The sequence below is a fragment of the Geotrypetes seraphini genome, chromosome 13, assembly GCF_902459505.1.
Source record: "Geotrypetes seraphini chromosome 13, aGeoSer1.1, whole genome shotgun sequence".
Classification (NCBI taxonomy): Eukaryota; Metazoa; Chordata; class Amphibia; order Gymnophiona; family Dermophiidae; genus Geotrypetes; species Geotrypetes seraphini.
Genome location: NC_047096.1, coordinates 48,053,050 through 48,125,138, shown reverse-complemented (window position 1 = coordinate 48,125,138; position 72,089 = coordinate 48,053,050).

Here is a 72,089-nt window from a genome sequence, read left to right as displayed (position 1 = left end):
TTCTTATGAGAGGAACAGACTGGCCATGTGCATTTGAGGAGAGGGGAAAAAAGGCACTGGCTAGCTACTGTATGTGTACAGGAGAGACAGAGAGAAGGACAAGCTGCCTCTGTGTATTGCAGGAATAGGGTAGGTAGATATGGATATGCTGACTCTATATGTATTTATAGGCAACATAGAGAGGGGGGTGAGCATGCTTGGCTGTGCATTTGGGGAGACAGATAGGGGGACATGCTGGCTATACTTGTGTGAGAGTAGGGGTAGAAGTTGATCATACAGAGCAGAAAGAGGAGCATGTTGACTGTGAGTGCATGTGTGTTTTTGTAAGCTTGTCTATAAAGTGGAGGAAAAAAGGACATTCTGGATGGCTGTGTGTATAAGTAAGACAAAGAACAGGTCGTGTTGGTTGGGGAGGGGGGAGAGGTGAAATTTGGCTTGGTATACCATAAGGATTAAGCAAATTTGAAAATGTGCCCTGATAAAAAGGTTGAGAAGCACTGCTTTATGGTTCCTTCAATGTACCTGGTAGGACACTTGCAGGGAGAGGCAGAAAATGCTCTGAACAATGAGAGCCTTTGGAAACAAGGGACAAGCAAAAGTGAAATCTGGGCAAATGCAGCAGCACATTGCATAAAAATGCTGAAGGGAGCAAGGAGTGCCTCACAGAGAACCACCTCAATCAAATGATTGCATCAGTGCTAGGCTCACCTTTTTAAAGAAGTTAGATCCATGATGACCCCTGTTGTAAACCTTATTAATCATATGTAATCTGCAATCATTCCCAGTAGACAACTGTGGTGTAAAAGAAACAATATGTTGCATGTAGTGCTTTTTGGTATGATATCCAAAAAGCAGTACTTGCAAGGCCAGGAAATGAGGTGGGGGTGGAGGAGATATCCTTTCCAATTTGTGTTCCATCTGATTTTCAAAGTACTGAATCTTGTTTGAAGAAGGCTTTTATGTTAGCCAAAACATGCCCCCTGTAGGGTCTTTTTAATACTACTTTATGTTGCCATTTAATACTGAAATAAGAGCCTTACTCTAATGAGAGGGGTCAAAATGACTTGAAACTCCAAAAACCAGACCTACTCTCTATTCTCCAGATACCTGAAAGGTTTCGGGCTAACTGAGCCCCTTGTACCAAATGTTTGGTTGGAAATTATAAACAGAGTGTTATATCAGTAAGTGGGAACTCATATGGAAGGTTTTATCTGAGCTCACCAGGGTTCAACACCACCAAATGCACCAACGAGCTTGGCAGATATTACCCACTCTCATCATTTTAAAACACTCTGTGGGCTAATCTAAAAATCTATAATTCATAGTGCCAAAGGATTTTTTAAAAAACTGCTTTTTTTCTTTTTCTCTTTAGCAGTGACGTACCTAAGGTATGTGGCACCCGAGGCCCATAATTTTTTGACACCCCCCATGTAAAAAAATATTTTTTGTAATAACCATGAAACGGAATAAATGGTCAGAATAGAAACAGGCAGTGAAAATTTTCTTTTATTGAACCTCATATATGTAACCATTATTCCAAACATAACATAAATTATGACTGAATTGTCATGACATCAGAAGTACATATGGAGTAGTTGCAGGTGATGTTTGGGACAGTTCTGATTGTGTTAGTTCGTTTTTATGTGTATTTTGAATAGAAGGGTTTTTATTTCTTTTTTGAAGGTTTTGTAGTCTGTGGTCGAGGTCAATAGGTTGTAGAGTTGGGGGTCGAGTGTTAGGAGGTTATCAAAAAGGTTTTTTTTCTTTTGACGATTTTGGTTGAATGGTGTGTGAATGGTGCGTGAGTTCTCCTATGTCTGGTTGAGGTTGATTGAATTATTTAGCTGAAGAAATTAGTTAAACCCCCCCCCCCCATTCCACACCCATTAATTCTCTTCCATTTTTGTTCCCAGTATAAAAAACACTAATAAGTTCCCAGAAAAAAATACATTAAAATAAGAAGTGAAAACAAAGGCCTATACAGATGAGAACATAACATAAGAATAGCCTAACTGGGTCAGACCAATGGTCCATCATGCCCAGTAGTAGAGAATGACACGGTGAAAAAATTGGTCACCGCCCCGTCCCCGTCTCACCATCCCCGTCACCGCCCCGTCCCCATCTCACCATCCCCGTCACCGCCCCGTCCCCGCCCCGTCACCGCCACTGCCACCCCATTCACCGCCACGTCACCGCCACTGCAATCCCATTCACTTTTCTTTATTTACGTATAAAGGAAACATTCTTTAAAACTTTAAAACTTTAAAACTTAGTTAAATATTAGTTAATAACTATACAAAAACAAAACACGCAGAGAAAAAATTAATTAATATAAATTCTCAAAACTGACACATTTTGATCACTAAATTTAAAATAGTTATTTTTCATACAGTTTTTCAATCACTAATCTTCCACCACCCCTGGGGCTAGCAATGCAAAAACAAACACGACATGTACTTTAAATGCTTACAATGTTAGCCTATATGGTAATTAGACGCGGCCGCTGTACCTAATCGCGGCAAAGATCTCCCTGCCGTGATTAGCATAGTGACCGCGGCTATGGCTGCAAGTCTCCCCTCCCCCCAGCGATCACGGCAGGAGGGCACCCAACCCCTCCTGTAGACCCCCCCAACGGCCCTCCCGACAATCGCAGCAGAAGGGTACCCAACCCCTCCTGCCGGTCCTCCCAATGGCCTCCCCTAAGATCGCCGGCAGGAGGGTACCCAACCCCTCCTGCTGGACCCCCCCCCCCAACGAACCCTCCCACCCCGGAACCCCCTTAGTCTTACTTTCCAAGTTGGACCGGACGGCTCCTCACACGTATGGCCAGCAGGCTTGCCTCCGTCCAAATGAGGCGGGCCCGCCCCTACCCTGCCCAACCCACAGGATCCTAGGGCCTGATTGGTCTAGGCACCTAAAGCCACTCCCGCTATAGGAGGGGCTTTAGGTGCTTGGGCCAATCAGGCCCTAGGATCCTGTGGGTTAGGCAGGGGAGGGGAGGGGCGGGCCCGCCTCATTTGGACGGAGGCAGGCCTGCTGGCCAGACGAGCGAGGAGCTGTCCGGTCCAACTTGGAAAGTAAGACTAAGGGGGTTCCGGGGTGGGAGGGTTCGTTGGGGGGGGTCCAGCAGGAGGAGTTGGGTACCCTCCTGCCGGCGATCTTAGGGGAGGCCATTGGGAGGACCGGCAGGAGGGGTTGGGTACCCTTCTGCTGCGATTGGCAGGAAGGGTTGATCTGACAAATGAGGAGCACGGTGAAACACAGGTAAATAGCGGTTCCTAGAAGGGGGTACATTGGCCTGCGGGGACAAACCTGTTCACCGTTTCCGCGGTTGGTGAATGGCCTTGTCCCCGTCACCGCAGCGACTGCTAGTTTTCTTCCCCGTTTTCGGCGGTGACCCGCGGCTTAAATGCGGTGGCCGCGGGTAAACCGTCACCGTGTCATTCTCTACCCAGTAGCCCATTCTCATGGTAACCAATCCAGGTCACTAGTACCTGGTCAAAACCCAAAGAGTAGCAACATTCCATGCTACCGATCCAGGGCAAGCAGACACTTCCCCCATGTCTTAATAACAGACTATGGACTTTTCCTCCAGGAATTTGTCCAAACCTTTCTTAAAACCAACAATGCTATCTGCTTTTACCATAACTTCTGGCCACTTCATTTTTAAGCTTAGATCTTTCCTTCCAGAGACCTTGCTAGATGTCAAATACAGAAAGAACAAGGTAACTTCACAATGACTTAGCTGTGCAGGAAATGTGAATCTCCTCATACTCCCACCATATAGTGCAAAAATGTGCAAAGGTCTGGTTTTTTCTTTCGATCACTACATAGCCTAATGCCACACAAGCAGCACTGTTACAAACATATTCTGAAGGTCAATGCTAAGGTTAACAAAGTTTCCTTCCTTGGACCACAAGGAGATACTGACAAACCACTGGAAGAGATTCCAAAACAACTACCCAGGCACAACACCCAAAGACCCACTCAGTGTGTGAACCAGTTGAGTGGAATGGACTAACTGGGGGGTGGAAATGGGCCCGGAGTTTGCAAAGCAGAATTTCCCAGACCACCTCTTCCTCTCAACACATTGACACGCTGCCACCACCACCACCATTAGGAACACCTCACCGGGTAGGCCAGCAATGCTTATAAACTTTATAACCAATAACAAAACTGTTCCCCTTATTTTTGAAACAGAAATATAAGATTATCAATTCAATCCTCAGACGCACCACTCCACGTTCAAATATATTTCATAACGCTAAGCTTGATGTACTCATGTCTTCACCGAATCCTTTTTTAAACTTTTTTTTAAACTTATCTTTCAGTTTGTGGTCTCTCGTTTACAGGGAAATGAGAGACCACAAAATGAAAGATAAGTTTAAAAAAAAGTTTAAAAGCTTTAAATCTTTGAAAAATTAGACAATATATAAGTATTATGATATAAAATAGGATCTGGTGAAGACATGAGCACATCAAGCTTAGCGTTATGAAATATATTTGAACGTGGAGTGGTGCGTCTGAGGATTGAATTGATAATCTTATATTTCTGTTTCAAAAATAAGGGGAACAGTTTTGTTATTGGTTATTGGTGGATGATTGTCAAATCAGTGGCGTACCTAGGGGGGGGCGGGGGGGGCGGGGCCGCCCCGGGTACCAGCCCTAAGGGGGTGTTCCCGGCCTTGCCGTTCAGTCCCCCGCCACCCCCGAAGGACCGCTCGCCCCACTGACCTTCCTGCACCACCTGTGAAGCAGCCCGCAGCAGGATCGCGAAGTCAGCGTCAGCATCCCTGCGCTGCTTCCTGCGCCGCGATCCCGCCCCTCCTCTGACGTCAGAGGAGGGGCGGGACCGTGGAGCAGGAAGCAGCGCAGGGATCGCTGACGCTGACTTCGCGATCCTGCTGCGGCTGCTTCATAGGTGGTGCGGGGAGGCGAGCGGTCCTTCGGGGTGGGTCGGGGCATCAGGCCTTCAGGGTGGGGCGGGCGGGCAGGCAAGCAGGCTTTCAAGGGGGAGGGGGTGACAGGCAGGCAGGCAGGCCTTCAAGGGGGGACAGGCCTTCGGGGGGGGTGCAGACCTTCAAGGGGTGCAGGCCTTCAAGGGGGGCAGGCAGGCCTTCAGGGGGGTGCAGGCCTTCGGGGGGGGTGTAGGCCTTTGGGGGGGTGCAGACCTTCAAGGGGGGCAGGCAGGCCTTCAGGGGGGTGCAGGCCTTTGGGGGGGGTGTAGGCCTTTGGGGGGTGCAGACCTTCAAGGGGGGCAGGCAGGCCTTCAGGGGGGTGCAGGCCTTCAGGGGGGTGCAGGCCTTCGGGGGGGGTGTAGGCCTTTGGGGGGGTGCATAACTTCAAGGGGGGCAGGCAGGCCTTCAGGGGGGTGCAGGCCTTCGGGGGGGGGTGTAGGCCTTTGGGGGGGTGCAGACCTTCAAGGGGATGCAGGCCTTCAAGGGGGGAAAGGCAGGCAGGCCTTCAAGGGGGGGACAGGCCTACAAGGGGGGGGGGGACAGGCCTACAATGGGGGGGACAGGCCTACAAGGGGGGGGACAGGCCTTCAAGGGGGGGTGCAGGCCTTCAAGGGGGGTGCAGGCCTTCAAGGGGGAGACAGGCCTTCAAGGGGGGGAAAGGCAGGCAGGCAGGCCTTAAAGGGGGGACAGGCCTACAAGGGGGGGACAGGCCTACAAGGGGGTGGGACAGGCCTTCAAGGGGGGGACAGGCCTTCGGGGGGGGGTGCAGACCTTCAAGGGAGTGCAGGCCTTCGGGGGGGGTGCAGTCCTTCAAGGGGGTGCAGGCCTTCAAGGGGGGGAAAGGCAGGCAGGCAGGCCTTCAAGGGGGGGACAGGCCTACAAGGGGGGGGGAGAAGCTACAAGGGGGTGGGACAGGACTTCAAGTGGGGGACAGGCCTTCGGGGGGGTGCAGGCCTTCAGGGGGTGCAGACCTTCAAGGGGGGGACAGGCAGGCAGGCCTTCAAGGGGGGTACAGGCCTACAAGGGGAAGGGACAGGCCTTCAAGGGGGGTGCAGGCCTTCAAGGTGGGACAGGCAGACCTTTAAGGGGGGACAGGCCTTTGGGGGGGGACCATGATTTAGAAGTACACGGAGGGAAGGGGGTGTTCAAAGAGACATGCATATGCCAAACTTTGGGGGGGGGGGAAGAAATAATGGGTCTGAAAATAGAGGAGAGGGAGAGAGATGATGGACCATGGGATTTAGGGAGGGAAGGAACAGAAAGTGAGAGAAATTGGACACAAGGGATGGTGTGGAGGAGGGATAGAGATACTGGATAGGAGGGTAATTAGGAAAAGAAACGGAGAGATGGTGGACTCTGGGATGGTGGGGAAGGAGGGAGAGATGCCGGATGAAAGGGTATTTAAGAAAAGGTGGATCTGTGGAGGGAGATGAAAAAAAGGAAAGATACCAGACTTCCTGGGAAGGGAAGGGAAATGGAAAGGGAGGACAGAGTTGGCAGATGGATGGTTAGCATGCAGAAAGAAGGAGACCCTGGCAAGCAAGTTATCAGAAGAAAACCAGAGCCTTGGACCAACAAGATTTGAAATATAACCAGACAACAAAAGGTAGAAAAATTAATTTTATTTTCTGTTTTGTGATTATAACATGTCAGATTTGAAATGTGTATCCTGCCAGAGCTGGTGTTGGACTGCAAACGTGAGCTAGGATTTAACAGAGAGAGGAAAAGTCCTTTTTGTTTCTTTATTTTATTTACACCACAGCGCCAGTGTGGTTAGGAGAAGCCAAAGGGGGTGAAAAAGCTATAAAACCCACCAGGAGTTTTGAAAAAAATCACCCAACTGGGCAGGAAAATCGAATTGAAAAACCAATTCAATAGGGCTGAATCGAATCAAAAATTTTTTTTCCTGTATCTGGCAGCATTAGTTTGCGCTACTGTCTTAGACTTTAGGACCTGGGATTGGGGAGAGATGGCATCCTCAGTACTTTATAATGCAAGTGAAACGAGGATTTGGTCAGACTTTTGAAGGGTCTGCAGAAAAAAAAATATTGTATAGGCCGGGGACATGAGACAGCAGGAAATGGGAACTTTTCTTCCTTCTATTTTTGTGAATGGAAAGGCTGAGGATGTCAGAGAGGTCAGTTAAAATATGTGCTTTATAAGAAAATATAATAATGTGTTTTATAAAGTTTATAGCATAGCTGGCCTACCCAGTGAGGTGTTCCTAGTGGTGATGGTGGCAGCGTGTCAATTGAGAGGAAGAGGTGGTCTGGGAAATTCTGCTGAGCAAACTCCGGGCCCATTTCCACCCCCCAGTTAGTCCACTCCACTCAACTGATTCACACACTGAGTGGGTCTTTGGGTGTTGTTTTGGGATCTCTTCCAGTGGTTTATCTCCTTCTGGTCCAAGGAAGGAAACTTTGTTATCCTTAGCATTGACCTACAGAATATGTTTGTAACAGCGCTGCTTGTGTGGCATTAGGCTATGTAGTGATCGAAAGAAAAAAACAGACCTTTGCACATTTTTGCACTATATGGTGGGTATATGAGGAGATTCACATTTCCTGCACAGCTAAGTCCATGTGAAGTTACCTTGTGCTGTATTTGACATCTAGCAAGGTCTCTGTTTGAAAGGAAAGATCTAAACTTAAAAATGAAGTGGCCAGAAGTTATGGTAAAAGCAGATAGTGTAGCTGGTTTTAAGAAAGATTTGGACAAATTCCTGGAGGAAAAGTCCATAATCTGTTATTAAGACATGGGGGAAGTGTCTGCTTGCCCTGGATCGGTAGCATGGAATGTTGCTACTCTTTGGGTTTTGACCAGGTATTAGTGTCCTGGATTGGCTACCATGAGAATGGGCTACTGGGCATGATGGACCATTGGTCTGACCCAGTTAGGCTATTCTTATGTTATGTTCTCATCTGTAGGGGCCTTTGTTTTCACTTCTTATTTTAATGTATTTTTTTTCTGGGAACTTATCAGTGTTTTTTATAATGGGAACAAAAATGGAAGAGAATTAATGTGTGTGGAATGGGGGGTAACTAATTTCTTCAGCTAAATAATTCAATCCACTTCAAACAGACATAGGAGAACTTGTGCACCATTCACACACCCTCCAACCAAAAACGTCAAAAGAAAAAAACTGTTCGACAACCTCCTAGCCATTCGAGCTGCAACACTCGACCCCCAACTCTACAACCAATTGACATCGACCACAGACTGCAAAACCTTCAAAAAGAAATAAAAACCCTTCTATTCAAAAAACACATAAAACCGAACTAACACAATCAGAACTGTCCCAAGCATCACCTGCAACTACTCCATATGTACTTCTAATGTCATGACAATTTAGACATAATTTATGTTATGTTATGTTTGGAATAATGGTTACATATATGAGGTTCAATAAAAGAAAATTTTCACTGCCTGTTTCTATTCTGACCATTTATTCCATTTCATGGTTATTGCAAAAAAAAAAAAAAAAAAATTTTTTTACATGGGGGGGGGGGGGGGGTGTCAAAAAATGATGGGCCCCGGGTGCCACATACCCTAGGTACGCCACTGTGTCAAATTAAAGTTATTTGAATAAGGTGCAGTTTATTTGATATAAACTTTATAAAACACATTATTATATTTTCTTATAAAGCACATATTTTAACTGAACTCTCTGACATCCTCAGCCTTTCCATTCACAAAAATAGAAGGAAGAAAAGTTCCCGTTTCCTGCTGTCTCATGTCCCTGGCCTATACAATATTTTTCTTCTGCAGACCCTTCAAAAGTCTGACCAAATCCTCGTTTCACTTGCATTATAATGTACTGAGGATGCCATCTCTCCCCAATCCCAGGTCCTAAAGTCTAAGACAGTAGCGCAAACTAGTGCTGCCTGATTCAGGAAAAAAAAAATTTTTCGATTCGATTCAGCTATTGAATTGGTTTTTCGATTCGACTTTCCTGCCCAATTGGGTGTTTTGTTGTTTTTTTTTTTTTTTTAAACATCCTGATGAGTTTATTTTATAGCTTTTTCACCCCCCTTTGGCTTCTCCTAACCAAACTGGTGCTGTGGTGTAAATAAAATAAAGAAACAAAAAGGACTTTTCCTCTCTCTGTTAAATCCTAGCTCACGTTTGCAGTCTAACACCAGCTCTGGCAGGATACACATTTCAAATCTTCAATGATAATGGTATCAAGTTCCACCAGTATAAGGAAAAACAAAAATCGAACTTGTGATAAACTTGACTGAAACAATCCAAGTGGAGTAATTTTTATATATATTTTTAAATATGAAACCCTCAGAATTCTGCACTGCTCAATGTATTTATTGGAACAGCTATTGGCAGGTATGCAGTTTCTCTTTCATTGGGTTTTCATATATTTTTTACAACGAATAATGTCTCTATCTTTACACTCTATCAAATGTGCAGTGAAAATACAAATAAATAACTAGCGCCACTTATCTTTTTTTCTGGTCGCTTAAGTTTTTAGCAAGAACGCCCAAAAAAGCATATTGTAATCACAAAACAGAAAATAAAATTAGTTTTTCTACCTTTTGTTGTCTGGTTATTTTTCAAATCTTGTTGGTCCAAGGCTCTGGTTGTCTTCTAATAACTTACTTGCCAGGGTCTCCTTCTTCCTTCTTTCTGCATGCTAACCATCCATCTGCCATCTCTGTCCTCCCCGTTTCCCTTCTCTCCCAAGGTCTGGCATCTTTCCTTTTTTCATCTCCCTCCACAGATCCATCTTTTCTTAACTACCCTTTCATCCAGCAACTCTCCCTCCTTCCCCACCACCCCAGGGTCCACCATCTCTCCCTTTCTTTTCCCAACTACCCTCCTATCTAGTATCTCTATCCCCCCTCCACACCATCCCTTGTGTCCAACTTCTCTCCCTTTCTATTCCTTCCCTCCCTAAAAACCATGGTCCATCATCTCTCTCCCTCTCCTCTATTTTCAGACCCATTATTTCTTCCCACCCAAAGTCCGGCATATGCGCGTCTCTTTGAACCCCCCTTCCCTCCGTTTACTTCTACACCAGGGCCTACCCTCCCCTGAAGGCTTGTCCCCCCTTAAAGTTCTGCATCCCACCCCTGAAAGCCCCCTCTTGAAGGCCTGCACCCCCACCGAAGATCTGTCCCTCCCTTGAAGTCCTGCACCCCCCGAAGGCCTGCCTGCCTGTCCCCCTTTAAGGCCTGTTCCCCCCTTGAAGGCCTGCCTGTCTGATCCCCTTGAAGGCCTATCCCCCCCTTGAAGGCCTGTCCCCCCCCTAGAAGGCCTGCCTGTCTGTCCCCCTTGAAGGCCTGTCCCCCCCTTGAAGGTCTGCCTGCCTGTCCTCCCCCTTGAAGGCCTGTCCCCCCACCTTGAAGGCCTGCCTGTCCCCCTTGAAGGCCTGTCCCCCCTTGAAAGCCTGCCTGCCTGATCCCCTTGAAGGCCTATCCCCCCCTTGAAGGCCTGCCTTTCTGTCCCCCTTGAAGGCCTGTCCCCCCCTTGATGGCCTGTCCCCCCTTGAAGCCTGCCTGCCTGCCCCCCCCCTTGAAGGCCTGTCCCCCCCCTTGAAGGCCTGCCTGCCTGTCCCTCCCTTGGAGGCCTATCCCCCCCTTGAAGGCCTGCCTGCCTGTCCCCCCTTGAAGGCCTGCCTGCCTGTCCCCCCTTGAAGGCTTGCCTGCCTGTCCCCCCCTTGAAAGCCTGCCTGCCCGCCCCACCCTGAAGGCCTGATGCCCCGCCCCACCCCGAAGGACCACTCGCCCCCCAACCCTGAAGGACCGCTCAACCCCCTGGCCTCCCCGCACCACCTACAGTAGAGAAGCAGCCCGCAGTGGGATCGCGATGTCAGCGATCCCTGTGCTGCTTCGGTGCTGCTTCCTCCACCGCGGTCCCGCCCCTCCTCTGACGTCAGGCTGCTTCTCCACTGCAAACGGTGCGGGGGGACCGGGGCGAGAATCCGGATGTCGGGGGAGGGGGAAACCGGACACCAATGGCTTCAAGGCCGGGAGCACCCCCTCAGGGCTTGCACCCGGGGTGGTCCTCCCCCCCCTTGGTACGCCACTGCTCTTTAGACTATAAATGAAAGCAAAAATTGTTATCAATCGCCCAAAAACCCTGGTGTCTATATAGTGTGGAGAATTAAATTTAAATAGGATTGAAATAAATAAATCAACAATTCAACAGTGCTTTTAAATGACATTGATGAAAAAGCTCCTGAGAAATATAAAGCCTGATGAATTTTAAACCCTTAATAAAATGGCTGAAAAACAGGAACTTATCTGCAAGCCACTGTTTATTATATCATACGGGTTGCCAGCTATTGCCCTACAGCGCCCCGTTTCATATCCTTCATCAGGGGCAACCTCAAGGGCATTTCCCAAAGCAGTACGGATAAAAAGATGGTTTTCCATGGTGCAGGTACACTGCAAATAAAAGCAAGAGTATTTAAACCTTATGGAACACTCCCCAGCCCCCTCACTCCAGCTGAAATTACCGTATTTTCACGCATATAACGCGCGCGTTATACGCGTTTTTACCTACCGCGCATACCCCTCGCGCGTTATATGCGTGAGCGCGGTATACCAAAGTTTTAAAACATAGTTCCCACCCCGCCCGACGCCCGATTCACCCCCCCAGCAGGACCGCTCGCACCCCCACCCCGAACGACCGCTCGCACGCGCTCCCACCCGCACCCGCATCCACGATCGGAGCAAGAGGGAGCCCAAGCCCTCTTGCCCAGCCGACTCCCCGACGTCCGATACATCCCCCCCCCCCCGGCAGGACCACTCGCACCCTCACCCCGAACGACCGCTCGCACGCGCTCCCACCCACACCCGCATCCACGATCGGAGCAAGAGGGAGCCCAAGCCCTCTTGCCCGGCCGACTCCCCGACGTCCGATACATCCCCCCTCCCCCGGCAGGACCACTCGCACCCCCACCCCGAACGACCGCCGACTTCCCGACAATATCGGGCCAGAAGGGAGCCCAAACCCTCCTGGCCACGGCGACCCCCTAACCCCACCCCGCACTACATTACGGGCAGGAGGGATCCCAGGCCCTCCTGCCCTCGACGCAAACCCCCCTCCCCCCCAAGAACCTCCGACCGCCCCCCAGCCGACCCGCGATCCCCCTGGCGACCCCCACGACCCCCCCACCCCCCTTCCCCGTACCTTTGGTAGTTGGGCCAGAAGGGAGCCCAAACCCTCCTGGCCACGGCGACCCCCTAACCCCACCCCGCACTACATTACGGGCAGGAGGGATCCCAGGCCCTCCTGCCCTCGACGCAAACCCCCTTCCCCCCCAAGAACCTCCGACCGCCCCCCAGCCGACCCGCGATCCCCCTGGCGACCCCCACGACCCCCCCACCCCCCTTCCCCATACCTTTAGTAGTTGGCCGGACAGACGGGAGCCAAACCCGCCTGTCCGGCAGGCAGCCAACGAAGGAATGAGGCCGGATTGGCCCATCCATCCTAAAGCTCCGCCTACTGGTGGGGCCTAAGGCGCGTGGGCCAATCAGAATAGGCCCTGGAGCCTTAGGTCCCACCTGGGGGCGCGGCCTGAGGCACATGGGCCAAGCACTGGATGATAGCAGGAATACGAATATTGGATGACGTTATTTATAATGGTACTATGCTTGAATTTTCACAGTTGCAACATAAATTTGGTCTTAAAATTTCAGAAAATTTTAGATGGTTGCAACTGAAGCATGCCATTCAGGTGGGGTTCCCTGATTGGAAAAACCTTAACAAACATTATAGTTTGGAGTTTCTGTGTTTTCAGACAGACTTCTTGGGTCACCAGGCCGCCCAGTGGTACAAAGTGTTAAGTGGATTTAATAAAAAGAAATTAAAAACTGGTTTAAGAGATATTTGGAGCATTGAGATTAAGCATGAAATTATTGCATCTCAATGGCCACGAATTTGGTCTTGGAGGATGAAATGTACGGTGTCAGCATCTATGAGACAAACTTGGTTTTTTCTGTTACATAGAGCAGTGGTTCCCAACCCTGTCCTGGAGGAACACCAGGCCAATTGGGTTTTCAGGCTAGCCCTAATGAATATGCATGAAGCAAATTTGCATGCCTATCACTTCCATCATATGCAAATCTCTCTCATGCATATTCATTAGGGCTAGCCTGAAAACCCGATTGGCCTGGTGTTCCTCCAGGACAGGGTTGGGAATCACTGACATAGAGCGTTGTGGACCCCTGTTAGGTTACAAAAATTAGATAGTTCTTTGTCTAATAGATGTTGGCATTGTCATCTGGAAGCAGGAACTTTAGATCTTTTACTGTTTCATTGCCCATTTATTATGAATTTTTGGAAATCAATTTGGGACCAAATTAATAATTTATTAGATAACCCAGTGATACTGTGATATTTGGTATGGAAATGAGAGCAAAAAGTCAGATTTCTGTGAATAATAATAAATTACTACTTATAATGACCGGTGTTGGCATTCAGCAAATTACATATAATTGGAAGGATTGGAGGAGATTCTGGTGGAACTCTTTATGCCATATTTATAAAATGGAAAGGTTTATTGCATTGCAACTTTAAGAAGTTTCAGGATGTGTGGAAACCATTAACAAAGTATTGTAAAGATTAATTTGAAATTGTTTCCCTTATACTTATCGATTTAAGGGGTAGGGAGGGGGAATTTTATTATTACATGTTTTATATGATAATGGAATATAAGGGTGGGTGGGGTGGGAAAAGGGAAGGGATATCCACATTCCAAGGATCTCCAAAGAGGGGAGAACAAAAGGTAAGGGAGAACCGGCATGGCTTACCAGACAGGTGAGGGTAGCCATAAAAGAAAAGAAGGACTCTTTCAAAAAATGGAAACACATGAAAACAACCAAAGCATGGAAAATACATAAAGATGATCAAAAGAAATGTCACAAGGCGGTGAGGGATGCCAAAAAGGACTATGAGGAAAAAATAGCGCAAGAAGCCAAAAACTTCAAACCCTTCTTTAGATACGTGAAAGGGAAAAAACCCGCAAAAGAGGCGGTGGGACCCCTGGACGACCAGGGAAGGAAAGGGTACATCAAGGAAGATAAACAAATTGCTGACAAACTAAATTCCTTCTTTGCGTCCGTCTTTACGGAGGAGGATACCGCTAAAATACCAGAAGCAGTGAAAGTGTTTAGTGGAGTAATAGAAGACAGCCTCACCACAGTTGAAGTGGAGTTGGACCAGATATACTACCAGATAGACAAACTTAAAAGTGACAAATCCCCTGGACCGGATGGAATTCACCCGAGAGTTTTAAAGGAATTGAAGGTTGAAATCGGAGAGCTATTGCAGAAACTTGCCAATCTGACAATCAGAACTGGACAGATACCAGAAGACTGGAAGATAGCGAATGTCACGCCAATTTTCAAAAAAGGATCGAGAGGGGAACCGGGCAACTACAGACCTGTGAGTCTTACGTCTGTCCCTGGAAAGATGGTTGAAGCACTGATCAAGGATAGCATAGTCCGGCACCTAGATACACACGACTTGATGAAACCCAGTCAACATGGGTTCAGGAAAGGGAAATCATGTTTGACGAATTTACTTCAATTCTTCGAGACCGTGAACAAGCAAATTGATAGTGGAATGCCGGTGGACATAATATATTTGGACTTCCAGAAAGCATTCGACAAAGTTCCACATGAAAGGCTTCTCAGGAAACTACAAAGCCATGGAATAGAGGGAGATATACAAAGGTGGATAGGCAAATGGTTGGAAAACAGAAAGCAGAGAGTGGGCATAAATGGAAAGTTCTCAGACTGGGAGAAAGTGACTAGTGGTGTGCCCCAGGGCTCCGTGCTTGGGCCGATCCTATTTAATATTTATATCAATGACCTGGAAGACGGAATATCCAGTGAGATCATTAAGTTTGCAGACGACACAAAGCTATGCCGGGCAATCAGATCGCAGGAGGATAGCGAGGAACTCCAGAGCGACTTGTATCAGTTAGAGAAATGGGCAGATCAATGGCAGATGAAGTTCAACATGGAGAAATGCAAAGTAATGCATTTAGGTAGTAAGAATAAGGAATACGAGTATAGAATGTCAGGCGCAACTCTGGGTAAGAGCGAACAAGAAAAGGACCTGGGTGTACTGATAGATAGGACCCTGAAGCCGTCGGCACAATGCGCGGCAGCGGCAAAGAAAGCAAACAGAATGTTAGGCATGATAAAGAAAGGAATCACGAGTAGATCGGAGAAAGTCATAATACCGCTTTATAGAGCAATGGTCAGACCACACTTGGAATACTGTGTCCAACATTGGTCTCCCAACCTAAAGAAGGATATAAAACTGTTAGAGAGGGTGCAGAGACGAGCAACGAAGTTAATAAGAGGTATGGAGAACTTGGAATATGAGGAACGACTCAAGAAACTAGGACTGTTCTCCCTTGAGAAGAGAAGGCTGCGAGGGGACATGATCGAGACGTTCAAAATGCTGAAAGGCATCGATAAAATAGAGCAGGAAAATAAATTATTTACATTGTCCAACGCGACACGGACAAGAGGACATGGTTTGAAGCTAAGGGGGGACAAGTCCAGGACAAATGTCAGGAAGTTCTGTTTTACGCAGCGAGTGGTAGACGCCTGGAATGCTCTCCCAAAGGAGGTTATCAAGGAATCCACTGTGCTGGGATTCAAAGGCAAATTAGATGCACATCTCCTTATGAGAGGCATAGAGGGATATGGGTGACTAAAACTACATCAGGTGTATACCTGACTGGGCCTCCGCGTGTGCGGATCGCCGGACTTGATGGACCATGGGTCTGATCCGGAGATGGCAGTTCTTATGTTCTTATGTTCTTATGATATGTTTTTATGTAATAAATCAATGATTGTTTGTAAGTGATGTAGTTGATGTTAATCTGAATGAATATATTTAACACTTAATGTAATTTTGAAAATGAATAAAGAATTTAAAAAAAAAGAAAAAAAAAGAAACTCAGACGCGCAGACTTGAAGAGATGCAAAACTTTTGATGATCAGGGTGGAGGACAAGAAGAACAGAGGAAGGAAAAATAGCACATGATTAGCGGACCTCCTATAGTCAGCAATGGACTAAGACTTGCTGCAGTTAATAGAAAGACGACTCTGGAATATTTGTAAGTGCCCTCAGAGGAGCTATCTAGAAAAGGGGAATGAGTACATTAAGTGTGTGTGGGGGGGGGGCAACATGGTACCTGGTAGAAAACAGTAAGCGGCGATTGCAAGGATAGGGCCTACATTATGACTCTTTATAGGGTACACCAGAGAGAAGAGAGCTGAGAAAAGCTGACTTTTTTTTTTAATAGAAGTGCAAGACATCCAAAATGGTGGAGAGATAAGAAACAGCTATCTTACATGTTAGCCAGTGACATCCAGATATGTGCAGAGAAAGTAGTGGCTCATCTTTTGACTAAGAAAAGTCACTTCCTGGTTGCGGGACCAGAAAGTGACATCAGAGGGAGAGCCAAGGCCAGTGCAAGCAGCAGGCTGGAGATGCTGCTCACACCAGTGAAGAGCCAGAGGTACCGGGAAGGGAAGTTGCCTATGTGGCGGAGGAGACAGAGAAGAGAGCAGGCTATCACTGCCCTGGGTATTTCCTACCCTTGCTAAGTCACTTACCAGTGCATAAGTTTTTTCTTAGGCGCCAGTAGTCACAATTCTGTTAATGGCACCTGAATTGGGGTTGTAGCCACAGAAAGAATGGTGAGCACAGGTGTAAACACTAGTATTGTATAATTTTAGAATGGAAATGATACTTACATTCAGGTATTAAGATTTTAGAATTAAGGAGTAAGTGTATTAGAGAGAAAACTGCATTGAAGACTAGAATGGACCTATGCTCTACTTTTGTTGTGGATGCAGAATCCATACATGCAGCAAAATCAACCTGCATGGACACTATATTTGTACAGATAGCACTGATAATGGTGAGACTATTCTTAAATGTTGGGTGTGGGAGGGACCACCCAATTACAAAATGTGGCTAAATCAAATGAATTACATAAGCTATTGTGAGTTGTGAGATAAGAGGCAAAAACTAAGCCGGAGTGGAAGTATTATAGGCAACTCTGGGAACAATTCCAGCAGATGTAGGAGATGGAAATGCATGATGGAAAGGAGTAGCAAGACCTGAATAGAGAAGAAAAAATAAGCTGTTTGCCTGCTGTTCCTTTTCAATAGATAGGGAAAAAGGAAGGGTCGGCAATAAATGGAGTTGGGCAGGAAAGTGTGGAGTGACTTTGAAGGTGCAGGTGATTTTTCAGAAAAAAAAAAAAAAGGTGAACGGCACAGGAGTGATAGATATACAAGTAAACACATATGGAGACTTTTGAGGTTTTTGGTATGTTGCTCCTATTCATGCCAGCTGCAGCCTCACAATGACTGTCATGACCTCTAGTGGTAGTCTTTTGGTACTTCAGTAATCAGGAGCAGTCCTGTCAGACCCAGATATTCAATGTAGGTACCCAGATATGACCCAGAATTGAATATCTGGATCTAATTTAGCAGTTGATGGTCAGTGGCTGGGTTTATAGTTCTAAAACAGCTGACAGAAACATTTGTTGCTATTTTATAACATAAATGTATATGTGCTGTTACATAAACGTTTATTTGCCTATGTTCACCTGTTGATGCTTTAGAAGTCTATGATTCTAGATTAATGCTCCTGCTGCGCATAACTGGTGCATAAATGTCTATTTTTCCATGAATTAGAAAAGGCTCGGTGTTAGCAGATCCTGTTCTAAAACATGTGGAATTTGAGATTTCCTAACCTGGACATCTCAACTAGAACATAAGAACATAAAAATTGCCATACTGGGATAGACCAGCAAGTCCAGTATCAGGATTCCAACAGTGGTCAACCCAGATCCCAAGTACCTAGCTAGATCCCAAGTAGTAAAACAGATTTTATCCTACTTATCATAGTAATAAGCAGTGGATTTCCGCAAGCCATTTCAATAATGGCCTATGGACTTCTCGTTTAAGAAATTCTGTACCTTATCAATGGAATTCCTTGCTGCTGGATTTACACAGTGAGCTTTCATATATTAAATTTAGAAGTCTGCTAAAAACTTATCTTTTTGATTAGCTTTTCCTTGATTGCTCTTTTTCCATCATAGGAGATTTGTATCATATTGGTTCAAACATTTAGGGAGAAATTTGGGGTTGCTGCTTTTATAATTATAATTTTATGTTTTTTATTTTATTTAGAATTTTACTAATTTTATTTTTTTCTTCTGAATTGTTATACTTTTACTTTCCTATTGATGATGGAGTTCTTCAACAACATTTTGCTGTCCTTGTACAATCAATCATTCTTTCCAGACTGGACTATTGTAATTCCATCTATCTAAGTCTAACCAATAAAAATCTTCAAAGACTTCAGCGGATCCAGAACACTGCGGCTAGGTTGATCTTCGCAAAAAGCAAATTTGACCATGTTTCCCTGCTTCTGTCAAAACTTCACTGGCTTTCAATGATTTCTTTTTCTCTTCTATCTCTATTTTATTTTTTCATTACTCTACTAATTGTCATTTTTTTAGGTACTTTAGTTAGAATGTGAGCCTTCGGGACAGTAAGGGAATATCTAAGTACCTATTTTACTTATAATTTTAATGTACCCTATTGTCTATTTTTCTGTAAACCGCTTAGAATCCTAACGGAGTTTAGCGGTATATAAGAAATAAATTACAATTACAATAATTTCTAGGATTCACTTTAAATGTACCTCCCTAATATTCAAGATTCTGAGTTACTGAGATGTAACAAAAATACAACATGGAGGGCTATGTACGTCAACACACACAGTTTGGGAAACAAGATCCTGGAATTGGAAACAGAAATAAGGAATGCCGACCTGGATGTGGTGGCGATATCTGAGACCTGGCTCACAGACTCCCACGGGTGGGACATGGTCATACCGGGTTACAACTTGCTTCGCCGGGACAGGGAGGGCAGAATGGAGGAGGTGTAGCATTATATACTAAAGATGACATTAAGGTCACAAGAATCACAGATGTCCAGTACACTGGGGAATTCCTTTGGGTTAATATGGCCAGAGGGAAGGACAAATGCTTGTATCTTGGCGTAATTTACAGACCCCCAAGACAACAGGATGACCTGGATATGGAAATAATCAGAGATATAGAAAATATCACCTTGCGTGGGGACACAGTATTGCTAGGTGACTTCAACATGCCTGATGTGGATTGGGTTACACTTACCTCCGCTTCTGGCAGCAGCAGGAGGCTATTAAACTCTATGAAAGGAGCAAGACTTAGGCAACTGGTGTTGGAACCGACAAGGGATCAGGCAATACTGGACCTGATACTTACCAATGGAGAAAGTGTCACAGAGGTCTCGGTGGGCGACACATTGGCCTCCAATGACCACAACATGGTATGGTTCAATCTCAGGAAAGGTTTCACTAAATCTACTACACTAACCAAGGTCCTCAAATTCAAGGACACAAATTTCAAAGAAAAAGGAGACTTCGTTCACCAGGCGCAACAAAGCCAAGAAGAAACCGATAACGTGGAAGACATGTGGTCGACTTTGAAAGCAACCATACAAGAAGCAATAAACCGCTATGTTAAATCAGTAAGTAAACGGCGTAGGAACAATAAGCCACAGTGGTTTACTGTGGAGATCTCAGACCTGATCAAGGAGAAGAAAAAAGCATTCATCTCATACAAACAATCAGGGAAGCAGGACTCTAGTGCAGACTACCTGACCAAATCAAAAGCCGTCAAAACAGCAGTCAGGGAAGCTAAATTCCACATGGAGGAGTCTCTAGCAAAGAACATCCAGAAGGGAGATAAATCCTTCTTCAGGTATATCAGTGATAGAAGAAAAAACTCAGGCGGGATTGTACGTCTTAGGAATCCAGACGGAGACTATGTGGAAAAAGATTCGGAAAAAGCCCAACTATTAAATGAATACTTCTGCTCAGTCTTCACCCGAGAAGCGCCGGGGCTCGGCCCTCAGCTACAGACAAGGGTTGGCTCAGTTGACCCGTTTAGTAACTTTGAGTTTACACCCAGCAGTGTCTACGGTGAGCTGTCAAAGCTCAAGGTTAACAAAGCAATGGGGCCGGACAACCTGCACCCCAGGGTGCTTAGGGAGCTGAGTGATGTCTTGGCGGAGCCACTGTCCGCGCTCTTCAACCTCTCCCTTAATACAGGCAGCGTCCCGTTGGATTGGAGGACGGCTAACGTCATTCCACTCCACAAGAAAGGCTCAAAGATGGAGACAGCAAACTACAGACCAGTGAGTCTAACATCGATAGTGAGCAAACTAATGGAAACTCTAATCAAACACCAATTAGATAAGATCCTGGATGAGGAGAATCTACGGGATCCCCGACAACATGGATTTACTAAGGGGAGATCATGCCAATCCAACCTGATCAGCTTCTTTGACTGGGTGACAGGGAAGCTGGATATTGGGGAATCCCTGGACATCATTTACCTGGACTTTAGCAAAGCATTCGATAGCGTACCACACCGCAGGTTGCTGAGCAAGATGAGTTCTATAGGATTAGGTGACACATTGACGAAATGGGTTGGTAGCTGGCTTGGAGGTAGGCTCCAAAGGGTGGTGGTGAACGGCACCCCTTCCGAAATGACAGAGGTGATTAGTGGAGTACCACAGGGCTCAGTCTTGGGCCCAATCCTATTCAACATCTTTATATGAGACTTGGCAGAAGGGCTTCGAGGTAAAATAACATTATTCGCCGATGACGCCAAACTGAGTAATGTAGTGGGCAAATGCTCAACAGACGAAGATTCAATGCCCGACAACATGATGCACGACCTACTCCTACTGGAGCGATGGTCTAGGACATGGCAACTCAACTACAATGCCAAAAAATGCAAAGTTATGCACCTGGGCAGCCAAAATCCATGCAAGTCTTATACCCTTAATGGCGAGATCCTAGCAAAAACGGTAGCAGAACGAGACTTGGGGGTAATCGTCAGTGAGGACATGAAGTCTGCCAATCAAGTGGAGCATGCTTCGTCCAAGGCAAGACAAATCATGGGCTGCATAAGAAGAGGTTTCATCAGTCGTAAGGCGGAAGTCATTATGCCATTGTATAGATCCATGGTGAGGCCCCACCTGGAATACTGTGTGCAATTCTGGAGGCCGCATTATCGCAAGGATGTGCTGAGACTGGAGTCGGTGCAGAGAATGGCCACCTGGATGGTCTCGGGACTCAAGGATCTTCCATACGAAGAACGGCTTGACAAATTACAGCTATACTCGCTCGAGGAGCGCAGAGAGAGGGGAGACATGATCGAGACGTTCAAGTATCTTACGGGCCACATCGAGGCGGAGGAAGATATCTTCTTTTTCAAGGGTCTCACGACAACAATAGGGCATCCGTCGAAAATCAGGGGCGGGAAACTACGAGGTGACACCAGGAAATTCTTTTTCACTGAAAGAGTGGTTGATCGCTGGAATAGTCTTCCACTACAGGTGATTGAGGCCAGCAGCGTGCCTGATTTTAAGGCCAAATGGGATCGGCACATGGGATCTATTCACAGGGCAAAGGTAGGGGAGGGACATTAGGGTGGGCAGACTAGATGGACCGTGGGCCCTTATCTGCCGTCTATTTCTATGTTTCTATGTTTCTATGTTAGGCGTACAACAGGTATAACCAAAACATTAACAGGTTGCCTAGTCGGCACTTAGACCTTTTTGACTTAGACGTAGTCAAACCAGGTCTAAGTCCCGAAAAAGGGGCCGCTGAGCTGATGGCCGCTGGTGCCATCAGTTCAGCAGCCCGGCAACCTACCCACCGCAACCATCACGGCAGGAGAGATGCTCATCTCCCCTACCGCAATGCCATCACTCCTCTACCCGAACTGCCGCGACCCGTGGCAGGAGAGATGCCCTATCTCTCCTGCCGCGGGTCACGGCAGTTCCGGTAGAGGAGTGATGGCATCACGGTAGGGGAGATGAGGCATCTCTCCTGCCGCGATCCATCACCCCCCCCTTGCAATTAACATCGGGCCAGGAGAGAGCCCAAGCCCTCCTGACCCCGGTGACCCCCCCCGTGACTCGTTCGGGCCAGGAAGGAACCCAAGCCCTCCTGCCCCGGCGACCCCCTACCCCCACCCCGCATTACATTACGGGCAGGAGGGATCCCAGGCCCTCCTGCCCTCGACTCAACCCCCCTCCCCCCAAAGACCACCCCCACCAGAACCCCCGATTGCCCCCCCAGCCGACCCGCGACCCCCCAGCTGACCCCACAACCCCCCCACCCCCACCGCCACCCCCCTTCCCCGTACCTGTTTTCCAGTTGGCCGGACAGCCAACGGCAGAATGGGGCTGGATTGGCCCAGCCGTCCCAAAGCCCTGCCCACAGGTGGGGCCTAAGGCGCCTGGACCAATCAGAATAGGCCCGGGAGCCTTAGGCCCCTCCTGTTGGACGTTTAGGGCTTAGGGGTTGTTTTTTTTCATTATGGCTAAAAAGTGTAGACTTAGTGGAGATTGGGCGTTTAGGCAGAGGAAGGCCATAATCAAAACAAGGACGTTTGTTTTGGTTATGGACACTTTCCCTGCTTCTGCGTTGAACGTTTAAGGACTTAGGCCAAAAGGGGACTTAGACGCTTTTTTTGATTATGCCCCTCTACATGTTTAAAATGTAAAGCTAGCTATCTTCTTCATAAACTCTAATTTCTTATTATATCTTTCCCTCATTTATTGAATTTACCTGTAAACTGCGTCGAGCTCTATCTTTATGGAGATGATGCGGTATACAAACTTAAGGTTTAGTTTAGTTCTTTTCTTTTGTTTGTGCTATGTAAACCGCTATGATGATGTATCGAACAGCGGTATATAAATATCAATAAACATAAACAAATTATCCAAACCTTTTTTAAACCCCGCTAAGCTAACTGATTTCACCACATTCTCTGGCAATGAATTCCAGAGTTTAATTACACGTTGTGTGAAGAAATATTTTCTCTGGTTTGATTTAAATCGACTATTTAGTAGCTTCATCGCATGCCTCCTAGTCCTAGTATTTTTTTGGAGTGAACAAGCAATTCACATCTACCCATTCCACTCCACTCAGTATTTTATAAACCTCTATCAATTCACCTCTGAGCCATCTCTTCTCCTAGCTGAAGAAATCTAGCTGGTTTAGCTTTTCCTCATAGGGAAGTCGTCTCATCCCTTTTATCATTTTTTCACCCTTCTCTGTACCTTTTCTAATTCTGCTTTTTTTGAGATATGGCGACCAGAACTGCATACAGTATTTGAGGTGTGGCTGTACCACAGAGAGATACAAGGGCATTATAACATGAGTGTTAAAGTTTATTATCTGCACAGTCATTTAGATCACTTTCCAGAGAACATTGTTGACTTAAACGAAGAGCAAGGTGAAAGATGTTGATTACAGTAATATTTGTCATTGATGCACTTTGTATATTATATGTCATTTTATATTTTGTATGCAGTATGTAGCTTTGCTTTATGGTCTGGATTGTTTTATGGTTATAGTGATGTTGATCTTTGATGCAACATGTATGTTATATGTTTAGATTTTGTATGTAAGTGTGTAACTCGCCCTGGATAAGGGTGGGGGATAAATAAATAAACAAAGACATAAAAACAATGGAAGCCATATACCGAGGAAGATGGGATGCACACATGATGACAGACTATTGTTGGAAGGATTGTCCTGGCAGATCCCACTCTCGGAAGTTTTACAAAAGTCTTGTGTGTTGAATGACTGGAAAGTTTGTATCATAAATTTGTGCTTTTGGTATGAAAAGGTATGATGGGATATAAATAAAGCTATTATTATTATTAATAAAAAATAAGTAGATTTTCAAGTTGCACACTTTTCTTTGAATTTTTAATGTGTCCTTCAGGCTTAAAAGATATTAATTTAAATACTACACTAAAATACCCTGATTTTTTAATGGGCGAGCAGAGCGAAAAGTGGTATATGGCACGTGTTTTTTTTACCTGAAAAACTAGAGCTGATAGGTGAAAACTGGTGCCAGTTTTGGAATCAGCAGGTCAAATATACCCAGAAACAGGTCTAACATTTGAGGCACCAAAATGAGTGTTGGTCAGTGTAAAATTAACACTATATGAGAAGAATACTGTATAGCCAAGGGGTTCCCTACTGCCATGATAGATTAAACTGATATCTTCCACTGCTATCATATTTGTCTTACTGTGTGGTTTGCATTCACAAGTTTGGGAGAAAAAAAGCCATTTGCTTTTCTTGTACAGATTGCTAACCTGTTTTACCCAGAGGGGAAATCTTCTTTCCTTGAAATTTGAGTTAGGGCTTATCATAAAAAAGTGACATTCACTACCCAGTCCACGTGTTCCATTAGACAGAAAAGAATTTCCCCACAGGACTAAAAAGCATCAATGTTAGAAACCTGTAGATAGATAAATTAACAGATATCCTTGTTTACATAACCAGAGAATCACTGTAATGTTTGGACTTTTTTTTAGAGAATAGGAGAGCTGTTCACTGATTTCTATGGTCAATTGTTCAGTTCTTACAGAAAAGTCTTAGCTGCCAGTATAAACCATAATAAAGGAGAATGATTTCACTTTTTAAGTGGGTCAGCAGACGCATGCAACATTAAACCAGGAACCTATCTTGTGGACAGCCCTTTTCCCACAACCCAAACTCTTCATCGTTGCCTAAGGAAGCTGTATCACACAAAAAATTAATCTCTACCATAGTAAATCATGTTTATTAAAATTTGCTATACCGCCATATTTGAGACTCAAGTCAAGGAAGTTTACAACTCAATATAATTAAAGGGAAAGAAACACCATGGGCTCCTTTTATCAAGCTGCGGTAGGCAGTTCAACCGCCTGCCGTGCTAGTCGCTAATGCCTCCATTGATGAGGCGTTAGTTTTTTTGTGTGCCGTGGGGGTTAGCGCGTGATGAAATGTCCGACACACTAACCCCCATAGCGCACCTTGATAAAAGGAGCCCCATAAATAAAAAAGATACAGATCAGTCATTCAGAGCAGAGAATGACACAGGGACCGTTTACCGTGGTAAACCATGGTCAGTGGAGTAAATCCGCAGAAAGGAAGAAATTTGTAAGTGGTTTACAACACGAATGGGGACACGACTTTTTACCGCCCTATGGGAGCAGTGAAAAGTCTTGCTCCTGTTGTAAAAAAATTGCTCCTGTGGTAAAAAAATTGCATCTCCTCCCCAGCTCCTTTTGCGCCCATTTTACCTTCAGGAGCCATCCATGCCACGATGAAGACAGAAGGAACCCCAAATCAAAGCCTGAGACCAATGTGATTTGAAGAATAAAATTACCAGACAACAAAAGGTAGAAAAAAATAAGTTTATTTTATATTTTGTGATTAGAATATTTTAGATTTGAAATATGTGTCCTGCTAGAGCTGGTATTAGAAATAACTGGGGACCGCAAAGCCAGGCTGTGCTTCTTTAGCTTCCAGCTGGCTTAGGGCTCACTCTCTCTGTTGCACTCCCCTAACACTATTCCTTCCATATGTGACTGAAGTATTCTGTTAGCTTGATTTTTCTATGTAGCATTCTGTAGTAATTTGGTTTATTCAGTTTTCACAATAATGGAGGAGATATTTCTGAAAGGGAGGGGAGACAGGGGTTTTGTTGATCCTTGCTCTGTATTATTTGTGTTTATAAAATGAAAATTATACAGAATAATATTGTCTTTTTTTATACTTTAATAAAATAAGTTCAGTATAAAATCATAACTATTCGAGGCTTGTGCAGATGGGATCTGACAGTTTGTAGGGTGGGGACAGGGACTGAGCTCGCGGGGACATGGCAGGAACAGTGATAATTCCCCCCCCCCGTCATTCTCTAAGTCAGAGTAATAAGGAGGCACTCATACACCCTCAATCGCAGTATCTCTCCTTCCGTTTTTGCAGTGCTCCTGCCTTTAACATTAATCAGAGATTTACTTTAATTGCTCATATTCATTGAGATTCACTTTGCACCAGTGGTGTAGCCATGGTACCTTGGGGACTGGTCCCTCTCGCCTTCGGCTTGGGCCACCTCTGCTTTCATGGCTGTCGAGGATGCCAAGCCCCTCCAGCTGAAGACATCCCCTTCCTGAGTCGCACCTGTAGTAGCATTAATTCAGGAGGCACCATCAAGCTGCTAATGCCAGCTTTCTCATGCATGTTTAGTTCAGGTCTTTTGCCACCCAATCAAGGAATCAATCGGATTTGTTTGGCATAAATCTATGTTTGCTGAATCCATTAAAATATTTTATTCACTGTGACAGCAAGCTTTCCAATCTCCTTTACACAATGGAGTCCTATCCTTTCACAAAGGCTACACAAGATGGATAAGTTTCCAAGTTTATTCCAGATTTGATATACCATCTATCAACGTGTACCTAGATGATTTACAATACTATAAAATTTTTAAAAAGGGTAAAAAAAAAAAAAGTTAAAGAGTAATATATATATAGACTGGACATAGTCATACAGAAACAGGAGGATCTGGGGCTAGGCAAGAATAAAAATATATCGAGATAAAATAAATAATAAAGGGTAGTAAAGGGGGAGCGGGATTACGCTTCTTAAAAGCATTTGGATACAGCTTCACAAATGGTGCTTTTGTTTAAAATTACATGCAAATGATGTAGCACAGTGTTTCTCAACCCTGTCCTGGGGACCCCTCAGTCAGTCAGGTTTTCAAGATATCCTTAATGAATATGCATGAGAGAGATTTGCACACCTGTCACTTCTATTATATGCAAATCTCTCTCATGCATATTCATTAGGGATATCTTGAAAACCCGACTGGCTGGGGGGTGAAAAGGATTAGGTCCCAATTCCTGCCCCATACTTTCTCTGCCATTTGGAAGACAGGTGCACCTGGGGACATATTGTAGAGGCAAGAAATGATCTCCAAAACATGTCCAATTTTATTGTGAGCTTCACATCTTTTATATCATTCTAAATGAATCAGTGTTGTCAGCATGTGTCAGCATGTGACGTAAACACAAACCATATATGGACACAGGTCACATGAAACTTTAAACACATCAGCATTTTTTCTATCTCAAGATTGGAGTCCAAAAGGTCAGAAAAGCCTTGACCAGCAGAGCCCCTAATCTAATACAGCTTATAAAAACAATTGAATTCACTTCACAACAAGTTAAGAACATATCTTTTCAAACATAAATGTCCTTGTACTGTTTTCAAAGAAGGAAAGACAAACAGGGTCTGGTTTTATTACAGCTTTAAACATTCTATGGAAAACTACCAAGATACTGATACATGTCCCTTCAATCCCTTCTTATGTCATGAAAATGACATCATAAATACACAGCATGAGCTGGAAGGGAGTGATACTCTAGATATGTCTCTCGAGGAGGGGTTTTATTTAGGAGCTGTAATACGAATAACACAGTACATGAGCAGTCAAAGACAAGAGTGCAGATAATAATAGAGATTATAACAATAAAAAGGTCTTTTACCCAACCCTGCATTCAACTAAAGTGCTGATCCCAAGAATTAGATAAATCAGAGTTACATTTGAGCTCAGCAAAGAGGTCTGCTAATTTCTGAATGGCCATAGTAGAACCTATATTGTCAGAAATAAAAGTGCAACAGCTTAATTAAAGTACTAGGAAGAATTTAACAGAATTCTCAGCTAGAATCATATCTAGGGCCGTATGATTTTGAAAACCATCTGAGAAGTGGAGCCTAATTGATCAGTAATACCTTGCAAGGCTGGGGGGTGAAAAGAATTAGGTCCCAATTCCTGCCCCATACTTTCTCTGCCATTTGGAAGACAGGTGCACCTGGGGACATATTGTAGAGGCAAGAAATGATCTCCAAAACATGTCCAATTCTATTGTGAGCTTCACATCTTTTATATCATTCTAAATGAATCAGTGTTGTCAGCATGTGTCAGCATGTGACGTAAACACAAACCATATATGGACACAGGTCACATGAAACTTTAAACACATCAGCATTTTTTCTATCTCAAGACTGGAGTCCAAAAGGTCAGAAAAGCCTTGACCAGCAGAGCCCCTAATCTAAAGCTGTTTGCAAATACAGCTTATAAAAACAATTGAATTCACTTCACAACAAGTTAAGAATATATCTTTTCAAACATAAATGTCCTTGTACTATTTTCAAAGAAGGAAAGACAAACAGGGTCTGGTTTTCTTACAGCTTTATACATTCTATGGAAAACTACCAAGATACTGATACGTGTCCCTTCAGGGGGGTCCCCAGGACAGGGTTGAGAACCACGGATGTAGCATACTACATAGGCATAAATCCTTTCCTACAGTGTCAGTGTACTCTATTAGCGCAGCTATGGTTCTGTAGGCCGTCACTTCAAATACCATAGATGCATTCCCTCCTTCACAAACCCCTATAGATCCTGTGGACAACAGAAAAAGGCATATGACATACAAGTATTTCATAATAATGCTGAGAAAAGCCGAGATTCAGCCTTCTCTTTTGCCTCTGCCCAATCACCACAGAGGTGATGTAAAGAAAACAAAACCTTTTACTTGGGAGTTCAGCCACAGTGAAAACATTACCAGAAAAAGTGCCATACCATCTGGCAGGCCATGTATCAGAACAGATGCTCCTGGCATATGCCTGAACTCATGCCATGCTTGCAAATATCTTCTCCTTTTCTTAAGAAAACGGTGGACAGAATTCTGAACTATCAGGGTCAAGACAATATACTAAAGGAAATAGTTCTGAAAAGAGTAGGCTGTAGGTTTTGCAGCTTCTTACGACCTTGGGCAAGTCACTTAACCCTCTGTTGCCTCAGGTACAAAAAAACTTAGATTGTGAGCCCACTAGGGACAGCACAAGCATATAATGTGTACAGCACTGCATATGTCTAGTAACTTTATAGAAATGATCAGTAGTAATAACACATTAGTATTACTGTTGTGAAAAACTGGTTCTGTTTTATTGTTGTTGTTAGTGTTTATTGACACTCATTTTTATATCCAATTCCTTTCCACCAACAGCCCGGGATTTAAGCATGGAAGAGTATCAATGCATCTTAATTTTAGGCATCTTTTTCTGCTGTTGGCTATGAGAGTATTCCTGAGAAGCTTCATTAAGAAATATTTTGTGAAGACTTTAATTCTAAGTCTAGACACACCCAGACTCAGTTCTGGTTTTCAAACATGCTGACTTTGGCAAAATGGGGAAGTACCTGAAGGCAGAATTGGAGGAAATAAGAGAAGCAGAAAAAGACAGTGGACTAAGCTAAAAGGGGTTATTTAAAGGGCTTCCAATTTTTATATAAGGGAAGCAAATAAAAGCAACAAGAGGAGGAAACCTATATGGTTCTCTAAAGAAGTGGCAGTATATAATCAAGGCAAAAAGGTGGCATTCACAAAATACAGAAGATCGCAAAAAAGGAGCATAAACAGGAATGCCATATAAAGCTGAAAGAGTCAAAGAGAGAAATCAGAATGGCAAAAGAATGCACAGAAGTAAAAATGACTAACGATATAAAGCACAGTAACAAGATATTTTAATAGGTAAAGTGGGGATAGAAGGAAGTCCAGAGGGGAATTAAGAAACTCAAATATGCTGAGATTTGATGCATGAAAAATGATGAGCGATATGTGGAGAAATGGTGCATGGGAAAAGAGTATGTTAGTTGTAAGTGGGGTTGGGGAGAGATGGACTGGGGGTGGGAAGGAAGGATGTTACCCTTGAGGGAAGGGTCAAAGAGGAAGAGAGAAAGTATGCAGGAGGCAGAAAGTGTTGGACTCGTGGAGGGAGAGATGGATGGGCAGGGCAGAAAGGAGAGAAGGAGAAATGTCACACTCAAGGGAAAGGGGTGAGGGCAGAGAGTGAAAAGTTGGACTCATGGAGGGAGAGAGAGAGAAATGCTGGTTGGGAGAGGGAATGAAGGTCAGAGGAGAGGAAGCATGCAGGAGACAGAGAGAAAGAAATGTTGGACTGGTGGAAAGGAGGGAGAAATGTTAGACTAGGAGGGGGACCAGAAAAGAGGAAGGGAGGGGAGATGTTGAACTGCAGGGAGCAGAAAAAAGGAAGAGAATAGTTAAGCTCTGGAACACATTGCCAGAGGATGTGGTAAGAGCGGATAGTGTAGCTAGTTTTAAGAAAGGTTTGGACAAGTTCCTGGAGGAAAAGTCCATAGTCTGTTATTGAGAAAGACATGGGGAAGCCACTGCTTGCCCTGTATTGGTAGCATAGGATATTGCTACACCTTGGGTTTTGGCCAGGTACTAGTGACCTGGATTGGCCACCGTGAGAACGGACTACTGGGCTTGATAGACCACTGATCTGACCCAGTAAGGCTATTCTTATACTCAATAATACATATGGGAATAGAGTATATAACATACCATTTAAACAGCAATGTTTCATCAATAACTTGCAAAGCTGAAAGTGGGCATCTGACAAGATACTGAAGGAGCTCAAAAAAGGTATTAACAGGTCCTCTGAAGGATGTGTTTAATAGATACTTGGAAAGGGGGGAAGTTCCATGGGATTGAAGGAAAGCTGGTGTGGTCCCTCTTCACAAAAGCGATGGCAGAAAGGATATAGGAAACTAAGATTGATAAGTGTTATTGGCAGTGGGAAAGATAATGGTGACACTGCTGAAGGAAAGGATAGTGAACTTGGATGCACAATCTGAGGCATCAATGGATAAAGCAAACATGGATTCATGCCAAAACAAATCTGATTGATTTCTTGACTGGTAGCAAAAGAACTAGATTGAGGATATGGATTGGATATAGATTTTGACCATGCCTTTGATCCACGAATAAATTGAGCAGTTTGAGGAAGGGAGTAGTCAACTGAATTGGAAATGGTAGACTGAGGATGGTGGAAAATGAAATGAACTAGAAAGAAAGAAAGGTGAGTAAAAGAGTGCCTCAGGGATATGTCTTAGGACTGGTTCTGCTCAATAATTTTGAGTGATATTGCCAAAGAGTTAGAAGGAAAAGTACGATTTCCTTGAGGATGACACAAAGTTTAGCAATAGAATAGATATCTCAGATAGAAAGGAAAGCATGAGAAGTGGCCAGAAGGACACTTGGCTGCATAGAAAAGGACATAACCAGTAGAAAGAATGAGGTGTGTGAGTGTACAGGAAGTTACCAGTTCCCTTTAACAACACTCCCTCACAGAGCTACTTTTAATCCTTTTAGTTCAGAGCAGAAAGGGTATGGCTCAGTCAAGGCAAAACAAAAAGGTTTTGGTTCAGGCATATAGATAAAAACTCGGAGCACAGGCATATGAGGGAGGCCCAGGTAAGGCAAGAGAAACCCCCCAGTACATGTCCTCACTGATTATGTGTAATTAGCAGAAGCATAATTCAGATAAGTCAAGTTTTATCTTGGAGCCTTGATAAATTCTAATACTTGAAGCCAAGCCACAGCCAGGCATAGTTTTAGTTCACCTTGCAGATAAAGACTATTATTAAGTATATCAAGCCTGTAAAGGGAACATGATTTAACATTCTTTTGAATACAAATAAAGAACTTTGTTTACTTTCACCTTCCTGAGTAGCTGTATCTGTTGAGGGAAACTGCACTGTTCCCTCTAAACTGAGCGAGAGTCCTCCAACTGCATTGCTGCTATTGAGAGGCAGTGCTTCAGTATTATGTTTCCAATTAGTAGAGACAGGCAAGTTCCCTAGAGTCCTACGGAGCTGGCCAGTCCGTCACTATTGAAAAGTAATAGTGAAACAGCACCACCTACTGGAAGGATTGTAGGTGGAGGACTCTATCTCAGATGGAACAGTAGCCAGCACCCTCGCTCTTGCTGCTACAGGAGTCGTAATGCTCCTGTACAAAAACATAAGAATTACCATACTGGGACCGACTGAAGGTCCATCAAGCCCAATATCCTGTTTTCAATAGTGGCCAACCCAGGTCCCAATACCTAGCTAGATTCCATGTAGTAAAACAAATTTTATGCTGCTTATCTTAGGAATAAGCAGTGGATTTCCCCAAGCCATCTCAATAATGGGCTATGGACCATACTTGGAATACTGTGTACCATTTTGAAGGCTGCATCTTGCTAAGGATATTAAAAAAACTGGAAGCTGTTCAGAGGAAAACAATCATATTAGTATTAGGTCTCTGGCAGTGAACAGATGAGAAGGATAGGGGGGGTCACATTTTAAATTTATGCACGGATCCAGGTGCATACATATGCATGCATAACTTTTAATTGATTCCAATTAGCACTGATAATTGATTGTTAAAGCCCAGTTTTTGGTGCTAATTGTCTCATTATTCAATTAAATTGCATACACAAAGCCCAAATTTGCATGCACAATTTTTTGTGCCATTTATAGAATTTGAGGGGAAAATGAAAGCTTTCATTTATTGAGATTTTTTAACTGCCTTTTCATCAAAGTGGTTTACAATACATTGAATAGTAATCAGGTACTCTTGAGTATTTTCCCTATCTGTCCTGGCAGGCTCACAATCTAGCTGTGGTACTTGGAGCACAGGAGGATTAAGTGACTTGCCTAGAATCACAGGGAGCAGGCTGGGATTGAACTTACAACCTCAGGGTGCTGAGGCAGCAACTCTAACCACTATGCCACTCCTCCCTTCTTTAAGGTATATTAGAAGCAAGAATCTGGTAAAAGAATCAGTTGGACCACCAGATGATTGAGGGGTAAACGTGGCACTCAGGGAGAACATGGCCATAGCAAAGAGATTAAGGGCTCCTATTATTAAGCTGCGATAGCGGGGTTAACGTGCGACTTTTTATCACGCGCCAACCCCCGCGCTGACCTAAAAACTACTGCCTGCTCAAGAAGAGGCGGTAGCGGCTAGCGCGGCCGGCGGTTTAGCACGCGGTATTACACACGTTAAACCGCTAGTGCGCCTTTGTAAAAGGAGCCCTAAATTTAAGACTTATGAGCTTTACTGGCTCTAGATTTCTAATTTCTGTTCTAAAATATCCAGAAAACAATATTCCACCTTTACAAAAGTTATATTACTAAATGTGCCAAAAGGGATCTCACTGGTATATTGGAATTGTCTCAGGCTGAAATTATGACTAGAGCCACTTTATTGGTAACTTTTGTTTTTCTTCAAGACAAAGAGGCAGTGCTCCATCTATTCTATAGGACTGATAAAGTTGAATTTCATGGACTCAAAATCTCAATTTTTCCTGATGTATCTAAGTGGATGCAAGTCAGGCGTAAGAAATTCCTGACTTATTGTCAGTCTGCTTTGAACTTAGGAGCGACCTTTCAGTTATGTTTTCCCTGCAAATGTTGCATTACATATCAAGCTAACATATATTTTTATGAACCAGATCAGTTGCAATTTTTTCTTGAAGGTAAAGCAACTACAAGAAGCGCCAGGAGGGAGGGTTCTTGAGTGGGCAGACTTGTTGGGCCGTCGGCCCTTTTCTGCCATCATACTCTGTTTCTATGTTTCTATTAGTGACTTTTATTCCGCCATTACCTTGCAGTTCAAGGCGGATTACATATGAGGTTATCTGAACATTTCCAGGAGTGTTACAGAGTAGAGCGAGTTACTTCGGGGGACTGAAATTGATAACCAGGCCATATAAGTAACCCAACTGAACTCTGTAACTTTGTATAGTTTTTCCTTAAAATCCAACTTCCCTTGGAAGTGATTGATTTCTTCTCCCTCACTATTGTGGACTATAGTCTTGGTTTTCAGTTTTGTATATTATATTGATTATTACCTCTATTAGATTATTTTATCTCCTTTCAAGTGATCTATTTTCAACTTGTAAAAGATTATAAATAAATAAAAAAAGGAGAAAAAACTGCACAGTAGTAGTGTGAAGTATTGATAACCACAGGCAGTAATAATTTTCTAAAAAAGCGGTACCACCTCCCTCCAACTGCAATAGGGAAAATAAATAAAGTTCAGAAAAGGCTCTGGGCTCCTTTTACAAAGGTGCGCTAGGGCCTTAACGCACGGAATAGCGCACGCCAAATTGCGGTGTGCGCTAGCCGCTACCGCCTCCTTTTAAGCAGGCGGTAATAATTTTGCTATCATGCAGTAATTTTGTGCGTGCGCTAAAACCGCTAGCGCACCTTAGTAAAAAGAGCCCTCTGAGTTGGAGACCTGGCATTACCAGAACCCACAACTAGATTAGAAACCTATCAGTGAGTGTCTTACTCAAATTGACCTGGAGTGTCCTCTGCTCCATTGCTCATCGCTTGCAATTAATAAATAGGAACAATTTTGGAATGAACAAGAAGACATCTTAATTTTAAATACAAAAAAAAAAAATAAATGCATAATTTTGTTTTGGAAAAGATGACACCTGCAGCTGAAAAGGAAGGGAAAATATATTAATTAAAAAAAAAGTGGAGAGCAGCTGACACTTGGAAGTCTCATGTTGCTGACATGGCAAGGGTGTGTGCAACCCCAAGGCACTGAGTCCTGTCCCTGCATGCCAACTAGGAACGCTTTGCCTCTCTGTTTATTATTCCACATTGTTCCAAGAGTTGAGTAAATTATATATTCCAAAAGTAAAAATAACGTGTCTCCATGTAATCCAAATTTCAGAATACTTTGGGCCTGGTATTCAAAGAAATTTAGCCGGCTGCTGACTGGTTAAATTGCTTACTCCCTCCTTTACAAAGCCGCGCTAGTGTTTTTAGTGCCGGCCGCAGTGGTAAGAACTCCAACGCTATATGATTGATTCTGTAGGAATTCTATAAGATATGATTCTGTGCTCTAGTATAGAATAGTTTGCTTAGACAGCTAAGGCTGCCATCTACAGTATAAGAACATAATAATTGCCGCTTCTGGGTCAGACCAGTTTTCCATCGTGCCCAACAGTCCGCTTATGTGGTGGCACTTAGGTCAAAGACCAGTGCCCTAATTGAGTCTAGCCTTACCTGCTTACGTTCTGGTTCAGCAGGAACTTGTCTAACTTTGTCTTGAATCCCTGGAAGGTATTTTCCCCTATAACAGCCTCCGGAAAAGCGTTCCAGTTTTCCACCACTCTCTGGGTGAAGAAGAACTTCCTTATGTTTGTACAGAATCTATCCCCTTTTAACTTTAGAGAGTGCCCTCTCGTTCTCTCCATCTTGAAGAGGGTGAACAACCTCTCTTTCTCTATTAAGTCTATTCCCTTCAGTATCTTGAATGTTTCGATCTTGTCCCTTCTCAGTCTCCTCTTTTTAAGGGAGAAGAGGCCCAGTTTCTCTAGCCTCTCATTGAACGGCAACTCCTCCAGTCCCTTAACCATTTTTGTCGCTCTTCTCTGGACCCTTCTGCTGCGCCTCAATATCTCTTCTCATACACCTCCCAGAGAATTCCTCAGATCAGCCGCTCTTAGCTTTTACCCTTCTCCTCCACTGCCAATTCCAGACTTCGTTCCTTTCATCTAGCTGCTCCCCGTGCCTGGAATAGATTACCTGAGTTTGTCCGCCAAGTCCTTTCCCTTCCCTTGTTTAACAGCAGACTGAAAACCCACCTTTTTGATGTAGCCTTCAATCCATAACCCTACTCCCCACTGCCCTCCAACCTGGTCAGCAGATTAACTATTCTCTATCCATGACATTCTGTTTTGACTGTTTAGATAGTAAGCTCTTTGGAGCAGGGACTGTCTTCTTTGTGACTCTGTACAGCACTGCGTACATCTGGTAGCGCTATAGAAATAATTAATAGTAGTGGTAGTATTAGAGCAGCTGCCTCACTTAATACTTCATTACCCTAGGTAGAAAATAAGTACCTGTCTAAAATATGTAAATTGCTTTGATTATAACCACACAGAACATAAGAACATAAGAATTGCCGCTGCTGGGTCAGACCAATGGTCCACTGTGCCCAGCAGTCTGCTCCGGTAGCAGCCCCTAGGTCAAAGACTAGTGCTCTAATTGAGACCAACCCTACCCTAAGAACATAAGAACTGCCTTCTCCGGATCAGACCTTTGGTCCATCAAGTCCAGCGATCCGCACACGCGGAGGCCCAGCCAGGTGTACACCTGGCGTAATTTTAGTCACCCATATCCCTCTATGCTTCTTGTAAGGAGATGTGCATCTAGTTTGCTTTTACATCCTAGAACGATGGATTCCGCAATAACCTCCTCTGGGAGAGCATTCCAGGTGTCCACCACTCATTGCGTGAAGCAGAACTTCCTGATATTTGTCCTGGACTTGTCCCCCCTTAGCTTCAGTCCATGTTCTCTTGTCTGTGTCACATTGGACATTGTAAATAATTTTTTTTCCTGCTCTGTTTTGTTGATTCCTTTCAGTATTTTGAATGTCTCGATCATATCCCCTCGCAGTCTTCTTTTCTCAAGGGAGAACAATCCCAGACTCTTAAGTTGTTCCTCATATTCCAAGTTCTCCATACCTTTTATTAGCTTCGTTGCTCATCTCTGCACCCTCTCCAGCAGTTTTATATCCTTCTTTAGGTTGGGAGACCAAAGTTGGACACAGTATTCCAAGTGTGGTCTGATCATTGCTCTATAAAGCAGCATTATAACTTTCTCTGATCTACTCGTGATTCCTTTCTTTATTATGCCTAAATTCTATTTGCTTCCTTTGCCGCTACCGCGGATTGTGCCGACGGTTTCATGGTCCTATCTATCAGTACACCCAGGTCCTTTTCTTGTTCGCTCTTACCCAGAGTTGCACCTGACATTCTATACTCGTGTTCCTTGTTCTTTCTGCCTAAATGCATTACTTTGCACTTTTCCACATTAAACTTCATCTGCCATTTCTCCGCCCATTTCTCTAACTGACACAAGTCACTCTGGAGTTCCTCACTATCCTTCTGCAATCTGATTGCCCGGCATAGCTTTGTGTCATCTGCAAACTTGATGATCTCACTGGATGTTCCTTCTTCTAGGTCATTGATGAAAATATTAAATAAGATGGGTCCAAGTACCGAGCCCTGGGGCACACCGCTAGTCACTTTCTCCCAGTCTGAGAACTTCCCATTTATGCCCACTCTCTGCTCTCTGTTCTCCAGCCATTTGCCTATCCATCTTAGTATATCTCCCTCTATTCCATGGCTTTGTAGTTTCCTGAGAAGTCTTTCATGTGAAACCTTGTTGAACGCTTTCTGGAAGTCCAAGTATATTATGTCCACCGGTTCTCCACTATTAATTTGTTTGTTCACGGTCTCAAAAAATTTAAGTAAATTCGTCAAACATGATTTCCCTTTCCTGAAGCCATGTTGACTGGCTCTCATTAGGTCGTATGTATCCAAGTGCCGGACTATGCTATCTTTAATCAGTGCTTCAACCATCTTTCCAGGGACAAACGTAAGACTCACAGGTCTGTAATTGCCCAGTTCTCCTCTTGATTCTTTTTTGAAAATTGGCGTGATGTTCGCTATCTTCCAATCGTCCGGTATCTGTCCATTTCTAATTGACAGGTTAGCAAGTTTTTGCAATAGCTCTCCAATTTCAACCTTCAGTTCTTTTAAGACTCTCGGGTGAATTCCATCAGGTCCAGGGGATTTGTCGCTTTTAAGATTGTCGATTTGGTAATATATCTGGTCCAAGTCCACTTCTACTGTGGTGAGGCTGTCCTCTATTACTCCTTTGAACACTTTCACTGCTTCTGGTATAGTTGTGGTGTCCTCCTTCGTAAAGTCAGATGCAAAGAAGGAATTTAGTCTGTCTGCGATTTGTTTGTCTTCCTTGATGTACCCTTTTCTCCCCTGGTCATCCAGCGGTCCCACCACCTCTTTTGTAGGTTTTTTCCTTTTACGTATCTAAAGAAGGGCTTGAAAGTTTTGGTCTCTTGCACTATTTTCTCCTCATAGTCCTTGTGACATTTCTTCTGATAATCTTTGTGTTTGTTCCAAGCTTCGGTTGTTTTCATGTGTTTCCATTTTTTAAAGGAGTCCTTCTTTTCTTTTATGGCTTCCTTCACCTCTCTAGTAAGCCATGCCGGTTCTCCTTTGCCTTTAGTTTTCCTTTCTTTGGAAATCTGTAGAATGTAGAGATTTTTCTGTAGGGACCATGCCTGATCTACCGTTTTAACTTTGTCCATCTTTTCTTGAGCCATTCTTTCACCATGGCTCTCATGCTATCGTTTCTTCCCTTTTTAAAGTTTAAGGGCGTGGTTAAGGTTTTAGTACGTTTCCTTTCCCGATGTCAAGTTTAAAGTTGATCATGTTGTGATCGCTTGTCCCCAGCGGGACCGTGACTTGTACTTCTTTTGTCAGTCCTGTAATGCCATTTAGGACCAAGTCCAAGGTGGCTTTTCCTCTCGTCGGCTCTCCCACCATTTGTTCCAGGAAGCAGTCCCCTACCTGCGTACATTCTGGTTCAGCAGGAACTTGTCTAACTTTATCTTGAATCCCTGGAGGGTGTTTTCCCCTATAACAGCCTCTAGAAGAGCATTCCAGTTTTCCACCACTCTCTGGGTGAAGAAGAACTTCCTTACGTTTGTACGGAATCTATCCCCTTTCAACTTTAGAGAGTGCCCTCTCATTCTCCCTACCTGGAGAGGGTGAACAACCTGTCTTTATCTACTCAGTAACTTGAATGTTTCGACCATGTCCCCTCTCAGTCTCCTCTTTTCAAGAGAGAAGAGGCCCAGTTTCTCTAATCTCTCGCTGTACGGCAACTCCTCTATCCCCTTAACCATTTTAGTCACTCTTATCTGCACCCTCTCAAGTCCTTCTTCATGTACGGTGACCAGTGCTGGACGCAGTACTCCAGATCCAGTACAGTGGCATGATAACCTTCTCCAATCTGTTCGTGATTCTCTTCTTAATTATTCCTAGCATTCTGTTCGCCCTTTTCGCCACCACCGCACATTGTACGGACAGTTTCATCGACTTGTCGACCAGTACTCCCAAGTCTCTTTTCTGGGGGGCCTCTCTAAATACCGCCCTGGACATCCTGTATAAGATTTTTGTTACCGACATTCATCACCTTACACTTATCCATGCTGAACCTCATTTGCCATGTTGCAGCCCATTTCTCGAGCGTGTTTATGTCACGTTGCAGATCTTTGCAATCGTCCTGCGTTTTCACTACTCTGAATAACTTGGTAACGTCTGCAAATTTAATCACCTCACTCGTCATGTCAATTTCCAGATCGTTTATGAATATGTTGAAGAGCACGGGCCCAAGCACCGAACCCTGCGGCACTCCACTGATGATGCTTTTCCAGTCCGAGTATTGTCCATTTACTCCCACTCTCTGTTTCCTATCCGCCAGCCAGTTTTTAATCCACGTGAGTATTTCACCATTGATTCCATGGCTCGCAATTTTTCGAAGTAGTCGTTCATGCGGAACCTTGTCAAACGCCTTCTGAAAATCCAGATATACAATGTCGACCAGGTTGCCTTTGTCTATCTGCCTGTTACTCCCTTGAAGAAGTGCAGCAAGTTCGTCAAGCATATCAAGTCCCACCCCCTTAACCCTTTACCTCTACATACCAAGAGTGAGCAGAATGAATACCAGAGCTGTGCCTGTGCCTTAAAGTCTGAATATTACAAGAGAGATTAGATAAGGAGAGTAGCTGCCACTCTCTTGACAGAGCGAGAGGCGCTTACACAAAAGCAGAGGAGGGTTCAACACCCATCAGCAGAGAAGTAAGATGCCTGAGAACAGAGAAGAAAACACATCTTAGAGGAGATTAAGGATTGTTAATACTTTGAATTTCTTTGACACATTTTGGAACTCTTTTACTCGTTACTCGTATTATGGACTGTTTGACTCATTGTTTTCATATTCTTGTTACTGTTCTGGCACTTGTTTGACTCATTGTTTTCATATTCTTGTTACTGTTTTGGCATTTGTACTCCATAACAACCTATTTCCCAAATTTGTTCTAAGTGAATAGTCCACCATCAGGGAACTGTTTAACTAGTCTGTGCACTTAAGATAAGAACATAGTAGATGACAACAGATCTGCTCATCCAGTCTACCAAACAAGATCAGCTCATAGAATATGGTATGGTATGATACTTGTACAACATACATAACCTTCACATAAGCAATAAACATAACAGCTAAATATTCAAATAACTGTACATACTACAGAACAGTATGCCGCTTACAATGTCACAAAGCACATTAAAATATCAATACACATTAAAGGTAACAAGTGGAAGTAGAAAATACAGATTAGATAAAGAAACAGAATTTACATAGGTGATAATGGTGCGATCAGAAAAGATGCATGCAATTGATCTCAGCTAGAGTGCATGTAGTAAGCAGGATCTTCTGAAATAAGTGCAGCCAATATTAGCCCTTGTGTGTTTGTGACTGGTTAGTTACTTCTATTAAAGGCTTTGGAAAAGAGCCTTTCATCTGCTTCCTAAAAGATAAGTAGTTTTGCATTAGGCAAAGCCTTGTTGGAGTACATTCTAGAATGTGTGTGTGGAGGGGGGGAGGCTTGCAGGTGGGTCTCATATTCTATGATTTCCTTTAGAGAGGGTGCAATAAGGATGCTCCTTTGGAGGACTCTAGAGACCTTGAAGTCACAACGGGCTAGATTCACTAAGACAGGGGTAGGCAATTCCGGTCCTCGAGAGCCGGAGCCAGGTCAGGTTTTCAGGATATCCACAATGAATATGTATGAGATGGATTTGCATTCACTGCCTCCTTGAGATGCAAATCTATCTCATGCATATTTATTGTGGATATCCTGAAAACCTGACCTGGCCCGAGGACCGGAATTGCCTACCCCTGCACTAAGCAAACCAATGGTGTACTGATTGGTTTGCGACCCCTTTGTGACCCAATTTTTCTCCGACTCAATTCACTAACCTCTGTCCCGATCATCCTCCGATCCACGCATGCAAATGAGGGGGAATGGCATTCAAATGTAGGCAGGCAGCGATTCACTAAAAAAAGAGGGCCACCAACTGGGATGACCGATCAATAATAAGCGACTGCTGAGGACCAGTCGCTCAGGTCCTTTACGACTGCCCTACCTTCTGCCACCCTGCTCTTTGCCCCGATCTCCTTTTCTCTGCCCGATCTGCTCTCTGGCCCGATCTCCTGCTCTCTGCCACAATCTGCTCTTTGGCCTGATCTCCTGCTTTCTGGCCCAATCCCTTGCTCTCTGCCCTGACTTTCCTGCCCTTCCCCACAGTGCAAGCCTGTGGTTTTAACCCACAGGTTTAAAGTGGGTTAAAACCACGGACTCGAAAGTGAAGTTTTAAAGAAAAAAAGTCATTGCTTTTGTAAGCATGCGCAGACCATCTACAGGCAAAGAAGATGGTCTGTTCATGCTTCAGGATCGCTCACTAGCGATCTGTGTGGTCGGAGGGGAGCATTCCTCCGATCGCCCCCATTTAAATACTGACCCTTTGTGGGTCAGTTGGGCACGATTGGCAGGTTAGTGAATCTAGCCCATAGAGGGAGATCTTGTTCATCAAATGCTCTAGCACACTTCTTTGAGGAGACTTGAACATCAGAGAGAGTGTTTTAGCCTTGTATTGTACTGGTCGCAAGCAAAGCTTTTGCAGAAATGATGTGATGCAACCATGTCTCATACAGCTATGATGCAGTATTCTGAATCAGCTGGAGCTGGTGCAAATGCTTTCTAGTCATATCACTATAGAGTGAATTACATAATCCATCCTTGATGTTATCATGGTGTGGTAACGTGAGCGAGGGCAGGCTAGGAGCCAGTACAAACTAGAGCCATTTAATGGGTGCAAGTGAAAAAACACACACAATTTATTATAAATTTCAGGTAGAGGTTCAGTTCCATTTACAAGTGGGGGGAAAGTCAAATACAAAATTAGTCTGCAACCACTGCAATGTTCTTGAGTGGCTTTCTCTGTGGGGCCATACCTTACTGTCTCCCAGTTAGATAGCAAGCTTTACTTGTCTCTGGCCTGGTTCCCCAGAGGCAAGTGCTGCTTCCCTCTGAGCCTCTTCAACCTAGCTGTGCTCCAGGCTTTTATATTTCCTGGACTATGCCATGACTCTATGATGCCCATGTCACTTCCCCCTTGGGTGGTACTATCCCCCCTATATTCAGAGAGACTTAGTAGCTGGAAATGGTTCTCGGTTGGCTGTCCTGTATGGCTATCTGTCTGCCAATATTCAGCAGCAGAAAGCTGGCTATCTCCTGTTGAATATTGGGCTCACCAGCTAGCCCAGTGACTGGTTATGTCACATGACATAGCCAGTCACCACTAATTTTCATCAGCTGGCCAGCTAAGGCACGCGGCCAGATAGACCTGCCTTAAAAGCAGGTCTATCATTGACCATTTTGTCTTAGCCGGCCAGTTGATGAAAATTGTCTTGGCTGGCTAAGTGTGAGCTGCCAAACTTTGAACTAGATATGGCCCTAGCATTTAATGTCCAGGATCACCACAGACGCTGGAGGTAGCCGGACTGCCTCCTGTGAGCTGAATATTGGGTCCTTTTGGTTTTAAGGTGACTTTGACACTGTGAGGGAGTATCCTTAAAGGGAAGTGGCAGCTGTCTCACACATGGCAGTGGTTGGAGCTGCAGCCTCAGCACCCTGAGGTTGTGGATTCAAATCCCACACTGCTCCATGTGACCCTGGGCAAGTCACCTAATCCTCCAATACCCCAGATACATTAGATAGAGTGGGAGCCCACCAGGACAGATAGGGAAAAATGCTTGAGTACCTGAAGGTAAACCACTTAGAATATAAGTGATATAGAAAGAAAGAAATGTACAGAGAAAAGCAGCATACTGATAGAGGCAGCTCCTGAAGCTTGCCTGGATGTATGAGATCAGCATAAGTCTAGCTATAGCAAGGTTCCTGACCTACGATTGAAGAGGGAGTTAATAGCTTTCAAAACCGATTTTTATGTTGACTACTTGTGTTAGGGACTCACAGGATCTCTACTTTACATGGGTTCAGATAGTTTGCTGCTTTCAGCCCAACCTTGAATTGCTGTTAGACAGGCAATCAATTTAGTTGGAGTTGTAGATAAGTCTGGTTCAGTGGGCATGAGTAACTGCACATCACCCACGTGGAACCGAGTATCCATTGAATGAATCATTTTGAAGTAGATAGTAAACAAAATAGGTGATTGTACGGATCCCTGTGGTATTCCTAGGTCATTGCTTAAGATGGCAATTAGGTGCTGCTGAACAGTATGAAACCCCCCTCCCCCCCGGACCCGAGACTAGGGGCTCCTTTTACAAAGCCGCGCTATAGCCTTAACGCGCAGAATAGCGTGTGCTAAATTGCCTTGCGCGCTAGCCGCTACCGCCTCCTTTTGAGCAGGCGGTAGATTTTCGGGCCCAAAAACAACAATGAAGGAGACCAGATGGTGTTCAATCCTATTTATTAAATAGACTTGACTGATCATGTTTCGGCCCAGAAGGGCCTGCCTCAGGAGTCTTGGTATTGAGTGATAAAACCAATGATGTACCAATCCAAATGTCCAAATATTGCAATACAACACTGAAAAAAAACCCAAAATGACGGCTGACAACGATTGCAGCGAACACTCAATACCAAGACTCCTGAGGCAGGCCCTTCTGGGCTGAAACACGATTGTGTCGAGTCTGTTTAATAAATAGGATTGAGCACCATCTGGTCTCCTTCATTGTTGTTTTTGGGTTCAATGTGAATGCCATAAATTATTTGTTCTATATTGGGATATATATCATATGTATTCTATTCTGGTAGACTCCTGAGTCATCTATCATCCCTCTTCTTAGCTGACCTTTTTTTTTAAAAAAATCTAGCTTTCTGCTGCTTTTTGCGTCTTATTTTTGCTTACTTTTTATGTTACTAAATGAGGCCCATTACTTGGTTTTAAGAAGAAATTACCTTTTCTCTCTGTTTACCACTCTGAACTGCTCCAGGCTGAGATTAAGACAAGGGATGTGTTCCAGAACTGAATAAAAACTTGAAACCAAGCCAGTACTTAAATCCAGTACATGCTACTTCATTATAGTCAATTAATGTATTCATCCTGTTGCATAATTTGTTTAATTTTATTTTCCATTCATGGTTCAGATTACTTATAGTGCATTCTGCATGTCAGACCACATTTCAAATATTAATGTAAATAATCAAAATACAACTTTTCTATCAAGTATAACTTTAAACCAGGTCATTTTAAATATTTCACCAATAATTCATATTAGCAATTCTATAGAAAAACATTTCCTTAATCCTTTAGCTGAAAACTGTGTAAACATGCTGAACACATTTTTTTCAGTTTCAACTGTTCATTAGTTTTATAACATCATACAGAAAATGCATAAAATGTATTACAATTACAATAAAATCCATAAAAGCACTTCAATTCTACATATGAAACATTAAATCCTTTTCCTCCCACCCACCCTCCCTCCAAATTCTACCCTCTCATTGTTACTCTCGATACGCTTTTTTTTTTTTAGTTCAATAAGTTTTATTGTTTTAATGGAAAATACAGAGAAACAAAGTACAATGTCAATGTACAATAGATGCACCAATCGGCTATAACACTTCACTGAATAGTCTACTAAGGCAACACAAGTGCACACTCATACAAGAGAAAGCCTTACAGTAATTTTTTAGACCTCAGCGGAGCAGCCAGTATGTATATTATACTTTCATATATACAGCATAACAGCACCAAAATTGTCATCGGTCATATTTTTTTTGCTTTTTTTTAATTAGTTAATGAATTAACTTTTTAGTAATTTTCAAACAGAGTATTTTTTTAAAAAAATTCTTTATTCATTTTCAAATTTACAATAAGTGTAACAATATATCCAAACAAAATAACAATAAATATAACACTTAATAATCATCAATGGTACAAATAATATGCTCTTATCTCCCACCCTTCCCACCCTTTCTTATCATATAATCAATACCTTACAATATGTAACAATAAATTTACCCTAACCTCCCCCCCTCACAATCAAACTTGTAAGTATTTTTAAGAGTGAAACAGTACTCATCTTAGTCTACGTGGAAGGGGGTACTCTATTTGAAAACTATTAAAAAGTTATTTCATTAACTAATTAAAAAAAGCTAAAAAAATATGACCTATGACGATTTTGGTGCTGTTATGCTGTATATATGAAAGTATAATATGCATACTGGCTGTACCGCTGAGGTCTAAAAACTTACTCTAAATCTTTCTCTTGTATGAGAATGTACAATAGATGTCAGATTGACCACTAGAAAACGAGGACCCAGTATTCAGAAAATGCTGAGCTCCTAAATTTGTGTTCTTAAATTAGCCCCCTAAATGTGTACCCTATTTTCAAATAGGCAAGCAAAAAACTCAAAAAACTGTCAAAATATCAAATAACTGAACAAAAAAGCATTGACAGTGCCTGATATTAAATTCTCATAGAATATTCACGGGCCGCATGATAAATGAGTTAATGAATAAATAAATAAATAAATAAATATGAGACACCTCAGTATGGGCCTGGATATATATCGGATAGCTTTTCTTAGGGCCCCGGGCAGAGACTCATACATGACCAGCACCAGGTTTTCAACCTAAATAAGCTCTGCCCCATACATCATATGGTCTCAATTACCATAACTAATGAGAGTGCACAATCGGTCAGTGTAAAATTCTAAGAGAAAATTATTATTATTATTATTAGGATTTTATATACTGCCTATCAAAAAAGGCAGCCTTATTTTCAGCCAGATTTAGGAGCATAACTTCTCAGCTGAAAAATCATCTTAATTTAGGAACGTAAAAGTTGTACTCATAAATTTAGGCCTGCCAAACATTTGCCTAGCTTTATGAGCATCTGATGCTAGTACTGAAAATGTGTGTTAAGCTCATAACATTCCCACCCTAAATTCTACGGGGTCAATATTCAGCCGGTGGCGATCAGCGACTACCACTAATGCTAGACCTGAAAATTCAATGCCAGGCCATGTTCGGGTGCTTGCATTGAATTTATGAGTTTGTGGAGCCTGCTAATGCACAGGCCCTCTTTTATGAAGCTGATTGAATGGACTAAGTGCATTTGCTGCGTGGCACTTGGCACTTATCACAGCTTGATAAAAGAGGCCCATAGCTGATGAATTGTGATATTCAGCTCTTAATCGGTTATGCTTTATGGTATAAAGTTAGGGCTCACTTTTAATTATTTATTTGTATGGTTTTATATCCCATCCTCCCAAGGGAACTCAGAACGGGTTACAAGTTTACATACATGTTAAAATATGTGTGGATGGATGCTAGGTGGTCACTTGTTATGATTTATTGGATGGTTGGTGATGATAGGGTATGCATGGTGGTTCTTTAATATTGGAAAATGGCAATTGTGACGGGACTATGGTCAGGAGTTCTTGGATACCTTTTTGGGTTGTTGGTTTGTTTTCACTCCCTGTGTACCCTGCTGTTCAACACCGTAGCTTTGTGTAATACTTCTGCTTGTTTGTTCCTTATTGCAATTGTCAATAAATACATTTGAAAAAAAAAAAAATAATCCAAGTATAGACAGTTATTATTATTATTATTATAATATTTACATTTTTTTAAATTTATTAAAGGTGTCTGACAAGATTATGTAGTTCTAGAAATGGTTGGCATTTGTTTGATTTGGGGAAACAGCCTTTTTTTGTTTATATCCATGTATTTCTATAGTTTTGGTAACTTGACAACAGTTTTACAGTTTTAACCTGACAACAGTTTTAACCTTACTTTAGAAAATGAGTTGTCTTTGATAAACAGTCGGAAAGACCCGTTTTCCAGAGACTTTCTTTTGACTTTAGTAACTGTCCTAAGCATAGATGTGAAAACAGTCTGAAGTCTCTACAACCTCAAATGATTTCTACCAGATCGCTAGATTTTGTTCTCTATATGATTTTAAGCTTTTACTAAAAATGTGTATTAAACTCTTTATTCAGACATGGACTGAAAAAAAATGTTTTTACACAGGGTGTTGGCAAACATGGGATGGCAGGACATTGTCTGACAGGGATGGCAAAACAGGTAACAAAGCATGGCAAAACATAACATAACATGGTATGGTGAGACATAGCATGACGAGCATTGTACGACAAAATATAGCATGACAAACATTGTATTACAAGTATGGTTAATATAGCTTGGCAAACATAGGGGTCCTTTTACTAAGACGCTCTAACTGATTTAGCACATGCTAAATGCTAAGGCGCCCATAGAATATAATGGGCACCTTAGCATTTAGTGCACGCTAAATCGATTAGCGTGCACTAAATCGGTTAGCGCACCTTAGTAAAAGGAACCCAAATTATTTTACGAGGGTCATTTCATAAATAAAGCACAGGTTGGCAACATTGGGGACTGGATGACGCAATTGCAGTAAACTTTGTTTCACTATCACTTCAGTGCTTGAAGCAGCAGGACGTGTGCTTAGGAGCTCTGTAGTGTAGTAATAATAATAATAACTTTATTTTGTATACCGCAATACCACAAGCAGTTCAGAGCGGTTTATAGAGGAAGAGACTGTACATATACAGCGATGTTACAGAAAATATTGTCGAGTACATTGGTAACAGATTTCAATACATTAGTAAGCCGAGAGAGGTTAGGTGTAACCGGAAATATGTCAGAGATACAGCAGGTATATGACAGGGTAGGAAGGGAGTCAGAGAAATTTATCAAAGAGGTTTTAATTGATTTCCTGAAGGATTCCTGAAGGAGGGTGCACTTGAAATGAGGGTGGTAAGACATTTATTCCATTTGCCAACTTGGAATGTCAGTGTTCTATCAAGGAATCTCTTGTAAACATTGCCCTTCAGGGTGGGGAAGGCAAATAGATAGGCACTACATGTGCAAGTGGTGCCTGGAAACACGAAATGACGCAACAGGTAAATGGGGGATGAACCCATTAAGGTTTTGAAGCAAAGGCAGGCGAGCTTGAAGATGACCCTTGCCTCCACTGGTAACCAGTGAAGGCAATGGGTGAGTTAACAATGGACTGTGGTACAGTTTCTTAGTGGGCAACTCGTTTTCGGAGTGGTTGTGTGAGCATAGATGATGATGCAAGACCAGGAAGGCCAAAATCAACAACCGATGAACGATGTGTGAAACTTGTGGCTGATGCTCTTGAACATGAACTTTCTGAAACCACAGGGATTCCACCGACATCAGTACACCGTAGAAAAATGCACAAAACCCGACCTCAGTTGTTCTTGGCTGGGCCACTCGGTCTTCACGACAACGCTCCCCCGCACATAGGGAATGTCATCATTGAAAAACTATGCAAATACGGCTGGGAGGTGTTACCTTATGCTCCCTACAGTCCAGACATGTGTCCACCAGACTTCAACCATTTTCCAAAGTTGAAACAACCTATGCATGGACATTATTTGCATCTCTGGAAGAGCTTTCTTCTGCCGTTACCCGAGCCATTCAGCAACTGAACAAAAACGGTGCCTTGGATAGAATAATGAAGCTTCCCGGATGCTGGGACTCAGCCATTGCAAAGCAGGGAGACTATATTGAAGGACAGTAAAGAAATACTTGAAAAGAAATAAACATGTATATACAGTAGAAAACATGGCATGGCAAACATAGCATGATAGATGCGGTCCTATTTATGCAGGTAAACTGGCTGATTACATTCTGAATATCAGCACTTAACTGGTTAAGAATGGAAGCAGCAACGAGACCAGCCACAACCACCGAGAGCACACAGACCCGATCCTACCAAGAGTGTGAACTCTTCCCCCCATGCAATCCGCTAAGAAGATCGACTGTCGGCTCCGGGCGGCTTTCCCGCAGAGGAGAGAATCCTGCATTCACCGTGGGCCTCATCTGGGGCAGCCTCCTTGGAGCGGCTGGGGCACGGGCAGTGTGTCTGGGAGGGAATGCATGGATGGGAGAACATCGCAGGGGAGGAGACATAGGCATCCTGGGACTGTCTGCCAAGTCTCTTCCCTGAAGAAGCCCTTTCTGGAAACGTCAATCGCTCCTCCTAAACTTACTTGCTCCACTTCATCACTGACGCTGAAACCGTGGATTGAAGACAAAGTTTTATTTTATTTTTCTTTCCAGCTTATGATTTATCTTTAATCTTATCTATTGTTTTGCCTTTTGTCTTTGTTTTGTTCTATTTCTATCATTTAAATTTCTCCAGAATTCTACTGTTCAACGGCTCCCCCTTCTGCTTCTATTCCTTTCTCTCCTCTCTTCTACCTTCCAAAGTCTTGTTAAAATGTTTATTTTATTTTTATTTTTCCTCTAACTCTACTTTTCACTTCTCTATTACCCTCTAGGTACTTTAGTTAGATTGTGAGCCTTCGGGACAGTAAGGGAATTTTTCAAGTACCTTTCTTATTTCTAATCTTAATGTATATTTTCTGTAAACCGCTTAGAACCTAACGGATGTAGCGGTATATAAGAAATAAATTACATTACATTACATTACATATAGGAAAGGGAAGGGAACAGAGAAGATAATTAGCAAAAGGAAAGAAAACCCAGTAAAACAGATAAAACAAATATATGGTACAGAGGATTGTTAAGGGTCAGGTAGTTGGTGGAGTAATAAGTCATAACAACAGATATTTTTATTTTTTTATTCATTCTTTAATTTGGAATAAGATAGTTCAAAATGTAGCTGCTTGGGGATGGAGTTCCAAAGAGATGGTGCTAAGTAGAGCATAGCAGAGGTACAGGTCAGTTCAAGATGGGCCAAGAAGACACTGGGGATATTCAAATGACAGAGCAAAGAGTTTGAGAGGGGTATAAGGAATAATGATAGAGAAAAGGCAAGATGGAATACTTAACTATAGTGTTTTATATTTTAATGTAAGGATTTTAAAGTTCATTCTATGAGCAACAGGCAACCAATGGTATTGTTTTGGAAGAGGAGAGCCATGACCAAATCAACTCATGTGACAAAGAATCCTAATGGCTGCATTCTGTACTGACTGAAGCCTACGCAAGAGAGTCTGTGAGGTTCTGGCATAAGCTATGTTACAGTACTCCAACTGTGAGATTATGCATTCTTTCTGAAATAATACACCATTTTTCCCAATAGTTTACACTATTTGCAAAAGAGTGTGCACTGCTATTGGCCCATTAAAAAAAAAGGTGTTATTGCTGCTCGCATTTGGTTGCTAACAACATGTGATGGCATGGAATATGCTGTTGACATTTCCCATGTTATTACATATGACAGCCCCTCCCTACTGAAAATCAGTGCTAAGCTGCTAACTTTTTTCACCACCCTAAATCTGCCCCTGTTGCCACCCACTTTTTATGCTCTTAAATCTAGGAGTTCTGTAGAATTTTGAATATATTTAGTCACTCAGCCCTAGTGAATTTTCAGAGACAAATTTATAAAATAACTCTCAACATTTAGAGCATAATTCTTTTTAATACTGGGTCCTATGTATTTTATATTTGTCAAAATAAAAATAAACATCAATATATTTTATTACAAAAAATAATCATTTTTATGGGTTAATATTCAGCCTGTGGTCATAAAGAGCTTGCAAACCACTTCCAGCCAAGGGTAAACTAACCCCTACTATTTAATATTGGGTCCTGTGAGGCTCCTGGCACTGACTATCTGAGTAGGACCAGCAGCCTGGAAGATAACCAGGCACTGGCTGAAATTCATACTAGTGCCTGGTTAACATGTTACATAAAGTTAGGATAGCTGTTTTGCTGTTCTCCTTTTATGCAGTTATGTAGCGTTGTGGCTAAGTTTCCATTCCACCCTAACTCCACTCCCAGACCACCCATAAGCTAGCTGGTTTCAGCATAGACAGTAAGAGGATATTCAGTGGCTCTATAATACTACTACTTATCATTTTTATAGTGCTGCTATCATGTTTGGGAAGATCGAAGGAGACAGGCGAAGAGGGCATCCTGCAACTAGATGGCTGGTTACGTTGAAAATAGCTATGGAGATGATGCTGGAGGACCTTGTTGGGCTAGCACTAATCCAACTTCACACTTAACACACACACTCTCTCTCTCTCTAACACTATCTGGTTAGTGCTGCTGAATATCTCCGGAAATTCCCTCATGAGTGGTTTAAATGGCCAGAAGATCCTCTTGGCCATTTAAATTTCTTTGAATATTGACCCCTAAATTCTACTAGGAGTACACATGGGGAGGGGGGGAAATAATTCAATAACTGTGCACCTATATGTATAGGTGCCCAGAGGGTAACCAATTATATATTCTCATAGTACTGAATATCAGGCAGTATATGAATATAACAATTCTACTCTAGCTCCATTCAACCTATACCTTCAAGAATGTCTATACATCAGAGATGATATAAATAAAACTGCATATGATCTTTGTGACACATATATACTTGATTTACTCTATTAGTTACAATTAGTTTTATTTTATCCATTTCTAGCATGTAAAACATGCTTTACTCACAGAAAATGCTTTATAAAATACCCTCCTAAGGCTAGATTGTAATGCTGTCCCTTTCACCATTTTACCACTCTAGCTTGAACCCTTCTTCTCTAAGTTCAACATACCACAGTCTTCCTCTTGGCCCAACTCCTCTGCTCTGTCCCCTGTGGGGGTAAAAGCCCCTGCCACAATATAAGTAGTATATTACAGAGGGTGATTATGCCATACCTGAAGCTTATATAGATCATTGAACATGTAGAAACTTTTGCTATGATTAAAATTTGTATAGCAAAAATTCTTGGAAAAACCCTGCAAAATAATGTCAAAAGACATTTCTGTGGTATCTGTAGTCACAACTTCACCAAATACAATGTTATCTACTTTTCAAAGAAATTGAAGATATCAAAATGATATAAAAGAGGTTAACAACTAATCTGGCAAGAGGTTAACAACTAATCTGACCATCTGATGATCAATCATCGGAACACTTCAGAGTGAGCACTGCCAATGACAAGATAAATACCTGCTATTCCAGTTGTCCTCAAAAAGAGAAAGACTTATTTCACCTGTTCAGGGAAGTGAGTATGGCCTAATGGTGAGAGCTGCTGCCTCAACACTCTGAGGTTGTGAGTTCAATCCCAGCCTGCTCCTTGTGACTCTGGGCAAATCACTTAACTCACCATTGTCCTAGGTACCACAGTTAGATTGAGAGCCTGCCAGGACAGATAGGGAATATACCTAAGAGTATCTCATTACTGTTCAATGTATTGTATTCCACTGTGGGTGAATCTCCTCATGAAAAGGCAATTAAATAAGTCAAGATCTATAATCACTCTCCTCTAGGGGACAAACAGTAGACATATTGGTCACAGCGCATGTGTTTATTCTATATGATACATTTATAGAGCTTTTATTTTGAAATTTTATTCTAAAATTGATTCTGTTATATTCAGAACTTTCACAAATAATTTTTATATCCTATTAGTCTTTAAGCCCGTTACATTAACGGGTGCTAGAATAGATGTGTGTGTGTGTCTTTCTTTCTTTCTCTCTCTCTCTTTGGCCGCTTTCTGTCTGTCTCTCTCTCTCCTTGGCCGTTTGTCTGTCTCTCTGTCTTTCTTTCTTTCTGTCTCTCTTTCCTCGGCTGTCCACCACCACCCCTTGCCTGCTCCCCCTGTCCAGCAGTAGCCCTTCTACCTTCCTTTTGCCTCCCCCCTGTCCAGCAGCACCCCTTCACTGCTCCCGCTGTCCAGCAGCAGCCCTTCTCCCTTCATTTTACCTCCCCCCTGTCCAGCAGCACCTTTTCCCTGCTCCTTCTGTCCATCAATACCTGTCCAGCAGCACCCCTTCCCCTGTTCCCCCTGTCCAGCAGCAGCCCTGCTCCATTTGTTTTACCTCCCCCCTGTCCAGCAGCACCTCCACCCCCTTTTGCCCTTCCTTCTCTCTCTTCTCTGGCTCCCTTGTCACTTTCTCCATTCCTCCTTTTATGGATCTTCTAGTAGCTCAGTGTGGTCCTAGACACAAACATCTACCAGTTAGATGGCAGGAGACATCACCATCTTCTGCCACAGAGCCAGTCTCATGAAATGATCCATAAAATCTCACAGAGTACTGAGAGACCAGTTCCAAGGCAGAAAAGGATGATGTGAAATTAAGAACAAAATGACAGAACATATGCATAACTTTTATCAACGTGGGTGTAGTCTACAGACCTCCGACTCAAATGCAACAAATTGATAAAGATCTGATTGCAGATATCCAAAAGTTTGGAAAGAAAGAGGAAGTGCTTCTGTTGCTGTGGGATTTCAACCTGCCAGATGCGGACTGGAAAGTTTCATCTGTGGAGTCAGAAAGAAGTAGGGAGATTGTGGATGCCTTTCAAGAGGCTCTACTCAGACAAATTGTGACAGAACCCACGAGAGAAAAAGCAATACGAGATCTGGTCCTCACAAATGGGGAGAGTAACTCTAATGTTCAAATGGGTGTTCACCTGGGAAGTAGTGATCATCAAATGGTTTGGTTTGATATAACAGCCGCACAAAACTTAAAGTTCTAGATTTCAAACATATGGGCTTTAATAAAATGGGAGTACCTGAAGAAAAAGCTGCTAGGATGGGAGGACATAAGAGAAGTGGAAAAACAGTAGTCTAAGCTGAAAGGAGCAATAAAAATGGCTACGGACCTTTATGTGAAGAAAATTAATGAAAACAAGAGAAAAAGGAAACTGATATAGTTCTCCAAACTAGTGGTGGAGAAAATAAAGACAAAAGAGTTGGTGTTCTTGAAATATTCTTTAAAAAAAAACAAGAAGAGGAGTACAGAAAGGACTACTAGGTGAAACTGAAAGAAGCTAAGATAGAGATATGTGTGGCGAAAGTGAAAGAGCAAATGGCTAAAAATATAAAAAAATTGAGACAATAAATTTTTCTGATATATTAATGAAAGGAGGAAGATGAAAAATGGAATTGCAACTAAAAGATGCTAGGAACGATATGTGGAGAGTGATGAGCAAAAAGCAAACATGCTAAATAAATACTTCTGTTCTGTGTTCACGTAAGAAAATCATGGAGAAGGACCGAGATTGTCTGGCAAAGTTACACACAAAAATGGAGTAGATTCTGCGCCATTCACAGAGAAAAGTATTTATAAACAAAGCAATGGGACTGGATGAGGGGATACATCCCAGGATACTCTGAGGGAGCTCAGAGAGGTTCTAGTGGATCCTATTAAAGACTTGTTAAACAAATCTCTGGAGACGAGAGTGGTTCAATGCAAATGAATGCAGAGTAATGCATTTGGGGATTAGTAATCAGAAGGAGCCTTCAAGTTTCTTCATTTTCGATATACCATTTTCAAACAAGTGTCTAAACGGTGAACAATAAAATGTGATAAAGAAAAAAAAATTAAAAAAAAAAATATATATATACATATATATATATATATATTGTATCAAAGGTTAAAAATATGGGGCAGATTCACACTGATGTACATGAAACGATAGGTCATTATTTGCCGTCATTTACTATATTAATATAAGCATGGATTAATGAGAGAAAGCCAACATGGATTTAGTCAAGGGAAATCTTGCCTCACCAGTCTATTACATTTCTTTGAAGGGTGAATGAACATGTGGATAAAGGTGAGACAGTTGATATTGTGTACTTGGAGTTTCAAAAGGCATTTGACAAAGCACCTCATGATGGAGGTCTATAAAATACTGAGTGGAATAGAAAGGATAGATGTGAATCACTTGTTCGCTCCAAAAATACTAAGACTAGGGGGCATGCAATGAAGCTACTAAATAGTAGATTTAAAACAAACTGGAGAAAATATTTCTTCCCACAACGTGTAATTAAACTCTGGAATTTGTTACCAGAGAATGTGGTGAAATCAGTTAGCTTAGTGGGATTTTAGAAAGGTTTGGATAATTTCCTAAAAGAGAAGTCCATAGGTGATCTGAGGAAGTAGTGATAGAATCAAAGTGAATGAAGGTATTTTAAAAATAGCTAAAAGCAAATGTTTACCCCAGAGAAGAAAGACAGAAAAGGAGAATGTAATAGAGATGCTTCACAATATACAGTAAGCCAGTGTCTCTTACACTGTATGCCATGGCACAGTTGTGTATCCCAAAGAGATTCCAGATGTGTCACAAGAGATTCCAGAATTTTTCTTTATTTTAAAAAATTCCATTCATAAGTAAACACTAGAATAGATAACATGTATGTCGCATACGCAAGAGTCTGTCAATGTTATGAGCATCTGTATATGTAAGAATACAACCATCCAGACATTCATCATTCTTTGACGTGATTGGCTCATTTGTATCTTTGTGACCTAGGATTTTCAGTTCTGACAGAAATTAAATTGAAAAAAAGAGAACGACTACAGATGGTAGATGATTAAATGCATCAACAATCAAGCTGCATATTGTCAACAATCAAGCTGCATATTGAGTTCATTTGCACTCAAAAACAAGCACATCCATTGCATTGAGTATCAATTCTATTCTATCTTCTGTAGTTTCACTGTTATTACAATTACCCATACATAAAGAACTTTAAATAAATAATTCTCAAATTGAATTTTTTGTTAGTTTTGCAATTTTATAATTTCAATTATAATGTGCCATGAAAAACATTTGCTCCGTTTAGCATGTCGGAGCTAAAATAATTTGAGAGACACTGGTATAAGCAATATTCAAGGAACAGACTTTTTCAATGGAAAGAGTTCTGAAACAAGGAGTCATGAGGCTCATGAGGGTAGACTTAGAAGTAATATTTGAAAATATTTGATCAAAGAAAGTTTGGCAAGTTGCCTTCCAGTAGACATCATGGAGGCAAATTAATAACAGATGTCAAGATAGACTGAGATCTGTAACTAAGAGGAAATGAATATAAAGTCAGCAATCAAGTTGATTCAGCTTTGTTGTAGCTACAAAAGAAAATGGGCAGGTAGATGGACCAGACGGTCTTTTTTCTGCTATCATACTCTATGTTTCTATGCCAGTATGATGGAATGCCTAGGAGGGACAGGATTATTGGGATCCAAGATGACTAAATCACCATATACTGGTTTTTCTATACTCATTGGCATAGTCATAATCTCATAATCCTACGAACATTGGGTGTACTTCCTGGGATCATTCATCACAACTCAATACACAATCTCTGTTTAGGGTGGGGATATTAACAATATATAGAAAGGGCATAAGTTCTTCCAGTTTCCATCTCATCCTATGATCCCATCAAACTTGTCATCCTTTCTCTTTATTATTAAAAGCAGATTCAAATAGCAACTTGAATTTTTCCTGGCACTATCGCTGCTTCTTTTGATCTTATTTCTAGACATCCTTCATTTTCGTGTTCTAATATATTTAATTACTTATATTTTTACTCTTTGTTATTGAAGAAGAAGGCCCTGCCCTCCTCAGCTTTTGAAATTCTCTTTTCCCTGATCATCACATCAGTTGTTTCTACTATATTTGTGCCTTTCTTTTGGTTGTTCACAAGGTAAACCATACCTGATATCCATATTGAGAGTAGATTCTATTTTTTTTGTTGTTGAATTGTTTTGTAGTATTATAATGTGAATTTTGTCTATGTTATAGGTTTTGTTTCTTTGTGAATTTTGATTATGTATGTTCACATTTGTGAGCTGTGAAGCATAGAATATAAATATTTAAATAAATAAATAAATACTTACTATGTTAACCTGTAACCCCTTCTGAACTCATTGGGGAGAACTAGATAGAAAACTTAGCATCCCTGTGATGAACTTATAAAATGTTCTAGGCAGTAGGGAGAAGAATTAAGACATCTTTGAGAAAATTCTAATCAATTCAAGAGATCATTTAAAGAGCCTAGAAGAGAGAAAGAGTGGGAGCTTCTGGCTGTCCAGAGATCTGTATATCACAAATTTTCAAAATACTTGGCTGAGACCCATTTTCAAACTTCTTTTATAATCAGAAATTATTTAGTGAACAATAGTTTGCCAGGTAAATGAGTTATAGAGGAAAACAATATTCTAGATCCTATACAACCTCAGCTACCATGACCCCATTACTCCAGCGCGATGCATCTTCAAAGCCCTGGTCATGACACACAAGAGATTCTACCCCAAAAAACCAGCCTATATAGCATCCAAGCTATGCCTATACACCTCTAACCTCTCCGCTCCAAAGCAGAACAAAGACTCAGCATTCCCACAGGGAGATCCCTACGAATGAGTACGACGTGCAAAAGATCCTACAGCCATTTCCTACCTCAGCTATGGAACCGACAACCCACACAGATCAGGTCGCTAGACTCACTAATGACCTTCTGCACAGCAGTAAAAACCTTCCTCTTCTGCCAATTGGGCCATTAAAAACTGCCTCCTCAATATACTTCTCCTAGTACTCTTCGCTATGACCAGTCTGGTCTCTAGAATAAGCTGTTATTGTCTACTGTAACCTATTTGTTGTCATGACTAGTCTGTTTTCAAACGATTGTGAATGTCTATTTGTAACCATTTCTGAGCTTCTGGGAGAACAGGAAAAAAATTGAAATAAATAAATAAATAGGCTAGATTTAAGCATGAGCACAGAACAGTACCAAGATGGTGCTGAGCACTCTATGATTTCTTGATTCAACATATAGTGAAAGCTTTTCCAAGAATTCCAGTTCTGCTTGACTTGATTCTGTGGAACATATTCTTCTTCTTTAGCACATGCTTAATAAAGGTAAAGTCCTTCAATGGTTTCAATCATTCCTAGATAATCAACATTAGTGACTAAACAATTCTGTTCTTTTTCTTAGTATTATACACTCTTCCTCAAGACTCTGTGCTTTTAAGCAAATTCTGTTTACTGTTTACCTAAAGGAGTGGTTCTTAACCTTTTTGGGCTATAGATCTCTTTGAGAATCTGGTGAAACGCATGGACAGGGATGCTGTGAAACATGCCCCCTCCTTTACAATTCATGTTGCTATGTAAACAGAAATGTCCATCATCATCATAGCAGGATATGTCATAACTTCTAAACAATGATGATTGTCTGTCATGACCATGTACAGAAACATTTCATGTCACCCTACATTTGTTTGAAGTGGAAAAAGTACCTTAATAGCACATTTAGAAATAGATATTTTTCACAAAGACAATTTTCAAAATAAGATGAAGAAAAGCCAAGAAAAAAAGCATATTCTGGCCTATATTCAGTGCTATTTAACCATCCAGAAATTGTGCTGACTGGTTATATAGCACTTAATCGTTTAAAAGTAAATATTCAGTATGAGATAACCAGTTATCTCCACTGAATATTCACAATTAGTGGTTAAATGTTAACTGGCTATATCGTGTGATAAGCAGCAATTTTCAGTACTGATTATGTAAATACCAGTCCTGTCTTTGGCCACTATAAACTTCACTAGCCAGAGCTGATTATTAACTAGCAGGTTGTTTGCACCAGCCAAAAATACCCTGAATATTCAATGCCAGTCACAGGAAACAGCCCGGTATTGAATATCTGAGGTCAGCGCTGGCTGTGGGAGTTAGTTGGCCTGCCTCCCATAGTCTGAATATTGGCTCAGTCCATGTATCCTATGGTAATTCTCAGGTTAAGATCCATGATCTAAAATGAATTTATTAGCTGATATGGGCTCCAATTCTTTTGTTATGCAGATGACATTGAGTTAAAATTTTCCTACCAGATGACATTGAGTTAAAATTTCCCTATACTCACATGGACAATATTGCCTGAATCAAAGTTTAAAGACCATCTGGGCCTGGCTATATGAAAATAAACTTTGACCCTCAAAATTCTCCCGGAGGTATTGTGGGTGGAAAAAGCAGTACTGAAGATAGAGGCCTTCAAACCATGCTAAAGCTGGGAAATACTAATCATCCATGATCTGGGGGTTTTGCTTGATTCAGGATTTTCTATGAAGAAACATGGTGATCATTGAGATCCAAATAGGTGCTTCTTTATGGAATTACCCTTTTTACTTTTTACTCCTCATGGCAACAAAAATGGTCCAAACTGACTCAGTTCCTCTCACAAATTAGAAATAGATCTACTTGAGCTTACTGTATATTTGACTGTGAGTGGGATTAGACAGAAAATCTATATGCATTACTGAGACAGTGTGAGACTGCATCATTTCAAACAATGAGTTTGTGTGCACACCATATTTCTGTAGAAACCTGCCCATATATGTGCAGGTGTCATTTTGTAAATATAGTAGAAATTTTCAGATTGTGAAAGTGAGCATTTGTGTATCTCTACTGGAAGATTGTCTTCTATTACTGCACAGCAGTTCATGATGTAACATTTATTATAGTTGTCCCAGTAGCAAATCTTGGTTCTGTTGCTCATTTTGTTTTGGAAAGAAAGGATTTAGCTCTGGAAATGAGTCAGAATAGGGAGAAGTTCATCATATTAAATCAACTGCTTCCAAACCAACCACAGAGACCATGCTCATCAGATAGCACCATAGACTCATATGCAATGATAAATCACAGATTTTTCCATCATTTTGCCCTCTTTCCCTGTCTCAACCTTTCTTAGTGCTGAAAGTTCAGGGTATCTGGATAGCTCTGGAGCCACACACACACTAGACCGAAATGTCAGAGCTTCATTCTGTTCCTCTAAATGAAAACTGTGTCCTTGTGTTGTGCTGCCGTTGCTATAAACACTCAAGTCATTTTTTATAAGCATGTGGCATGATAAAAGTGCATGAAAGATCTTATCAACATAATTCTGGCAGGGAGCCCTACATTCATCTAGAGAGGAACACTTGGGAGAAAGGTGTGTGTGTACGATGGTATGTTTATTTTAGCCTGTCAAAGTAGAACAGGGGGTGTGGTCATCAAAGCATTGATAAGTCTCCAGGCGAGTGAAGAACACAATTCTATTTTAGAATATTCTAGTCTGATTGGAGGAAACTCTTTAAGACTTAGGGCTCCTTATACAAAGGTGCGCTAGCGTTTTTAGCGCATGTACCGGATTAGCGTGCACTATAGCACGCACTACCCGAAAAACTTCCATCTGCATTTTAGCACGCGCTATTCCGCACGTTAAGGCCCTAAAGCACCTTTATAAAAGGAGCCCTTAGAGATTTGACAATTGTGGGACCAAGTTTTAGCCAGCATGGCCACTGTTTGAAGTTAAGTGCCAGTTCTATTGATCACTTTCTCCACAACAATGGATTTCCTGTCCTATTAATTTTCTTTCTTCCACCCCTCTTACAGCCAATCAATTTGTACCTTTGCTTAATCTTTTGTAAACCGCATAGAACTTCATGGTACTGCGGTATATAAACTGTTATTATTATTATTATTATTAACCTTTTGCATATTCAGCGATATTATCCATTTAAGAAGTGCTGCTGAATATTTCTATTGGCAGTGATCACTCTGGTGATATCAATTTAATTTAGGTCTATCATTTGGGAGGCCTAAACTAAATAGATAATTAATCTATTTAGCATTTTAATACCTCCAATTAGGAAATGACTGCCATGAGTTTCCGTTGTAGTATCGAGACTACAACGGGAACACACAGCAGCCATTTTGATTACAGCTCTGCATGAGGCAGGAGCATAGGAAGATCGCTCCTGCCCCACGTCACCACTAGACCACCAGGTAAGGTCTGGGGAGGTTCGGGCAGCCTGCAAAAAGAATTAAAAAAAATCGTGAATAACCAAATTCACGAGTAGGGAAACCATGAATCCGGAGGGAGAGGAGCTGTAGTGTCTTAGAATTTGATGCTTTGTGGTTTATTTTTCTTACAGATATCCCCGGAAATGCTGGACTGGACACAGTGGAAGCGGCAGATAAGTTTGCAGAATCCTTCACAGCAGGTGCCAACAATTTACAGTTTCTTTCTCTTCTTCTTTATCTTTACCATTGGGATCCGTTGGGTACCAGTTTTCTTTATTCTTAATCTTGATCGTTAAATTTTAAATCAAGACCTACTCCCTGACTAAAAAAAACCTAAAAGGAAGCATGACCCTGACACCCTGAAATTTGTATTTGTCTTTTTACTTTTCTAGCTACCCCAGAGGAAAAAAAAAAAATTGAAATTTTCCTAACTTTTACCCACCCACAACTCAAATGAAAATAATAAAAGCTTATTTCAGTTTCAAAACAGTTATCAAGAGCTAGATTTCAAGATTATAGATGGACAGCACTTCTAAGAAATGTTGCTGTTCAAAAGTTTTTGCTAAAGCTGAAAATTACTTTCTAAATTTCAGCAGTTCTCAAAAATTCCAGGTGAACCTCTAAAAAGTGTCACCAGACCAATTTAGTCAAACAGACTGAAGTCTAAAAGAAACAGCTATCACACTGCATAGCCTTTCCTTATCTGTCTAAATGGCACTGCTTGTCACAAATAGATTGACTGCAGTCAGCACAAAGGGCTAGATTCACTAAGCCCACCAATTAAGTCCCGACCACTTTGCGACCATTTAGCGATCCGATTTCCCTCACTAACCTCATGGCCGATCATCCTCCAATCCGATCTGATCCGCACATGCAAATGAGGGGAAACGGCATGTAAAGTAGGCAGGCAGTGATTTACTAACTGGGCTGGCTGATCAACAAACAAGCGACTGCTGGGGACCAGTCGCTCACATCGTTTCCGACTGCATCTCCTGCTCTCTGACCTGACTTTCCTGCTCAATCTCTCTCTGCCCTGACTTTCCTCCCCAATCGCCGCCCTGCTTCAGCCCTAATCGCCACCCTGCTTCAGCCATGATTGCCGCCCTGCTTCTGCCCCGACTCTCCTGCTCTCTCTGCCCTGACTTTCCAGCTCTCTACCACGATCGCCGCCCTACTTCTATCCTGACTCTCCTGCGCTCTCTGCCCCGACTTTCCAGCTCTCTGTCCCCGACTCTCTTGCTCTCTGCCCCGATCACCGCCCTGCTTCTGCCCCGACTCTCCTGCGCTCTCTGCCCTAACTTTCCAGCTCTCTGTCCTCGACTCTCTTGCTCTCTGCCCCGATCACCGCCCTGCTTCTGCCCCGACTCTCCTGCTCTCTGCCCCCGACTCTCCTGCTCTCTGCCCTGATTGCCGCCCTGCTTCTGCCCCAACTCTCCTGCTCTCACTGCCACAACTTTCCAGCTCTCTGCTCCCGACTCTCCTGCTCTCTGCCCTGATTGCCACCCTGCTTCTGCCCTGGCTCTCCTGGCCTTCCCCCGCAGTGCGAGCCCATGGTTTTAGCCCATGGGTTTAAAGCGGGTTAAAACCACGGGCTCACTATAAAAAATAAAAAGTAAAAAAGTAAAGTGAAGAAAAAGGTCGCTGCTCTGTAAGCATGCACAGACCATCTACAGATGGTCTGTGCATGCATCGGGATCACTATTCAGAGATCCGTGCAGTCAGTTGGGGGCGTGATTCCGAGCATGAAGACGCTTCGTGAATCAGCTCCCCCACCCACGGATCGGATCCGTGGGCTTAGTGAATCTAGCCCAAAAAACTCAAAAAACTAAATTCCACAATACTAGCCATTTTCACAAATAGTTTCAGAGACACAACTATAAATAGTACTTTTCTAAAAAAAACCCAAACAAACCAAAAAAAAACCAACCCAAAATACTATCACCTGCCAAGGTATAAAAATCCAACCCCAGAGCACAAAACCTTCACAGTGTGTAACAAAACCACTGCGTCTATACAGAACCTTTAAACTTCACAGCTACTCTTCCAGAGTCAGGTTCACTAGAACTAAACCAAAAATTAACCACTTACCGTATTTTCACATAGATAACGCACACCCGTGTAAAACGCGCACACGGGTATAGCGCGCGAAAAACACAAATTTATGTACTGAAATTTTTATATACCGCGCACACCCGTATACCGCACATGCTGCCCGACTCTCCCGTCGCCGCCTGACTCTCCTTTCGCCCGCCCCGACTCTCCTCTGGCCACCCCGACTCTCCTTTCGCCCGCCCGACTCTCCTCTCCCCCTTGAAGTCATGTCCCCACCCTGAAAGCCTGATGCCCCCCCGACGTCCGATTCACCCCCCCCCAGGACCGCTCGCACCCCCACCCCGAAGGACCGCTCGCACGCACCCACCCCCCCACCCCGAAGGACCGCTTGCACGCACTCACACCCGCACCCGCACCCCCACCCTGAAGAACCGCTCACACCCCCACAGCCTCCCGACCCCCCCATCATGTAGAAGCTCCTACCGGTGTCCTGCTGCTTCCTCTTAGCGGTCCCGACTCCCCGACACGATTGGGGCAAAAGGGAGCCCAAGCCCTCTTGCCCCGCCCGACTCCCCAACTCCCTGACAATATCGGGCCAGGAGGGAACCCAAGTCCTCCTGGCTCTGGCGACCCCCCCCCACTAGTTGTTCGGGCCAGGAGGGAGCCCAAACCCTCCTGGCCATGGCGACCCCCTACCCCCACCCCGCACTACATTACGGGCAGGAGGGATCCCAGGCCCTCCTGCCCTCAACGCAAACCCCCCTCCCCCCAATGACCGCCCCCCCCAAGAACCTCCGACCGCCCCCCCAGCCGACCTGCGACCTCCCCTGGCCGACCCCCACGACACCCCCCACCCCCCTTCCCCATACCTTTGTATAGTTGGCCGGACAGACGGGAGCCAAACCCGCCTGTCCGGTAGGCAGCCAACGACGGAATGAGGCCGGATTGGCCCATCCGTCCCAAAGCTCCGCCTACTGGTGGGGCCTAAGGCGCCTGGGCCAATCAGAATAGGCCCGGGAGCCTTAGGTCCCTCCTGGGGGCGGGGCCTTGGGCACATGGTCGGGTTGAGCCCATGTGCCTCAGGCCCCGCCCCTAGGTGGGACCTAAGGCTCCCGGGCCTATTCTGATTGGCCCAGGCGCTTTAGGCCCCACCAGTAGGTGGAGCTTTGGGACGGATGGCCCAATCCGCCCTCATTCTGTCGTTGGCTGCCTGCCGGACAGGCGGGTTTGGCTCCCGTCTGTCCGGCCAACTATACAAAGGTACGGGGAAGGGGGTGGGGGTGTCGTGGGGGTCGGCCAGGGGGGTCGCGGGTCGGCTGGGGGGGCGGTCGGAGTTTCTTGGGGTGGCGGTCGTTGGGGGGAGGGGGGTTTGCGTCGAGGGCAGGAGGGCCTGAGATCCCTCCTGCCCATAATGTAGTGCGGGGTGGGGGTAGGGGGGTCACCGTGGCCAGGAGGGTTTGGGCTCCCTCCTGGCCCGAACAACTAGCGGGGGGGGGTCGCCAGGGCCAGGAGGACTTGGGCTCCCTCCTGGCCCGATATTGTCGGGGAGTTGGGGAGTCGGCGGGGAAAGAGGGCTTGGGCTCCCTTTTGCCCCGATCGTGTCGGGGAGTCAGGGGGGAAAGAGGTCTTGAGCTCCCTCTTGCCCCGATCGTGTCGGGGGTGCCGCGTTTAGCTGAGGCAAGAGGGCTTGAGCTCCCTCTTGCCCCGATCGTGTCGGGACTGCCAAGAGGAAGCAGCAGGACACCGGTAGGAGCTTCTACATGATGGGGGGGGTCGGGAGGCAGTGGGGGTGCGAGCGGTCCTTCAGGGTGGGGGTGCTGGTGCGGGTGGGAGTGCGTGCGAGCGGTCCTTCGGGGTGGGGGTGCGGGTGCGTGCGAGCGGTCCTTTGGGGTGGGGGTGCGAGCGGTCCTGCGGGGGGGGGTGTGAATCAGACGTGGGGGGGAACTATGTAAAAAAAATTTTGTACAACGCGCTCACGCGTATAACGCGCAAGGGTGTGCACGGTACGTAAAAACCACGTATAACGCGCGCGTTATATGCGAGAAAATTCGGTAAATATATTTGTTAAACTTATTTACCTTAATAAAAATCTTTTTTCCAACACAGACTATAAAACAAGGCTCTCTTGACAAATAAAAGAAACACTCAACTCAACTCAACTCTCTGGCAGTTTAGAACCCTCACTCAAAGTTCTAAAACTCCAGACAGCTCAGTTGCAACCCAAACCAAAGATTAAATCTAAAGCAAAAATTAACTAATGCAATTAATCAAATAAACTCTAAAACCATCTTACCTTTTGATGTTGTCTTTCACCTTTTAAAACCTTGACATTTTCTTCTTCTGTCCCTCTCAGCATTGTCCCACGCTCATTGCAGGCTCCTACCGCAAGCCTGTTCAGGAGCCGTTGCCATGGCTCCCATGCAACGCTGCTGGCTCAGCCATGAGCCAACATACACCTGCACATGATTTAAAATTTTTAAAAACCTGCCTGCAATGTATATCTTCAGGGAAGGCTCTCTGGAGCCTTTCTCCACTCCTTTTGACTTTTTCCCAGTTCTCCTGACACTCCCAGAGACTTTAAATAACTTAATCTTCAGATCTTCTAGGCCTTGCCGGCATCTGGAGCATTCTGTGCATGTGAAGACACATTCCAATGATGGTAATCATGATGTTGTCCTCTTTTCTCTGGACATGACGGCAGCATTTGATCTGGTTGACCATACAATATTACTAGACCGATTGAAGGACCTACATAAAGTTTTCCTATGGCTTAGTTCCTATTTGACGGATCGGACTTACTCTGTTTCCCATTCTGGTTCTTTTTCCAGTTCTCGTCAGCTTTATTCTGGTGTACCACAGGGCTCTGTCCTTGGGCCCATTCTCTTTAATATCTTTCTTGCTCCTTTAACTTTACTGTTACAGGCACTTAGATTTACCTTTTTTATTTATGCTGATGATATGCAGTTATTGTATCCTTTTAATTTCGATAATCCCAATAACTATTCTTTGATTTTCCAAAAACTAGACAAGGATTTTTGACTGATTAACCATGAACAGGCTAAAAATCAATTCTCAGAAGACTTCTACTATGATCTTTTCTCCAATTAAACGTGCATTGAATCTTCCAAGTCTTAGGGCCTCTTCTATCAAACTGCGCTAGCAGTTTTTAGTGCAGAAAGCAGCGCTGAATGGCCCTACTCTGCTCCCGACATTCATAGGAACTCTATGAGCATCGGGAGTAGCGCAGGCCATTCAGCGCGGCTCACCGTGTTACAAACTGCTAGCACAGTTTGATAGACAAAGTCCTTAGTTTTAGTTTGAAGAGAAGGCCTGTGGACTATTCTTCTTCTATCAAAATTACCTTGGATATCACATTGTCGTTTCAACGGAAATGCCCCACATTGAATATCTGGGCTGATTGCTGACTTTGGTAGTCAGCCCAACTGACTCCTGTGGTCTGAATTTCTAAACTAAACTAAACTAAACCTTAGGTTTGTATACCGCACCATCTTCACAAGCGTAGAGCTCGGCACGGTTTACAGGGTTAGGTTGAAAAGGAGCTACAATGAAGGGTTATAGGAAAGGAGCTAGGAAGATAAAGAGGGACAGGGTACCAAAGGTGTTAGATTTTTGAAAAGAGCCAAGTTTTCAGGTGTTTGCAGAAGGATTGGAGGGAGCTTGAAATTCTGAGCAGGGATGTGAGGTTGTTCCAGAGTTCTGTGGTTCTAAAGGGGAGGGATTTTCCTAGTTTTCCTACGTGGGATATACCTTTTGCAGAGGGGAATGATAGTTTCAGTTTTGGGGAGGATCTAGTGGAATTAGGGTTAGAGGAGTTCCAGAAGAGTGGGATAACGGGAGGGAGGATGCCATGTAGGATCTTGAAAGCTAAACAGGCACATTTAAAGAAGATTCTGGAGTGAACTGGGAGCCAATGAAGTTTGGACAGGAGTGGGGAGACGTGGTAGAACTTGCCTTTAGCGAAAATAAGCTTGGCCATGGCGTTCTGGATTAGCTGAAATCTATGGAGTTTTTTTTTAGTTAGGCTTAAATAGATGGAGTTGCAATAATCCAGTCTAGAGAGGATGGTGGATTGAACAAGGACGACGAAGTGAGAATGATGAAAGTACAATCTCACTTTCCTCAGCATATGAAGACTAAAGAAGCATTTTTTTACCAAGAAGTTGAGGTGGTCATTGAAGGAGAGAGAGGAGTCTATGATGATGCCAAGGACTTTGCTTGAAAACTCAAGCTGAAGAGAGGAGCCGGAAGATAATGGGATGGAGGTGGGTAAATGACCTAATATTGGGCCGAGCCAAAGTAGTTTTGTTTTGGACTCGTTCAATTTCATTTGTACAGAATATGCCCAGGATTGAAGGTTCATTATACATGCGGATATGTTCTCAGTGTCGGTCTCAAGGAGGATGAGGATATCGTCAGCATAGATGTAGACAGTTTCCAGGGGGGATAGATGAAGGAGTTTCAAAGAGGACATGTAAATATTGAAAAGGATAGGAGAGAGGGGTGAGCTTTGCGGGACTCCACATATCGGCTTCCAGGGAGGGGATGAGGTACCGTTTATGTTAACGTGTAGGAACGTAAGTGTAGGAATTTCGAGAACCAGTCTAGGACTGTGGAACTTATGCCTATTTCAGAGAGTTGGAAGATTAGGATATCATGATGGACGACATCGAAAGCTGCGGAGAGGTCGAATTGTAGAAGTACAGCGAATTTGTTGCGAGAATGAAGTTGTTGTACCTTAGAGATTAGTGAGGCTAATAGGGATTCGGTGCTGAAGTTGGGTCTGAAGCCGAATTGGTGGGGTAGGAGAATAGAGAATCTTTCTAGGTAGGATGAGAGTTGAGTGGATATGATGGATTCTAACATCTTGGTTAGGAGAGGGATATTTGCTATTGGACGGTAATTGGAGGGAATAGAGGGGTCAAGGTCGGTCTTTTTCAGTAGAGGGGTTAGTGCAATATGTCCCATTTCGGAGGAGAAAAGGCCCGATGTTAGAGCATCATTTATAAGTTTGGTGAGGGAAGCGATGGCCTGTGTAGAGATATTCTCGAATAGGTAGGAGGGGAAAGGATACAAGGTACATTTGCAAGTTTTTTTTTTTTTTTAGTTCAATCATCTTTATTAGTATTTGAAATATACAATCTAAGGGCAAGGATATCATATGTTGGATACAATAGTAGTGATATACATAAAATGGACATTAATGCCCCAGTACATAACAGAAGAAACAGTATTACAAAAACAAAACACATAACTATAACCAGAAAACCTGGCCAGACGTGAAATCGAATCATAGTAAATATATTGAACACAATATAATCAATCTGAAATTTTTATATATCTTAGTATAATGGAGTTTTAGCATTAAATAATATTATAATGTAATCATAGCAGTAAGTAATACATCAACAGGACTTTACCACCACAATAGGATCAGCCATAAAAAAAAAACGGCAAAATCAGCAGGACCACAGGAGCCACAGGTAAGTAGGTAAGTAAACCCAACTAAGATTTTTCCGTATATAGAAGCAATGGTGCCCACATCTCCTCAAATTTAGACAGGGAACCTCTCCGCTCAGCTGCTATTCTTTCATATTTAGCGTATAAGCAAACATTATTCCATCATTTAACATGGTTCACATTTGAGAAATCTTTCCAGTTAGTAAGGATGACTCTTATCGCAACTAATAGGAGAAATTGAAGTAATGGCACTTTATGTTTAGGAAACGTCATATATGATCTAGTCAAACTAATCAACAGTATTGGATAAGAGAGTTGTTCATCAATCTCTAAATAGAAGCATATTTGCGTCCACACCTTCTGCCAATAGTCTTGCAAAAGAGGACAATCAAAAATCATGTGTTGTAACGACCCTGTGTATAATTTACATGACCAGCAGAGATCATTGGACCGTTCTTTTTGTAATTTCGATAATTTGTTAGGCGTCCAGTAGGCACGGTAAATCAAAAAGAAGAAGGTCTGGTATAATGCTGCTGAGCTAGTTAATTTATAAAACATGGATCACATATGGCTCCAGTCCATGTCTACTAAGGGCATACGCAATTCTTCCTGCCATTTAGATTGTGTGCGATGGCAGAGTGGTTGCTTATATGACTGAAAGAGTTTATACCAATTTGAAGCTTCCTTTTTTTTAAAGGTAATTGTCTCACATAAACCTAAAAGATCAGGTTCTTCCCAGATGCCTGTATTTTTGTGGATAAGGTCACGAAATGCATGTTTGAGTTGCAGCCATCTGAAGAATGCAGACGGAGGTAGGCAATAGCGAGCTCTGAGTATATCATACGTCGTACAGGTGTATATCATACGTACAGGAGTATATCATACGTCGTACAGTTACTTCCGTCGTACAGGTGACCCAAAGTCCTTATACCTACAGATTTCCAACACTTCCAATTTATCATAGTATGCTGAATTTGTATAAGAGGATTATTCCAAATTGGTAAATGTAACGAATTGTTCCATTTATGACGCGATAGGTTATCGATAGACTGAATAGCAGTCACGGTAGACTCTAACACATAGTCCTTATGAGTCAAAAATCCAGAGGATGAAACAAAAGCTAATAGTGGTAGTGGAGTCCATTTATATGTTTCTACATCTAACTCAATCCAATTATTAACTGGAGGATTATCAGTTTGATGTAAAATCCATTTAGCACCTTGTCTGAGTAAAAAAGCATAGTGATATTCCAGAAAGTTTGGGAAATTATTGCCTCCCTCAGATTTAGGCATCTTCAATCTATTCAGTGCTATTCTTGGAGTCTTATTATTCCAAAGAAATTTGGTTAATAACTGATCCACCTTTTTATAGAAAGATAAGGGAAGAAGAACGGGTAGCATACTGAGAGGATATAGAATCTTGGGAACTATCATCATCTTAATAGTTTCCATTCTTCCCCACCACATTAAATTTAAAGGACTCCATCTAGCAGTAAGCGTTGTTATCATAAGGAGAATATCTTCTACTGCAAACTTTATCGTTTCCTCGACCGAGGGACCAAAATGGATACCTAGATATTTAAGCTTCGTTTGCGTCCACTGAAAGGTATAGTCCGCTATCTCGTGTTGTAAAATGTGTTTATTAAGGGGAAGTAGTTCTGTTTTAGAGGCATTGAGCTTGTAACCCGAATACTGAGAATACTTGTTGATCAGTTTCAACAAATGTGGTATAGAAGGAGGATCAGTGTAGATTAATACATCATCTGCATATGCAGAAAGTTTTGGCTCAGAGCTACCACAACGAATTCCTACTATATCAGGAGAGTTCCGAATATGAAGAAGGAGAGGCTCAAGTGCTAAGTTGAATAGTAGTGGCGATAGAGGACATTCCTGTCGAGTACCCCGGGAGGGATGAAACGTATCAGATATGAGTCCATTTATTCGAACAGTGGTAGTAGGATTAGTATATAGTACTTTAATCATGGAAATGAATCTGTCACAAAACCCAAACCAAGTCATAGTCTCAAATAAAAAACCCCATTCAACTCTATCAAACGCTTTTTCAGCGTCAAGAGCTAATGCCAGGTAAGGATGCGACGAATGTTGGGCAATTTGAATGAGAGATGTAAACAATCTAGTATTGTCGCTTGCTAGTCTACCCTGCATAAAACCATTCTGTTCTTTACCTATCAGGGTAGGTAGTATTTTCTGAATTCTATTAGCCAATATCTTAGCAAAAATTTTTGCATCCACATTAATAAGGGAGAGTGGTCTATAATTTTGAATTTTCATCGGATCCTTACCAGGCTTAGGTATTACTATTATGGACGCGTCAGTAAACTTTCCTTTAACTTTCCCTGTGATGTAATAATAATTAAATAGCTGACATAACTGAGGGGCCAAAATTTCTTGGAAAGTGGTATAAAATTCTACTGAGTACCCATCTGGTCCTGGTGATTTTTTCTTAGCCATTACAGCAAGGGACTCAACAATGTCTGGGATTGTAATTTCTTCCTCAAGAGGAATGTTGTCTTCTAAAGTCAATTGCGGTCTTTGATAGTGTGGGGTTAAGAAGGCCGTCAAATCAGTGTGTATTACTTCCGTGGTATATAAAGAATCATAAAATTGCCTAAAATAACTCAGAATTTCTTTTGATTCAGTATGTTTATTACCTAAGTCATCCGTGATAGCGTGTATATAAGATTTCTCTTCACGTATTTTCAGATATTGAGCTAAAAGATGCCCACTCCTATTGTTTGAGCTGTGATAAGAAGCAAACTGCATGAATAAAGTGTTACCAGCTTGCGTACTCAGCTTTATGTTATATGCTAGTCTCTGTTCCCTAAGCCTATGTAAGATTTGCATATTTGCTGGGTTCGATTGATGCGCTATTTCTAAATTTCTAATTTCTGAAACTAGGTCTGTGAGAACTTTCTGGTTGTTTTTCTTTTGTTTTGATTGATAGGCAATTATACAACCTCTAATGTAGGCTTTACATGCGTCCCACAATGTGTCTCTATCAATCTGATCATTAGTATTCAAATCAAAGTATTCTGCTAAAGCAGAGCGTATGTATAGTATAAATTGAGGGTCCTCTAATAGAGTGTTGTTAAATCTCCAACTACCAGTAGATACCTTAGGTAACATGTCATCTAGGTGTAGTTCTATAGCTGCATGGTCAGAAACCGATATTTCATTAATTATTGCATTTAGTATGTATGGTGTTAAACTTTTACTTATGAAAAAATAATCTATACGTGAATATGAGTTATGAGGGGGCGAATAGAAAGAAAATTGTAGATCTGTATTGTGGAGAAATCTCCATGAGTCTATTAGATCTAGCTGGGAAAGCAAATTGTGCAGACTATGCCATGCTTTTGTAATTTTGTATGAGACAGTAGATTTCCTATCAAGAGAGGGTTCATGGACCAAATTAAAATCTCCGGCCATAATATATGCTTGAGTAGACTCCGCTAATGCTTGCGCTGCTATATGATCAAAGAATACTGGATCATCTATGTTTGGTGCATAAATGTTGAATATAGTGATAGTGTAAGTCATTACCTGCAGCGTTATCATGTTCCATCTACCTTCTGCGTCATTTTTATGAGATAGGACCTTAAGATTCTGGGAATTTCTGATTAGAATTGCCGTGCCATTTTTCTTTTTTACTGCTAGAGAATAATAGACATCTCTAGCCCAAGGAACTTTTAATTTTTGACTTTCAATATCAGTTAAATGTGTTTCCTGGAATAGGAGAACATCAGGAGATTTACGGGAAGAATATGTGAGTATTTTCTTTCTCTTAATTGGGTTATTAAAACCTTTAACATTTAAGGATAGTAGCTTTAAGGCCATATGATGAAAAATAGATGTTATTTAGACTGCTGTGGCTCCCGTGATCTCGCTCAAGTCCCGATCCAAGATAATGTATAACCCGTAAACAAATCACGTCTGTACCCCTATACCACATCTTTGTCTGTATTATAAAGAAAATAGACAAAAACATGGTATATCTACCTATGGGAAGTGAGCGGATGAGAAGCAACACAGTCTCATCTCCGCTGCAAACTGTATAACAAGGGTTCATATTTGACCAAAATAATACAACAATAATGTCATGAAAGGAGTACTACAACTACTGCAAATATTAACTGGAAATGGTGAGATGAATGTTATGCAATCACAACCCATACAATTATACATTGCTACTAAATGCAGAGACAAAAATGAAGC